Raw genomic sequence first — 72,089 nt, forward strand, 5'->3', positions numbered from 1 at the left:
CCGAATCAAGGTAAGACTATTAATGGCAAGCAAACTGGACAAATCATCGCCCACAACTACTTTGTGTTCTACTCGTGCATAGAATCTACGCATCGACCTAGCTCATGATGCCACTGTTGGGGAACGTAGCAATAATTCAAAATTTTCCTACGTTTCACCAAGATCAATCTAGGAGATGCTAGCAACGAGAGAGCGGGAGTGCATCTTCATACCCATGAAGATCGCTAAGCGGAAGCGTTACAAGAACGCGGTTTATGGAGTCGTACTCGCAGCGATTCAAATCACGGAAGTTCCGATCTAGCGCCGAATGGACGGCGCCTCAGCGTTCAACACACGTACAGTCCGGGGACGTCTCCTCCTTCTTGATCCAGCAAGGGGAGAGGAGAATTTGAGGGAGAACTCCAGCAGCACGACGGCGTGGTGGCAATGGAGCTCGTGGTTCTCTGGCAGAGCTTCGCTAAGCACTACGGAGGAGGAGGAGGAGGTGTATGAGGAGGGAGGGCTGCGCCAGGGAAGAGGTGCAGCTGCCCTCCCACCCCTCCACTATATATAGGGGCAAGGGGAGAGGGGGAGGCGCCCTAGGGTTTCCCCTAGGGGGCGGCGGCCAAGCAGATTGGATCTCCCTAGGGAAAATCCTAGGGAGACTTGCCCCCCAAGCCAAGCAGGTGGAGGCTTGCCTCCCAAGCCAGGTGGAGGCGCCCCACCTCCCCAAGTAAGGTGGGAAAGGGTGTGGGGGGCGCACCACCCCTTAGTGGGCTGGTTTGCCCCTTCCCCTTTGGCCCATGAGGCCCTCCAACACTTGTCGGGGCTCCCGAAACACCTTTCGGTCATGCTGGCCATAGCCTGGTACCCCCGGAACACTTCCGGACTCCAATACCCTTCGTCCAATATATCGATATTCACCGCCGGACCATTCCGGAACTCCTTGTGATGTCCGGGATCTCATCCGGGACTCCGAACAACCTTCGGTAACCACATACTATTTCCCATAACAACTCTAGCGTCACCGAACCTTAAGTGTGTAGACCCTACGGGTTCGGGAACCATGCAGACATGACCGAGACACCTCTCCGGCCAATAACCAATAGCGGGATCTGGATACCCATATTGGCTCCCACATGTTCCACGATGATCTCATCGGATGAACCACGATGTCGGGGATTCAATCAATCCCGTATACAATTCCCTTTGTCTATCGGTATGTTACTTGCCCGAGATTCGATCGTCGGTATCCCAATACCTCGTTCAATCTTGTTACCGGCAAGTCTCTTTACTCGTTCCGTAACGCATGATCCCGTGGCTAACTCCTTAGTCACATTGAGCTCATTATGATGATGCATTACCGAGTGGGCCCAGAGATACCTCTCCGTCATACGGAGTGACAAATCCCAGTCTCGATTCGTGCCAACCCAACAGACACTTTCGGAGATACCTGTAGTCCACCTTTATAGTCACCCAGTTACGTTGTGACGTTTGGTACACCCAAAGCATTCCTACGGTATCCGGGAGTTGCACAATCTCATGGTCTAAGGAAACGATACTTGACATTAGAAAAGCTCTTAGCAAACGAACTACACGATCTTGTGCTATGCTTAGGATTGGGTCTTGTCCATCACATCATTCTCCTAATGATGTGATCCCGTTATCAATGACATCCAATGTCCATGGTCAGGAAACCATAACCATCTATTGATCAACGAGCTAGTCAACTAGAGGCTTACTAGGGACATGTTGTGATCTATGTATTCACACATGTATTATGGTTTCCAGTTAATACAATTATAGCATGAACAATAGACAATTATCATGAACAAGTAAATACAATAATAACCATTTTATTATTGCCTCTAGGGCATATTTCCAACAAGGGAAACTCTATGGGCTCAGTGACTGGCGTGAATGTCCTTCCTGGAACTTGAACTCGAATCATCCATCGCTCCTCTTCTAGTAAAGTGGCGGTGTAGGTCCCGGTGAAGCTTGGTATTCCGATATTCAGGTACCTAGTGACTTCCTTCAAGTATCGTCCAAAAGGTGTATCTTCGTCCCGTTGTGCAAACTTGTTCCTTGAGTCCACCATCCTAAAGAGGAGAAAAAGGAGAGGAGTCAGAAATGAGTAGAGAAGAGTGACATATGGCTCATCTTAGTGGTCGTGTCCTACATTCAACGTGTGCTCTGATACCATCTTGTAGCGATCCGACCTCAGACGGTCAAATCTCTGTGTTCAGTGTCATCCCTGGATCGGTAATGCTGACACACACAGTAGTTGAAGGATTTATAACAGAGTAGCAATCACACACTTATTACATTGATAGTCTCAAAAGAGAACTTATTACAATAAATATGGCTTAAGGCCATCTAACTAAGATAATAGCGGAAGGCTTGGAAGATAAAGTGAGTCCATCAACTCCAACGGCATAGCTGAGTGCATGACAACGACCTAGCGCACCTTACTCTTCATTTGAAAAGTATGCACCGTGATATGTTGCATCCCGAAAACGGGTCAGCACATGGAATATGCTGGCAATATAACACAATAGAGCAAAGAATAGATAAATGCTATCACTACATGCATGTATGGTTGGTGGAGGCTCTATGGTTATAATGTTTTGCGAAAAGCCAATTTTTCCCTACAACAAAGGAATATATTTTATTTAACTATCATGGTGGTTGAAACATCATTGAGAAGGTTCCTCCAACTCAATCCCAATTAAAGTATTCATTAACATCCCAACAAATTAATTTAGAGTGATGAGATCAAATCAATAATTCAAGTACCAGATACTCAAGATGTCCATAACCGGGGACACGGCAAACCATGATTAGTTTGTACACTCTGCAGAGGTTTGCGCACTTTTCCCCACAAGACTCGATCTCCTCTGTTGGATTTCTCGCACTACATGGTGTTTGAGAAACGGATGACCGAGACATAGTCTTTCAGAAACATTAACTCTTTACTCTGGGTGGACAGTTACACCTACTTTCCCCTACATCTGCTAGCCCACCACTAAAATAGTCATGCAACATACTCAACTATGCTAGAGCCCATAATAGCTTGTGGCTGCACACGGAAGTTTCTAGCATGAATAATCTTATGATCCCTCTGAGACTGGGTGGCGAACCATAGGATGATCACACGGGTACTCCGGGATATCCTAGGACAACACTGGATTCTCCAGGTGCCCAAAACCAACAATCCACCCAGATGTGTATTAAAGTAGCCACCTTAAGTTAACATTTAAATAAACACTCACATATGTCATGGATACACTCAACCAATCCACGTCTACGAGCATAGCATAGCAGTATGAGCATAATGTAGAAGTAACTCCCAGGGTTTGATAATAAACATGGCAATAGGTTCTACCTCATCAACTACTTCCCAATACCCACAAGGTAATCACATCCTAATCATGCAGTGTTTGAGGATTGTAACTAATGCATAAAAACTGAGTATGATGAGAGTATGATCAATGTGTTACTTGCCTTGCCGACGATCCGCAAAACCTAGTGACTCGTAGTAGCATGCTTCGCACTCCAGAAATTCTATCGCAAACAAATAATTGTATACATAAGCACTCAAGCAAAGATGCACGGGTAAAACTCAAATAAGAAGATCAAATCTGAAAACGCAACTGAAGAGATTCAATCTCCAAAAAGAATCAATCGAATCGGAGCTATGGAACTGAACCTACGGTCAAAAGAACTTCGAATTCAAATCTTCTTGAAACCAAAATTTTAAATTGTCAAAACCTTGTTCAAGTTGATTAAACAGAAAGAGGGGTTCGAGACGAAGATTTTGGCGTTGGTTTCACTGGATTTGGACAAACGGTTAAGAAACGGCGAGCGTTTGAAGATTAGGGGCTAATCTGCGATAAAAGTAATTGTGGATAGGTCCCTAGACGAAAATAAAATAAAAAGAAAGGACTAAGAACGAACGTTCGCTGTGTGAACCAAACCGGCGAATGGCATTCGTAAAAACGAACGAATGGACGAACGTCCGCTAAATAAATAAACCTTCGAAAACCGAACCGATAAAATAAAAAAACGCATCTAGGGTTTTCTAAAAAACCGATCGATTTTTACCTAAACCGAACAAAAAAACCAATGGCGGGTCCGGCGAACGGCGGCGCTCGTGGCGAGCGGGTGGCGGGCGGGCGGCGGCGGCGCTAGGGTTAGGGTTTGTGGGGCGGGGCGGCTTGGTGGGCTGGGGCGGCCTCGGGCGGCGGCTTATAAAGCATGCCCAGCAGGAGACCGGGTCGGTCACGGCCCGTTTAGGTCGGTTGACTTTTTTTAAAACAGATTCTGCCGAAAAAATCATAAAAAATAAAATAAAAATCTAAAAATGCCAAAACAAATTTTCACCGTCTAAATAGAATATTTAGAACAAAGTGAACATTTTCTTGGCCTAAAAATGCAATTTTACAAAATGCATATTTTTCTAATTCAAAATAAAATAGCAATAAAATCCGAATAAAATTATTTATTTGATTTTAATATTTTTCCTCCAATATTTCATTTATTTTGGAGAAGTCATATTATCTCCTCTCATATATTTTTAATATGAAATATTTTCGGAGGGAAGAATAATTGAAACCAAAATGATCCTTGTTTCGATATTTGAGAAAATTCAAATATAAAAACGATGAAATCCCTAACTCTCTCCGTGGGTCCTTGAGTTGCTTAGAATTTCGAGGGTCGCAAAACAAAATGCAATAAAATATGATATGCATGGATGACCTATGTATAACATTCCAAATTGAAAATTTGGGATGTTACAGAAGAATTGTTTCTCTGGTACTAGAAGTGTACGGCCACACTGTGGATGCTTGCATATGGCACGACTGCTGATTCGTGGGACGAGTACCTAGGGATGTTCGAGAGCACATGCGGAGATGCCATGATCAGGTTTGCAACTGTCGTGGTCGAGGTGTTTGGACCTCGGTAAATGAGAGAACCAACTATGGTAGACACCGAGAGGCTCTTGGCAATCTCGAAAGCTAGAGGGTGGCCAAATTTGCTTGGATCTCTTGAGTTCATGCATTGGAAATGGAAGAACTGCCCGAAGGCTTTACAAGGGCAATATCAGGGTCATGTTAAGAAACCCACCATCATTCTTAAAGACGTTGCATCACATGATCTTTGGATTTGGCACGATTTCTTTGGCATGCCCAGGTCTCACAATGACATCAATGTGCTGCAGCGATCATCATTGTTTGCGAGGTTGACTGAAGGAAAATCTCCTCCTTGACACTATATTGTCACGACCGGATTTTCGGGACATTAATTTCCCAGAAAACGGCCTTTGTGCTCACCAGCCCCAGGATTACTGTTAGCTGATGAGGCACCAACTTGATACAACAATTCCAAGCAAGTACAAAATATGTAGTACAAGACCATTGTGGCCTATGAGTACAACACTTGGTTTCTAGTGGTTGATGGCGGAAGCGGTTTGTGGTACATCTGCGTCTATGGGACTCCATTTCCCACAAGAACAGCTGACCAGGATAACTCCTATCTTCGCGAGGCTGCTATCACCTTTACAAGGGTTCCGGGGCTGACGTCGTAACGCTCTGTCCATGCAAGAAATCTGGCCAAGACAATAGCCAGGGACAAGCCAGTGAGTACGTTTGAAAGTACTCGCAAACATTTAGAACACGGGTATAATATAATAAGAGGCAATCATGCTCTGAAATATTTATGATCATAACGTCTGTCACGAATTAATCGAAACTCTGTGATGCACGCATGCAGGAAAATATGAACATGCAATATGGGAGTAGAAATAGAATGTGTTGGTCGAGTGTCTGAAATGACTCCTCGAAAGGTTGCAAATACATTAACAATGTCGCAGTCGGGCGTCTGAGCGACACCACATAAAGGGCTTATAAAGGCTAAATAAATAAATAACAAACAATGCCGCAGTCGGGCGTCTAAGCGACACCACATAAAGGGCTTATATAAGAATAATCACAGTGAATATCCAGGAGGTAGAACCATCCCAGGGATACTCAATAAATTCAAATAATGCAAATGGTTAGTCCATAATAATAAAAAACATAATCCTCATATGTCACAGGTCATAAACAATATCTAGTCTAGCCGTTTCTCCATCCGAAGACCGTCACTAGATTCTAGTTCAGCCGTGTCTCCATCCGAATACCGTTACTATGATCCAGTTAGCCGTGTCTCCATCCGAATACCGTCACTAGACCCATCTCAGACTGAAGTCCTTACCCATGAACAAGGCTATCCAAAAACATATGTCCTCTGCAGAGGGTGTACTTTCTACCCACGAGTAATGGATTTATTTAGTCCATCGGGACTAATTCCGCCTACGGCCTTTTAATTGAAAACACGCCTGACCTGCACACACCAGCTTAACTTACCGGTGTCTGGAATCACCCACAACACCTGTCAAGCCAAACTCTAAGTGGGGAGGCTACAACCTCGACGTAGCATGGGATCAAATTTATATACGCGCGCTCTAAGGGGTGCCCCCCTCTCGGTCCCAACCGGAAACACCCATGCCCCCGGACCAGGTGGCATGCCTACCGGAGGCCTCCGGTATCTTCCACCATGGCCTCTCTGTACGGTGTGTTCTTTGGTAAGGGGTTGACAACTTACTGAACCGTACCCTACCTGCGGCAGGGACAAGTGGTAGTACAAAAACAAGAAGTGGAAGTTACTAAACAAGACTCGACCCACGACCGACTCAGGGGTCCAAGTATACTCCGAAAGATTAGCATAACCAATATATTTCCCTGACAGACAGAATCACCGCTCATCAAAACTCATCATGCCATACCGGACACACTCGTCCCGACGAGGAACTAGGGACAAGCTCGTGTCTACCCAAGACCACGACTCTCCCGGCTTCCTTCCGGTATGCATGAGAAGCTCACGAGTATGATCACTAACACCAGCATATCCATTACTAACAACAAAACATCTCCAATATGCACTCACGCGCGTGACTGACCGATACATAGAAATAGCGCATGCTCCAAGTCAAAGTGGTGTTGCAACCGTATCAAAACACCACACAAAAATATTATGCCAGAGTTCAGAGTGCTTGCCTTCAAGAGTATGCAAAGGGTGCACTTTTTGAAAGCTTTCTTCCTTCTCCATTTCCTATTTTTGAAAAATATTCAAATAACAAATATTTCAAATACAGTACAAAAAGTTGTCTCAAATATTTTTGAAATAAATCTTAAAATAAACTAGATAAAATTTGAGAGTGGTAGGAAAAAGAATCAACTCATTTGGAGTTTTATTTTAAAAGATATAGCCAGTCAAAGTTTGGTCAAATCTCTGTTTTTAATAAAACCAGAAAAAGGAAAACGCTTCGAGGGAAAATACGCTTTCGAAGCAGGGGACACGTACTCGGGATTTTGCGCTATCACTTAACCAGAGAGGGCGGGCGCGCGGGTCACTGACAGTGGGTCCAAGGGGCCCACTCGTCAGGTTTGACGGGTTCCTCTCCCTCCTCTCTCTCTGCCCGAACGGTGGCGGGTTTCCGGCGATCGCCGGCGCCGAACGGCAGCTCCCCACTGGGCCCCAAGGGCAGGGATGGATCCGCCAGACCGGGGCGGTCCTCCCGGTGGGCGCTAGGCAGGTGGGGGACGGAGAAAGTCACCGGCGGCGAGCTCCGCGGCGGACGGCGGTTCGGGAGCAAAGTGAGCTTCGGGCTATGGTGGTCCTAGGTCGAGGCTGAGGCGCTAGGCAGCTCCGCAAGGTTATGGGAGACTCTTGGTGGCGTTGGATGGGCGGGGAAGGGTCTGGCTGCGGCGTATTGCACTGGAGCTTGGCGGCGGCCGAACTGGCCGGAGGCGAGCAAGAAAGCTCTTCCCCGTCGATTGCTGGCTGCGGGAGTACTATGGAGGTGGCCTGGGGTTGCCTGAGTGCTCGGAGGGGCTCGGGGCCTCCTTTTATAGGCGCTCTAGGTCGATCCCGCAGCGGCCGAGGATAAGAACGCCGGCGACCGCGGTGCTGTAGCTGCAGGGCGACGTGGCGGCGACGAGCGCGTGCCGACGGGCTTCGGGATAAGCTCGAGCTGTTCACAGGGGCAGCTGGCGCGCTGGGGTTGTTTGGGCGGCGCCGTCCACGGCAGAGCCCGCTGCCGACGCCGGCGTGCCGCCAAGGGAGCCCTGACGGCGGCGCTATAGGGCGCCAGCGCGGCTTGGAGGTTTTCGCTGAGTAGGCGAGTGCATGGCGTGGCTCTGCAGGCGAGCTGGGGCCAGGGACGGGACGCGTCGAGGGCGGCAGTGCGGTGCGGCGGCTCGGTGCGCGCGTGCAAAACGTGCGCTCTGGACGCGCCCAGAGCACGCACGGGCCGTGTTCGACGAAATGTCGGGACGGCCTAGAGTGCGAGGGTGAGGCTGGCAATTAACAGGACTAGGATAGAGATAGCTAGGAGTTTAGTGGACAAGGTTGCTGGGTCAGTGGAACAAGATCATAGTGCAACTAGGAAACATGCCCAAAACTGACTGTGCACACCAAGTGTTCGACAGAATGCCAAGTGCACTTAAGCAACTCTTGGAGTGGCCAAAATCTCCAGATCAGGGTCTCTCTAATTGTAGGTGATGATGGCAAGATCATTTGGGCAAGACCAGAAACTTGCCAGTGCATGTTTTGCAAAACTTCAGTTTTGGACAGAAAGAAAAAGGTTTCATTGCATGCACTTAAAATCCTCCAATGGGTCCAATCTCCTGGACTTAAGGGTTTTGTAGGGAGGGCTACAAGCAGGAAAAAGCTCAATGGCTCTAGAGTAAAATAAAATAGAGTTGCAGTACAAATCACCAAACTGGACCAGAATGAAAAAGAGGTTGATTCACTCAAACTTTTCAAAGAACAACACTGGGTTTTGGTATAAAGTTGAATTATATGCATCTACTGACATCTCCAAACACTTGGAAGAATTTTTAAAGAAATATTTAAATAGGTTGTAGTGCAAAAATGCCTACTGGACCAGATTTGAAAAGTTGCTGAAGAGCTCAAAATCTCCAATAACCAAAAGATATCTTTGCATAAAAGTGATGTGGAAACATCACATAACATCCCCAAATTTTGGTGGAAATTTTCAAAGCATTTGTCAAGTGGTTGCAGTGCAAAACAGGCTTCAAATTTATTAAAAATCATTTTAAAGGAATAAAGCTTAGAGAAAAGCAAGTCTTGCAATTAAATCCACTGATAAAGAATTGTTTTATAGAGAGAGTATTCAAGTCCAATAATCCTTTTGGAAAGTTTTTCACTTGAGGTAAAAACCCATAATATGAAAGGGGTAAATCTAGCGAGATGGAAAAGTTTTATTTTCTGCCAAAATTTTAATTAACAAAACAAGGTCAAAATTTTGGGGTGTCACAACACTACCCCCCTTAAGAAAAATCTCGTCCTCGAGATTTGTTAAAAGCTATTTTGAACAAACATTGCTCTTATCAAAAGAAAACATTTTACTGTGCATTAAATTTGTGGTTACAGTGAGAGGGCAATAAGTGGTGTAAAACCGCAGTGTGGTACACTGGTGTAGCGTGGAAAAATCCAAGGTCGGGGGGAAACGAGATATTTCTACGAGGTTACAGTAATTCAGAATAAATTCTAAATTACTGAAATACGCTGGTCGCACCCGAGAGCACCGTGCTCTCTCTGGCTGACAGGTGGACCCAGGGCCCACTGTCGGCCTCTTCTTCCACCTCTGGCTCTCTCTTCTCTCTCGCGTGCTCTCCCGCGCTTCCTCCACCGGCGACGCCTAGCGCGTAGGGCATCTAGGCCGTACCGCGGTAGTGCGCGGCGTGCTAGCTGCCGGTGCAGCGTGCACTCACCTCGCGGGCCAGTGCACTGTCGGCACTGCTCGCGGACTCGGCTCCGAACACCGGCGATCGAGCGACGAGTGGCGCTGGTGGACCTCGCCCACCGTACACCGATCTCGAGCTATAAAATGATCGCGGTGCTCCTCTCTTCTTCCTCACACCTGGCCTCGCTTCTACTTCTCCTTCCTTCTCCTCCATTGCTGTTAGCAGGAGCTCGAGACGAGGCTCTAATGGCGGAGGCGATGCCAGACTGGTACGTGGTCCTGGTGTGTGGAGGTTTGGTGGTGCTGCTAGGGTTATCCGTGCTCTTGTGCGCGATGATCCTGGATGATCGTCGTGATGCTGCCGCTCGAGTGTTAGCTCCTTGCGGTGGCGACGATCACGAGGATTAGGTGCGGCGTCGAGTGCTAACTGCTGTCGGTGTGCTGGGGCAACTCGTGCCCGAACGATTACTCACAAATCTCTCTTACTGAGACTGTGGTGTCCTCGGGTGTGGTCAGCTAGGCGCAAAATGCGTACGAGGATTTGTAATTGGCGCACGAGGTCGAGTGGTTGTAGTTGCGAGACTGCTGTTACGGTGCTGCGCGAATAAAAAAAATCTATGCCGTGAAGATATATACGCTGCAGCAACTCGGGGAAAGAAATCTCATTACCAAATTTATGGCGAGCGAAAATTAGTTAAAACAAAATCAACAGCTGTAAACCGCTCACATAATTGAAACCAAAAATAGGATCCATCGCACAAATTTTTGGATACCACGCGCAAGTTACAACACATAAATAAATACTGGAATAATAAATACAGCGGTGACGTTTACAAAGAAAACGGCAAAAAGACAGGGTCCTGAGAAAACGCCTCTGGTACTGGGGCACACTCCTCTTCTATCGGGGGAAGCGGGCTGACCAGTCGATGAATGTGCCTCTCCTGGTCAGGCCTTAGTGGTCTGCCAATAGCGATCCGAGGATTTAAATCAGCGAGGCTCTGGAGATAACGCATTACCCGCTGAGTCAAACGCTCCTGAGCGATGACGTACTGGGCAAGGTTAGCCAGTACTGGATCTCTCTCAATTCGTCCACCGGGAAAAGATGCAACTTCTCCGGGTGCTGCACGACTCGGAAAATAATAATATCCTCGTTCGCTGGCATAGGGTACCGCGAATCGAAGACGAGCGAGCGCCTCGTACGCAGCAGCTTCTATGGCCATATGCGGAGTCGGCATGGATTTCCCCACGAAGGAGACTTCCGTTGGGTCTTGGTTTGGCTATGCGGGAGGGATGTGCACCACTGCCCAATATTTCGAGGTGGATGGGGTGATCCTCGATTTGAGCAACTCGTACTGGGGTGGATGGGTGGCACTCATGGTACTGCAGGTAAAGTCCCACAATAATTTAACAAAACTACCCGGGGTTGCGTCTGGGGTCCTCAGATAAATACTGGGGGTCGGCATGGCAAAGAAATGGCTGTAAGTGCTGCGCACAAGGTGAGGGGTACTCGGCAAGGTCACGAGGTGGCCTTTATATAGGATTGGGGCTGGGTTATCTACCGGGGTGAAGGGTAACTGGTTGTCGATCCTGTTCTTGGGTCAAAGCCACAGATATACACATCACATAAATGTGACGCATTACTGTGGGTGCCGTCGGGGTTGGTCTTGGTAGCTGCGCCTGAAATTTTTTTTTAAAATGCAACTGTACGCCAACGTACATATGCCTAGCTACTACTCCAAAAATAGGGACGCACAAGCAGACAGCACTAAAGGCGATACAAGGTCACACCATTACAAAGCGTAGGAAACTAAGGCTCGATACAACTCGAGCGACTTAGTCTACTTCGTTAATGTCTAAGTGGGCGGGCCTTGTGGACGCCGAGGTTTCTCCACGGTTTTCACCGTCAGGATTTGCTGGTCGAGGTTGAGGGGCTGCAGGGTCGGGGAAGTGGTGATGACCATCGCGGGGGTTGCTGGCCACAATCCCGTTGGAACGGGTTCCCAAAAGGCGACGAAGCGCTTCTGGGGACACCAAAGCACTCTGGTTGATGGCTGGGGCAGACCTCAAGGGATCGATCGGGTGTCCGAACAGCACGACTGGGTTGTCGGCGTCGGGCTCCACTTCTCCTCGCGCCGGGGCTCGGCGAACCAGTTCTCCACGAGCTGCGATCAGATCAAGGGTGACCTGATCGAACAGTTGCTCTAGTGCGCTTACATAGCGCACCAGATGCAATAGTGCAGGATCTGTCTCGTGATCTCCGTTGGCAACCTGGGGCGGCCTACCATACCCATCACGACAGGGGTAGTAGTAGAACGAGCGACAGTTAACTCTGGGCGACAAGTGCCGGAGTTGAACTATAGCTTCTCGGGCTGCCAGTTGGATGGCTTGTGGCTCAAAGGAAGTTGTCCTTCCAGTGAACCTGTAGGGGCGTTCTGGCGACAGACCCCTACCGTAGATGTGCACAGTGGCCCAGTACTGACGGCTCTCACCGTACATAGGTCCTTGGTACACAACGTACTCAGGGGGCTCTTCTAATGCATAGGCACGGCGGGTGAGGTTTGCGAGCACGGTCACAAAACCTCCAAGGTTGGTTGCTGTGGTCTCATTGTGAACAATGGGGCCAGGCATCGTGGCTTGATTTGGTAAAGGGGCTGTGCTGTGTTGGGTTGAGGCTAGCGTGCCCTTTTTATAGGAAAAGGGGACGGAGTCTTCCTTCGCACGCTTGCGAATGAGACGGGTTGGGTGTCGGTCACTGGCGCGTGATCGACGGGCTAGGCTGATAGGTTGGGCACCGTCCGCCGAAAGGCGTCGGGTCACTGTGGGGCTATCTTACGCGAGAAGCTTGGCCTGGATTGGGTTAAGGTCTGGTGGTTTGGTTAACCTAGGTTTATTGACCTGGCTAAGATAGGATTAGCCAATGGTCAGCCTGACTCTGATACCAAGTCTGTCACGACCGGATTTTCGGGACATTAATTTCCCAGAAAACGGCCTTTGTGCTCACCAGCCCCAGGATTACTGTTAGCTGATGAGGCACCAACTTGATACAACAATTCCAAGCAAGTATAAAATATGTAGTACAAGACCATTGTGGCCTATGAGTACAACACTTGGTTTCTAGTGGTTGATGGCGGAAGCGGTTTGTGGTACATCTGCGTCTATGGGACTCCATTTCCCACAAGAACAGCTGGCCAGGATAACTCCTATCTTCGCGAGGCTGCTATCACCTTTACAAGGGTTCCGGGGCTGACGTCGTAACCCTCTGTCCATGCAAGAAATCTGGCCAAGACAATAGCCAGGGACAAGCCAGTGAGTACGTTTGAATGTACTCGCAAACATTTAGAACACGGGTATAATATAATAAGAGGCAATCATGCTCTGAAATATTTATGATCATAACGTCTGTCACGAATTAAACGAAACTTTGTGATGCACGCATGCAGGAAAATATGAACATGCAATACGGGAGTAGAAATAGAATGTGCTGGTTGAGTGTCTGAAATGACTCCTCGAAAGGTTGCAAATACATTAACAATGCCGCAGTCGGGCGTCTGAGCGACACCACATAAAGGGCTTATAAAGGATAAATAAATAAATAACAAACAATGCCGCAGTCGGGCGTCTGAGCGACACCACATAAAGGGCTTATAAAGGATAAATAAATAACAAACATGCCGCAGTCGGGCGTCTGAGCGACACCACATAAAGGGCTTATAAAGGCAAGTAAATAACAAACAATGCCGCAGTCGGGCGTCTGAGCGACACCACATAAAGGGCTTATATAAGAATAATCACAGTGAATATCCAGGAGGTAGAACCGTCCCAGGGATACTCAATAAATTCAAATAATGCAAATGGTTAGTCCATAATAATAAAAAACATAATCCTCATATGTCACAGGTCATAAACAATATCTAGTCTAGCCGTTTCTCCATCCGAAGACCGTCACTAGATTCTAGTTCAGCCGTATCTCCATCCGAATACCGTTAATATGATCCAGTTAGCCGTATCTCCATCCGAATACCGTCACTAGACCCAGCTCAGACTGAAGTCCTTACCCATGAACAAGGCTATCCAAAAACATATGTCCTCTGTAGAGGGTGTACTTTCTACCCACGAGTAACGGATTTATTTAGTCCATCGGGACTAATTCCGCCTACGGACTTTTAATTGAAAACACGCCTGACCTGCACACACCAGCTTAACTTACCAGTGTCTGGAATCATCCACAACACCTGTCAAGCCAAACTCTAAGTGGGGAGGCTACAACCTCGACGTAGCATGGGATCAAATTTATATACGCGCGCTCTAAGGGGTGCCCCCCTCTCGGTCCCAACCGGAAACACCCATGCCCCCGGACCAGGTGGCATGCCTACCGGAGGCCTCCGGTATCTTCCACCATGGCCTCTCTGTACGGTGTGTGCTTTGGTAAGGGGTTGACAACTTACTGAACCGTACCCTACCTGTGGCAAGGACAAGTGGTAGTACAAAAACAAGAAGTGGAAGTTACTAAACAAGACTCGACCCACGACCGACTCAGGGGTCCAAGTATACTCCGAAAGATTAGCATAACCAATATATTTCCATGACAGACAGAATCACCGCTCATCAAAACTCATCATGCCATACCGGACACACTCGTCCCGACGAGGAACTAGGGACAAGTTCGTGTCTACCCAAGACCACGACTCTCCCGACTTCCTTCCGGTATGCATGAGAAGCTCACGAATATGATCACTAACACCAGCATATCCATTACTAACAACAAAACATCTCCAATATGCACTCACGCGCGTGACTGACCGATACATAGAAATAGCGCATGCTCCAAGTCAAAGTGGTGTTGCAACCGTATCATAACACCACACAAAAATATTATGCCAGAGTTCAGAATGCTTGCCTTCAAGAGTATGCAAAGGGTGCACTTTTTGAAAGCATTCTTCCTTCTCCATTTCCTATTTTTGAAAAATATTCAAATAACAAATATTTCAAATACAGTACAAAAAGTTGTCTCAAATATTTTTGAAATAAATCTTAAAATAAACTAGATAAAATTTGAGAGTGGTAGGAAAAAGAATCAACTCATTTGGAGTTTTATTTTAAAAGATATAGCCAGTCAAAGTTTGGTCAAATCTCTGTTTTTAATAAAACCAGAAAAAGGAAAACGCTTCGAGGGAAAATACGCTTTCGAAGCAGGGGACACGTACTCGGGATTTTGCGCTATCACTTAACCAGAGAGGGCGGGCGCGCGGGTCACTGACAGTGGGTCCAAGGGGCCCACTGGTCAGGTTTGACTGGTCTTCCTCTCCCTCCTCTCTCTCTGCCCGAACGGTGGCGGGTTTCCGGCGATCGCCGGCGCCGAACGGCAGCTCCCCACGGGGCCCCGAGGGCAGGGATGGATCCGCCAGACCGGGGCGGTCCTCCCGGTGGGCGCTAGGCAGGTGGGGGACGGAGAAAGTCACCGGCGGCGAGCTCCGCGGCGGACGGCGGTTCGGGAGCAAAGTGAGCTTCGGGCTATGGTGGTCCTAGGTCGAGGCTGAGGCGCTAGGCAGCTCCGCAAGGTTAAGGGGAGACTCTTGGTGGCGTTGGATGGGCGGGGAAGGGTCTGGCTGCGGCGTATTGCACCGGAGCTTGGCGGCGGCCGAACTGGCCGGAGGCGAGCAAGAAAGCTCTTCCCCGTCGATTGCTGGCTGCGGGAGTACTATGGAGGTGGCCTGGGGTTGCCTGAGTGCTCGGAGGGGCTCGGGGCCTCCTTTTATAGGTGCTCTAGGTCGATCCCGTGGCGGCCGAGGATAAGAACGCCGGCGACCGCGGTGCTGTAGCTGCAGGGCGACGTGGCGGCGACGAGCGCGTGCCGACGGGCTTCGGGATAAGCTCGAGCTGTTCACAGGGGCAGCTGGCGCGCTGGGGTGGTTTGGGCGGCGCCGTCCACGGCAGAGCCCGCTGCCGACGCCGGCGTGCCGCCAAGGGAGCCCTGACGGCGGCGCTGTAGGGCGCCAGCGCGGCTTGGAGGTTTTCGGTGAGTGGGCGAGTGCATGGCGTGGCTCTGCAGACGAGCTGGGGCCAGGGACGGGACGCGTCGAGGGCGGCAGTGCGGCGCGGCGGCTCGGTGCGCGCGCGTGCAAAACGAGCGCTCTGGGCGCGCCCAGAGCACGCACGGGCCGTGTTCGACGAAATGTCGGGGCGGCCTAGAGTGCGAGGGTGAGGCTGGCAATTAACAGGACTAGGATAGAGATAGCTAGGAGTTTAGTGGACAAGGTTGCTGGGTCAGTGGAACAAGATCATAGTGCAACTAGGAAACATGCCCAAAACTGACTGTGCACACCAAGTGTTCGACAGAATGCCAAGTGCACTTAGGCAACTCTTGGAGTGGCCAAAATCTCCAGATCAGGGTCTCTCTAGTTGTAGGTGATGATGGCAAGATCATTTGGGCAAAACCAGAAACTTGCCAGTGCAAGTTTTGCAAAACTTCAGTTTTGGACAGAAAGAAAAAGGTTTCATTGCATGCACTTAAAATCCTCCAATGGGTCCAATCTCCTGGACTTAAGGGTTTTGTAGGGAGGGCTACAAGCTGGAAAAAGCTCAAGGGCTCTAGAGTAAAATAAAATAGAGTTGCAGTGCAAATCACCAAACTGGACCAGAATGAAAAAGAGGTTGATTCACTCAAACTTTTCAAAGAACAACACTGGGTTTTGGTATAAAGTTGAATTATATGCATCTACTGACATCTCCAAACACTTGGAAGATTTTTTAAAGAAATATTTAAATAGGTTGTAGTGCAAAAATGCCTACTGGACCAGATTTGAAAAGTTGCTGAAGAGCTCAAAATCTCCAATAACCAAAAGATATCTTTGCATAAAAGTGATGTGGAAACATCACATAACATCCCCAAATTTTGGTGGAAATTTTAAAAGCATTTGTCAAGTGGTTGCAGTGCAAAACAGGCTTCAAATTTATTAAAAATCATTTTAAAGGAATAAAGCTTAGAGAAAAGCAAGTTTTGCAATTAAATCCACTGATAAAGAATTGTTTTATAGAGAGAGTATTCAAGTCCAATAATCCTTTTGGAAAGTTTTTCACTTGAGGTAAAAACCCATAATATCAAAAGGGTAAATCTAGCCAGATGGAAAAGTTTTATTTTCTGGCAAAATTTTAATTAACAAAACAAGGTCAAAATTTTGGGGTGTCACATATATTGTCAATGACATGAGTACAACATGGACTACTATCTAGTTGACGGTATCTATCCTCCGTGGGCTACCTTTGTCAACACCATCTCTATCCTTCGTGGGCTACTATCTAGTTGACGCTGGCTCCTCCTTCACGTGCGCCGGCGACAGTGGTGCTGGACCCATCTGACGGAGCGAGCGCTCCATCATGATCTCCATCTGACGGACGAATTCTCCGTCCGTTAGAGCCACCTCCGAGAGTAGACATGGCCACTGCTGTGATTGGTCCTCCTCGTCGCTGGATGTGGATGGCCCAGGTGAGCGAGGGCGGCGACGCCACGATCCGCCTAACGACAAACTTCCACCAGTGCCGCCTGTCGACGCGGAGAACCAGGACTTCGGCATCGCCACTGGGCTCGGACAGTGGAAGGGCTCGACGAGGGAGAGGAGGACGGCGCAGTGCTCAGGAGGACGTTGTGTATGCTAACCTGTGTTTGAGTTGTTTTTTTTTCTTTCTTTTTTTGAGAATCATAACCTGAGTTTGAGTTGATAACTTGATATAATGTACCACGTGTTCCTGTCCGTGTAAGACTTTGCCTTACCAATAGATTTTGATGACACTTCCCTGAAAAAAAAGGTATTTGATGACACGTCAAGTTCGAGTCGGTTCTCTGGTCATTGGATTTGTGCTATATATATACACCCATATAGACGTGATACGGTAAGACCCGGAGAATCAAGCTCATCAGAAAAACAAAGAGGGAAAAAAAAGGCACGATACGAAGTCTCCTCGATGGATCGATCCGATGAGATCATGTCGATGTCGGCGCTCGTGTCATCCCTCCGCGCTGCCGGCCGACACCACCTCTCCGCCGGCACCTTCGTCGTGAGGCCGGTGACGGGCTTCTACCTGTATAGGATCGAGCAGTTCAAGCAAATCCAGAAGATGCTTGGAAACGGCGCCAAGATCGAATCAGAAACGTTTCGAGTTGGTGGCCACGACTGGCGTGTCAGGTGCTACCCGAACGGCGAAGAGGGATACGAGGGCTTCATCGGCCTATACCTCGAGCACGCCAGCCTTGAGCGCACCGGTGACGCCACAGCGGATTTCCGCATGAGCATCCTTGACCACACTGGGAAGCCATCGTGGACCGAGGGTAATGCCCAATTGTTGGAAGAAATCGATGATGAGAGCGAAGGTGATGCTCAAACCTTCTCGATCGGCAAACGTACCAGGTGGGGCTGGAGTGATTTCATGAAAGTTGAAGACCTGGACGACAAGGAGCACCTCAAGGACGGATGTCTGATAATCGTCTGTGACGTCACCGTCCTTGACATGCACACCATCAAGTACCGTGACGGGATGGCATCTACGACTACAATGGTGCCACCATCCAAGCTGCACCGAGAACCCACGGAGGTCCCCTCAGAGTCCAAAGAGGGGTCTGACCCTTACATGGAGATAGAGGTTGGCAGGGGGACCATCCCGGCGAACAGGTCGATGCTCGCTGCCCGGTCTCCTGTCTTCAAGGAGGAATTGATGCCAACAAAGATACACGTCGAGGGAATTGATGCCGACGTGTTCAAGGCCCTGCTCCACTTCATCTACACGAACACGCTGCCGCAAGAGATGGAGCAGCAAGAGACGTTGGCCAAGATGGCGAAGCCGCTGCTCGTGGCGGCGGACAGGTACAAGCTGGAGAAGATGAAGCTGGTCTGTGAGGAGGTGTTGTGCGGGCAAATTAGTATGGAATCCGTGACCGCCACACTGGCGTTCGCGGAGCAGCATTGTTGCAGCGTGTTGAAGGAGGCTTGTGTTGAAAATATGAGCAATTTACCAAATGATTTTATTAACAGAAATATTAGATAAAGCATGACTAATATAACAATGATAAAACTAGTCATGCGATCAAATAATATCTGCATATATGAACTGTAGCCAAGTTTATCTAGAGTAGACAGTAGGACAAGTTTCATATATGTAGCAGAACCTAACATATGTAGAGCAAACAACAGAACAAGGAACTGTGGCAGAACCTCGAACAGAAAGGACAAGGACACATATGGGACAGCAGCAGCAGTTGCACTGGACTTGGGGTCGATGTCCTCGTCGGCCATGTCGTCAAGGAGGTTGTCGACGTCGGGGAAGAAATCGTCGTCGGGAAACTAGTCGTCGGAGTCCGTGATGAAGAAGTCAGTAGTCGCGCGGAGCGCTTCCCAAAAACCTTATCACCCTTCTCCCGTACAGGACTCAAAGAGGTGCGGTTTCGGAGGCCTACGGTGCACGCCGCAAGCCGGGATGGGGAAGATCGTAGCAGCAGCGCAGAGCTCAGGAACTTGTGGCGAGAAGAGGAAGAGGTTCTGGTGCACCTCACTGAGAGGAGCGACCTCCCTTTTATAGGCGCAAGAGAAGGAGGCGAGAGGGCAGCGACGATAGGCGAAATGAAGAGACAGCAGCCGAAAGGCTGCACCGTTCGCATTCGAACTCCACTTTCGCAAAAATCTTTTCAGCTTCCGTGTGACCTTTCGTATACCCGTAGTGCGTGGCAAAAATTTAGACATCGGCTCGGCTCATTCCCGCGGCGCGGCGCGTCACGTTGTGTTGCGGCGGGCGGCGGAGGAGGAGCGCGCGTGGATGTCCCTCTTGTTCTCATGCTCATACAAGTGGGGAAAGAACCTTCCTTATAAAGAGGTCCAACTCCCTCTAAACTAGCAATGTGGGACTAAACTTTAGTTCCACCTCTTGCCTTGCACGAATGGGCTGCGTGGGCCTTTAGGATTTATTAGGAATTTCTGAAACTGCTTATTGGGCTAGGCCCAAAATAGATAAAACTCCAGCAATCCCCCACCAGATCCCAGAGGCACGCAAAATTTGCCTTTGGTTCCAAAACACTGTTTTATATACCGGTACTGAAGTGGAGACTGTTAAGTTGAACTTCCACCTAGAACTCTATGCTACACTAGTAAGCAACTTGAACAGTGGACTGGGCCTTGAAATGCAAGTTTTCTGCGAATCTAGCTTTACATAAAGCCTTGACCGATACGTGGCTACCGTGGGTCTTCCCCGCGGGTGGAGCTTATGTGTCATACTCCGAGACCTTTCATGAGTTTATTAGAGAGAACCCTACTCTCATAGATTGCGACGTTTAACAATCAGACTCATATAGGTGCGTTCTTCAAAAGATGTTCTGCAGGACGACATCTTTGCTTCAATGAGCCACTTAGAACACATTAAGATATACATCAACTTGCCATGCAGATTAGGAGAGTATTGCATCTTCATGGAGTGGTATTGTTAATAGTAAGGATACTCTCCTCTCAGTTGATCAACAGCTTGTCTTCCACATATAATTCACGGGATCTCCGATCACAAAGAATAGGTTACCACTGTGAACAACTCATATTGTGGGTCTCATACCCATCTCCCTCGATGCATTATCTATCACATTGCATGATAGATCCTTTGTAAAAGGATCTGCCAGATTTTTAGACGTTTGGATATAATCCAATGCAATAACTCCGGGGTTTCTCATTTTCCTGACAGACTTTAACCTTCTCTGAACGTGTCTTGATGACTTCATGTTATCCTTTGAGCTGCTCACTTTCGTGATCACAGTTTGATTGTCGCAGCTCATAAGGATACCCGGTACAGGTTTCTCAACAACCGGCAAGTCATTCAAGAGTCGGCAAAGCCAGTCTGCTTCGACCATAGCTGTATCTAGTGCTGTGAGTTCTGCTTTCATTGTTGACCTCGTTAAGATGGTCTGCTTGCAATACTTCCAAGAAACAGCGCCACCTCCATGAGTGAATACATAACCGCTCGTGGCCTTTATCTCATCAGTATCTGAGATCCAGTTTGAGTCACTATACCCTTCAAGCACCTTTGGGTGCCCGGTGTATTGAATTCCATAATTCGCAGTGCCTTTCAAATAACGCAAAACTCTCTTTAGAGCTTTCCAATGCACATCTCCTGGTTTTGAGACAAACCGACTCAGTTTGCTAACAGCAAAAGAGATGTCAGGTCTTGTAGCACTGGCTAAGTACATAAGCGAGCCAATAATCTGAGAATACTTCAATTGGTCTCTAGCAATTCTTCGATTCTTTCGAAGCAACACACTAGCATCATATGGTGTTGGAGAGGGCTTGCAGTCACTGTAGCCAAAGCGACTCAAATCTTTTCCACATAGTGAGATTGAAGCAATGTGATCCCACCATCATCGTCTCTCAACAACTTGATGTTCAGAATGACATCAGCCACTCCTAAATCTTTCATCTCAAAATAGTGAGATAGAAAATCCTTGACCTCCTTAATAACATTCAGATTTGTTTCGAAAATCAGTATGTCGTCAACATACAAGCGAAGGATAACTCCCTCGCCCCCACCATGGCAATAGTACACACATTTGTCAGCTTCGTTTACAACAAAGCTTGCAGCTGTTAAAGTTCTTTCAAACTTCTCATGCCACTGTTTGGGTGCTTGCTTGAGTCCATACAAAGACTTCAGCAACTTGCACACTTTTCTTTCCTGACCATCTAGTACAAACCCATCTGGTTGTTCCATATAAATTTCCTCGTCCAACTCTCCATTTAGGAAAACAGTCTTAACATCTATTTGATGAACGAGAAGACCATGCGAGGCAGCTAGTGAAAGTAGAACTCGAATAGTGGTCAGTCGAGCCACAGGTGAGTAAGTATCAAAGAAGTCTTCACCTTTCTTTTGGGTATAACCCTTAGCCATGAGCCGAGCCTTGTACTTTTCAATAGTACCATCAGGCCTAAGCTTCTTCTTGAATACCCATTTGCATCCTATAGGTTTGTACCCATAAGGACGATCAGTTATCTCCCAAGTTTCATTCGCCAAGATGGAATCCATCTCGCTACGAACCGCTTCCTTCCAGTAGTCAGCATCTTCATATGCATAGGCATCTGAAATAGAACTGGGAGTATCATCTATGAGATACACAAGAAAATCATCACCAAAGGACTTTGCAGTCCTCTTGTCTCTTGCTCCTAATAGGAACTTCATTGTTCTCCTCCACAGGACTTTCAAAGTGTTCCATCGAAATGGTAGGTTCGGTAATTGTAACTGGTTCCTGATTCGATGAGCTAGGCATCTCCTGATTAGATGAGGTAGCCATATCCTTCATGGGAAAGATATCTTCAAAGAAAGTCGCATCATTCGACTCCATGATCGTACCGACATGCATGTTAGGTACCTCAGATTTAACAACCAAGAATCTATAGCCAATGCTATGAAAAGCATATCCCAGGAAAACACAATCCACAGTCTTTGGTCCAAGCTTTCGCTTCTTTGGAATTGGAACATTGACTTTCGCCAAACAACCCCATGTTCGTAGATAAGAGAGTTTTAACCTTTTCTTCTCCCATTCCTCGAATGGAGTTATCTCTTTGTTTTTTGTGGGAACTCGGTTTAGGACATGACATGCCGTCAATATCGCCTCCCCCCACCATGTCTTGGAGAGACCCGATGTGTCTAACATGGCGTTAACCAAATCACTTAGAGTACGGTTCTTTCTTTCGGCCACCCCATTTGACTGAGGTGAATAGGGAGGCGTCCTCTCATGGATTATACCATGTTCCGCACAAAAAGCATCAAATTCATTGGAAAAACACTCTCCACCACGGTCGGACCTAAGCCTCTTGATTTTTCGATCAAGTTGGTTTTCCACTTCAACTTTATAGATCTTGAAAAAGTTCAAAGCCTCATCCTTAGATTTCAGAAGATACACACGGCAGTATCTAGTGGAGTCATCAATTAACGTCATGAAATATTTCTTTCCACCTTTTGTCAAAACACCATTCATTTCACATAGATCTGAATGTATGAGCTCTAGTGGTGCAAGATTTCTCGTTTCCGCAGTCGTGTGAGACTTACGAGGTTGCTTAGCTTGCACACACACTTGACACTTAGATCCCTTGACAGTGGTGAAACTAGGGATTAAGTTCAACTTCGTTAGTCGCGACATGCAACCAAAGTTAACATGACAAAGACGTGAATGCCACACATTTGATTCACTATTGTTGCAAATATGATTAACAACTTTATTGCAAACGTCTGATAAGGATAAACGAAACAGGCCTCCTGACTCATAACCTTTACCAACAAAGGTTCCATACTTGGATATTACAAATTTATTCGACTCAAAGACAAGCTTGTAGCCATCTCTACACAGAAGAGATCCGCTAACAAGATTTTTATTGACGGAGGGGACATAATGCACGCTCTTCAGCCGCACGATCTTCCCCGAAGTAAACTTCAGATCGACCGTGCCAACACCACGAACAGAAGCACTTGAACCGTTGCCCATCAGCACGGTTCAAGTCCCTACGGTCTGATAAGACGAAAATATGGAAATATCACCGCATACATGCACATTAGCACCCGTGTCAATCAACCAATCAGGAGAATGACATACTGAAAGAATAGTGGGAAATATACCATACCCAGCATCCTTCATGTCAGTGTCTCCAATGACAACATTAGCGGTCTTGCCGCCTTTCCCAGGATGACGCTTGTCATAGCGATTAGGGCAACTAGGAGCCCAATGATCAGGATCTCCACACACATGACAAGCACCTTTCTTCTAGTCATTCTTCTTCTTGAAGTTCATGTGTTGCACAACCTTATTCTTCCCATCAAACTTTGCTTTACCATCAAACTTGCCCTTGTTCTTGAACTTGTGGGGCTGAAAGTTCTTCTTCTGTACCAGATTGGCACTAGATCCTCCCTCAATACCTCGAGCACGTGTGTCCTTTGCTCTCGCCTTTTCTTCCACATCAAAAGTACCAATGAGATCCGGGACGGAAAACTCCTGTCTCTTATGCTTCAGTAAGGTAGAAAAGTTCCTCCATGAAGGAGGAAGCTTAGTGATAATACCTCCGGCAACAAACTTGTCTGGAAGCATACAATTGAAGTTCTCAAGTTCTCTAGCAAATGACTGTATCTCATGAGCTTGCTCAACCACGGAGCGCTCTTCAGTCATCCTGTAATCATAGAATTGCTCCATGATGTACAGCTCAGTGCCAGCATCCGAGACCCCAAACTTGGCCTCGAGTGCGTCCCACATATCTTTTCCATTATCAATTGACGCATAAGCATCAACTATGTTCTCACCAAGAACACTCAAGAGAGCAGCCTTAAACAGAGTATCCATTTTCTGAAAAGCTTGTGCCTGTTGAGCATCAAGCTCTCCTTTAGGTTTGCCAAGAGTGGCGTGATAGCAACTCATGGTTTGAAACCATAAGACTGCTCTCACGCGCCACCTTTTATAGTGGATACCCTCAAATATAGGAGGTTTCATGGAAGCAGCAAAACCACTCGGGGTAAATTGCCTATAATAAGGTTTTTGGATTGTTGGAAATATGAGCAATTTACCAAATGATTTTATTAACAGAAATATTAGATAAAGCATGACTAATATAACAGTGATAAAACTAGTCATGCGATCTGACAGAGAGAAGGTAAATAACATCTGCATATATGAACTGTAGCCAAGTTTATCTAGAGTAGACAGTAGGACAAGTTTCATATATGTAGCAGAACCTAACATATGTAGAGCAAACAACAGAACAAGGAACTGTGGCAGAACCTCGAACAGAAAGGAGAAGGACACATACGGGACAGCAGCAGCAGTTGCACTGGACTTGGGGTCGATGTCCTCGTCGGCCATGTCGTCGAGGAGGTTGTCGACGTCGGGGAAGAAGTCATCGGAGTCCGTGATGAAGAAGTCAGTAGTCGCGCGGAGCGCTCCCCAAAAACCTTATCACCCTTCTCCCGTACAGGACTCAAATCCCGACCTACCTGCGGTGCACGCCGCAAGCCGGGATGGGGAAGATCGTAGCAGCAGCGCAGAGCTCAGGAACTTGTGGCGAGAGGAGGAAGAGGTTCTGGTGCACCTCACGAAACGAAGAGACGGAGATGAAGCGAACAGCCAGAAGCCGAAAGGCTGCAGCTTCCGTGTGACCTTTCGTATACCCGTAGTGCGTGGCTTGGCTCGGCTCATTCCCACAACCCCGCGCCGGGCGGCGGAGGAGGAGCGCGCGTGGATGTCCCTCTTGTTCTCATGCTCATACAAGTGGGGAAAGAACCTCCCTTATAAAGAGGTCCAACTCCCTCTAAACTAGCAATGTGGGACTAAACTTTAGTTCCACCTCTTGCGTTGCACGAATGGGCTGCGTGGCCTCTAGGATTTATTAGGAATTTCTGAAACTGCTTATTGGGCTAGGCCCAAAATAGATAAAACTCCAGCAGCTTGCACACAGTTCCTCGCTGACTTCTCATTCTAATCCAACCTAGGAGCGAGCAACATGTTTGATAGTGCAACTTGTCATGAAGCAGTAGATCTCCTTCCCTTACTCTTATATATAGTCTTAGTTTAAGTCGCAATGTGTGAAAACATATGTTTTACGTGAACCTGGTTTGCTTGTTTGCTCGTGTGGTTGTTCCACCATTGCCTTTCACTACTGTTGACAATTGCCGCTTAAAAAACATGTTTATCCGGTGCCATTGTTGATATTGCATGTTTGGAGGTGGTAGCTGCTCTAGCTGATGATCTTCTGATTAGGCATGTTCTTGTTTCGTCTGACAGTTTGACCGTGCTCGAAGAAGAGATTTTGAAGCCTGCCAGTTCATTACATTTGAATTTTGATAGACATGTGTGGTTAGTCGTACGATGCAACTCTGTGACAATTAATTTAAACCTCCTATAGTTGAATAAAGTGTGACGATGTTTCCTAGAAAAACCTGCTTTGTTATCCCCCTTAACAAGAACCAATAAACTACTACTATTTAATTCATGATTTTGCTATATCACGGGCGGCGCCTGGATATTTTTCAGTTCAGTCACACCTTTTTTTTCCCATTATTTTATGCGTGTTTGTTTTCTATGCACGTGCGCATGTCAAAGGAATTGTCCTTTGTGCGTGTACTCGGGCTTGTACTCGCATGTTGCTTGTCCATGTGCGTCGAGTTTGTTTATGTATGTGTGCGTTATGCGCGCATTATTAATATGAGATGCAATTCATTTTTGACGTGTTTGTGTGCGTTCGTTCCTTCGAGGCATGCAAATTATACCAGGGCATAGAGATTGCAGTATTATATGACTATTCTTGTACATTGAGAAAAGTGCAATTTTCATGCAAATTGTATGCAGGTTTATATCATTTATTTAAAGTTTTGGTTTATCTTCTTCCTTCTTTATGGGTAATACACTGTCAGTAATTCATTCTTCTGCAGAAAACTTTATTTTTTAGTTTTTTAGTTTTTCAGTCGCCTATTCAAGGAAGGTGACGGCCCTATGAAGAAACAAATAAAAATATCGAGTGTACCCCTTCATAGCTCCTCTCGCGACTCCCAGACAACTAGGGTTTCTTCCCTTCTTGTCGGCGCCATCGCCGATCCGCCTCGTTTCTGGTGGTCTTAGGGTTGTGAAAGCGCGATGGACCTTGGCCCTTGCCGACGGGAGGGTTCCTACTCTGTTTTTAGGTGCTTTTAGGTTGATTATGATTTGTGTCATGCTCGGAAAGGCGAGGTGGTTGTGACTCCCTGAAAATGAAATAAGGTCCTTCCTCGTTGAGCCTTCGTCCTCGAGGTGTGTCTATCGTCGCCGGAGGGTGTGTGGTGGTGTGCCTCCGGTGGATATCGTGAGATTCGATCTGTGTTGGTCTTTGGTGGATCTTTGTGGATCCAATCTTCGTTCGCGTCTCTACAGGTTGGATCCTTTCGATCTCTACGTCTATTCATCGGAAGAGGTTGTGTTTCTGGTGCATTGGTCCTATGTAGCCTTAGCACGATGACTTCTTGTCCGTCTACTACAACAAGTTTCGGCTGGCTCTAGGGCAGTGCGATGATGGCGGCGCGCCTTTGGTTCGCTTCAGTACTTGTAGTTGCCCTTGGATACTCTACGGACTCTGATGTGCAATCGTGATTATTTCTATTGTTTCTTGTACTACCATGGCAGATGATGAATAGATCGAAATTTTTCTCGCAAAAATAGAAGAAACGTATAAAATTTCAGGCGCATGGGATATAGTCACCCCCTTTGATCAGAAACCTGAACAAATTAATATTATGTTGGATAATCTCTCGAACCGAACAAATTGTTTGGTTGCAAGATTACATCTGATCTGATTATTTTCCTTGTTGGACATACTCCATCCATTCTATAATGTAGTGCGCACTCGCTTTTTGAGATTTGAGTTTGAGCATTAACTAGACCAATAGTACATAAATCAAGTTACTAATAAATTATATCATTGAAAACTTTTTTCGAATACGAATGCAATGGTATCATTTTTATGACACATAACTCGCATTTTATTGGTTAAATTTATGGTTAAAGTTAAATTTTGAAAAGCGTGTGCACACGGGAAGAGAGAGTGCCTTAGTTTTGTCAAAATAAAAAGGAAATCTTGCCTTAGTCTAATGCGAGTACTTTGTGGGAAGCCTAATGCGAGTTGCTAGTCTAGCGATGGGAATATCGTGCAATCCAGCCGTACGTGAGCGAAATCCAATGGCTGACAAGCTCAAAACGATGTGGAAGGCCGTAAGTGGCTGAGTAATGTTGTAATTTGTGTCGCACGTCAAGTTCTGAGTCAGTTCTCTAATCATTGGATCTGTGCTATATATACACACACACCCATATCGACGTGATATTGTAAGTTCATCAGAGAAACAAAGAGGGGAAAAAAGGGACGATACAAATCTTCACCACGATGGATCGATCCGATGAGATAATGTCAATGTCAGCGCTCGTGTCATCCCTCCGCGCTGCCGGCCGACACCATCTCTCCGCCGGCACCTTCGTGGTGACACCGGTGACGGGCTCCTACCTGTTCAGGATCGAGCAGTTCAAGCGAATTCAGAAGATGCTCGGCAACGGCACCATGATCGAGTCAGGCACGTTCCGAGTCGGTGGCCATGACTGGCGTATCAGGTGCTATCCGAACGGCGAGAAGGGACATGAGGGCTTCATCGCCCTTTACCTCGTGCACGCCAGCCATGACCGCACCGGCGACGCTACGGCGGATTTCTTCATGAGCATCCTTGACCGCATCGGGAAACCATCGTGGAGCGACGGTGAGGCCCAAATACCGGAAGAAATCGATGATGAGACCGAAGGCGATGCTCAGAACTTCTCGATACGCGGCGACAGGTGGGGCTGGAGAGAATTCATGAAGGTTGAAGACCTGGACGATGAGGAGCACCTCAAGGACGGATGTCTAACCATCGTCTGAGACGTCACCGTCCTTGACATGCGCACCACTGAGTACCGTGACGGGATGGCATCCACGAGTACCGCGGTGCCGCCGTCCGAGCTGCACCGAGAACCCACGGAGGTCTTCTCGAAGTCAAAAGAGACGGCTAACCTGGAGATAGAGGTCGGCGGGGTGTCCTTCCTGGCGAATAGGTCGGTGCTTGCCCTTGCTGCCCGGTCTCCAGTCTTAGGAGGAATTGATGCCAGGGCCGGGGGCAGGGGGGGCGACCGCCCCGGGCCCCCAAATCTAGGGGGCCCTCCCAGGGGTGATGTACATATAAAGGTTACGTAGCCCATAGGTCATATATTCACGTATAGAGAAAAAAAAAAGTAGCCAAAGTCCAGGAAGGAAGGAACGGCAGGTTACAACATATGCACGTAAATCATGTGAATCAGTTTACGATCGGGAGGGAAAAAATCATCTTACGCACGTAAATCACGTCACCCCGTTCTCTTTATATTCCTTATTATTACTATTACCATGAGACATTCACGCAAAACAAGGATCGTGGGCCGTGAGTTCATCCCTACTTTCCTGTTCCCACGTTCCAAACTCCAGATCCCAAATCACAGAGGGCTGGCCGGTCTAAGGCGCTGTAGATAGCGACGATGCAACACGAACATGGCCTAGCCCCTAAAAATTGACGCTGCTGAGTGTGAGCAGACTACGTCGCCTCGAGCGCCTGCGAGGGTCCAGTGGCTGCTGATGATCTAATCAATATGAGGTATATCATATTACTATGCCCTACAATTTCAAGTAAAAATTCGTGCTATGAGGAAGAAATAGTTTGATAAAAGTAGTTGCCCAAGAAGAAATTATAGAAGCCGAGAAGGACTTTCATATTAAATATTTGTTTCGTTTGGTTCATATGAATCACTTCTTGAAGAAAGGATTTATAAAACTCACGGTGTTTAAAGATTTATTCTGTTTCCTGTGCATGTGATTTTTTTTTTTTTTGAGACGGATGTGCCTATGATTGTTGCATTAGCTAAAATAAGCTTTTCAATGTTGAAATTATTGTAGAACCATTTGGCATAAACAATGACCCAATAAAGCTTAAATGGTTAGGCAACATTATGCATGGAGAAGAAGGATGAGATTGACATCGACACAATCATAATTGACTTTGCATGAAAGAATGTTAAAAGAAATTTAAAGATAATATGTGTAAGTTATTATATGAATATAGATTTTGGATGTAGTTAAGTATTTATTGGTAACAATTTCTATACACTTAAATTAATTATTATTATTATGATGATGTTTATCTTAAGGGGCCCCGAATGTTGCTTGCGCCCCGGGCCCCCAAAATCTCAGGACCGGCGCTGATTGATGCCAACAAAGATACGGGTCGAGGGAATTGACGCCGACGTGTTCAGGGCCCTGCTCCACTTCATCCACACCGACACGCTGCCGCAAGAGACGCTGGCGACGATGGCCAAACCGCTGCTCGTGGCGGCAGATAGGTACAAGCTGGAGAAGATGAAGCAGGTCTGCGAGGAGGCGTTGTGCGGGCAAATTAGTATGGAATCCGTGACCGCCACACTGGCGTTTGCGGAGCAGCATTGTTGCAGCATGCTGAAGGAGGCTTGCACGCAGTTTCTCGCTGATTTCTCGTTCTAATCCAATCTAGGAGCGACCAGCCTGTTTGATGGTGCAACTTGTCATGAAGCACTACATCTCCTTCCCTTACTCTTATATAGTCTCAGTTTAAGTCGCAATGTTTGAGAACATATGTTCTGCGTGAACCTGGTTTGCTTAGTTGCTCGTCTGCTTGTTCCACCAATGCCTTTTACTACTGTGACAATTGCCGCTTAAAAAATATATTTATCTGGTGTTAATTTGCATGTTGAGATACAAAAAATAAAACAATAATTCTGTGATAATTACCCTTCGGAAATATTTATTATCTAGTAAGTAGAAGCACGCTGCCACATGTTCTCGTGGTGGCCAGAGGCAGAAAGCAGGTCGTCCATGGCAACGACTAGACGAGCTCATCAATGGCAAGCACTAGAAGTGCCGCTGCCGTATAGCTTGGGTAGATCTCCAAGTGAGGTTTTGTGGGTTAAATTTGGTATGAGCACCATCTTCATATATTTTTTTGAAAACTTTCGGTCTATTCATCACCTGTCACGACAATATAAAAAAAGATCTGTCTAGGACACATCTAGATGTGACATAAACTATGTCACATCTAACACTAGTAGAAAACAGGGCATAGGTCACAGGGCAGTTTTCACATTAGCCCCGGTTCAGTCACGAACCGGGACCCATGGGGGCATTCATCCCGGTTCGTGAACCCAGGGGGCCGGCCGGGGCCTCGTGGGCATTGGTCCCGGTTCGTATGGAACCATTTGTCCCGGTTCGAGCCACGAACCGGGACTAATGGTCCTCGCTCCTGGCCCACAACCATTTGTCCCGGTTCTTGGCATGAACCGGGACAGAAGGCCCGGATTTAGTACCGGTTCATACTACGAACCGGGACCAATGAGGTGCCTATATATACCCCTCGCCCGCGAGCAGAGCACTCCAGTGCTCTGTTTTTTCTCTGGCCGGCGAGGGGAGGGCTTTGTGGTGCTCTAGCTCACCTCCTATGCACATGACGTGTTCGATGAAATGCCCGAGCCACACTAGTTAAGCTTTGTCCTCTCGAAGATCGACCTCAAAGCTCCATTTTCCTCGAGATTTGTCTAGATTTAGCGGCACGTCACGTCCCATTCCCGTCTTCACCGCCGTCGACCGCCCGCGCCGATCTCGTCGCCGGCAACACCGTGGTGAGCCTCTTGTTCTTATCTTCTTTTTGAAAGAAAAAATTCTTACTTTAGATAGATACTTGTCTAATTTTCTTACTATTTTATTCCTTCTTATTACATAGTGCGATGGTTTTGGTATCCGCCCCCGTCGGCCCTCGTCCTGTCTATGATTCGGATGTGGTATATATTATTTTTTTATAACTATTTGATTCATTTATTGTTTATGACAAATATACCGACCAGCGTGACATAGATTTTATTTATCTAGGAGGTGGTTGAACCGGAAATTCTAACCGACCCTATTGTCGAGAGGTTAAATTTAGTTGAAAAACAAAACAATTACTTGAAGGAAAAAATAAAAAAATTGAGGAGGAGAAGATGATATTGGAGTTGCATGTTGCGGATGTCGTCGATGATCACAAGATCAAGATGGATGCAATGCGCTTGAAGATTAGAAAGATTAGAAAATATGCCATTCATACCGAGGCTTGGTATCATTATGCCGTTGGATCAATTGTTACCTTGGTTGCGATTATGATCGCATTTGTTTTCGCATTGAAATGTTTTACATAGTTTCAATGTATGGTTTAATTAATTAGATGCTATGGAGAGCTATATATATGTTGTTAGATGAGAACTATGTATGTACTTTGGTTCTAATGTGATGATGAACTTCTATTAATTTGGTCACTTAATTATCTATTCATGATGTTCTGTAATGGTTTTTGACACACTTAATTATATATAATGCACGCAGATGAACCGGCAATGGATGTACGGTGACAGACACACCTCCGAGTACATTAAGGGCGTGCATGATTTTCTCGAAGTGGCTGAGGCAAACAAGCAGAATGGTTTTATGTGTTGTCCATGCCCTACATGTGAGAATACGAAATCTTACTCTGACCGGAAAATCCTTCATGCCCACCTGCTTTACAAGGGTTTCATGCCACACTATAATGTTTGGACGAGGCATGGAGAAATGGGGGTTATGATGGAAGACGGCGAAGAAGAAGAGGACGATGACAACTATGTGCCCCCTGAATACGGTGATGCTGCAACGGGGGAAGCTGCTGAAGATCAAGAGGAACCAGACGATGTGCCCAATGATGCTGCAAGGGGGGAAGCTGCTGAAGATGAAGAGGAACCAGTGCCCGATGATGATGATCTCCGCCAGGGTCATTGTCGATGCAAGGACGCAATGCGAAAGTCAAAAGGAGAAGTTGAAGTTCGATCGCATGTTAGAGGATCACAAAAAAGGGTTGTACCCCAATTGCGAAGATGGCAACACAAAGCTCGGTACCGTACTGGAATTGCTGCAGTGGAAGGCAGAGAATGCTGTGCCTGACAAAGGATTTGAGAAGCTATTGAAAATATTGAAGAAGAAGCTTCCAAAGGATAACGAATTGCCCGACAGTACATACGCAGCAAAGAAGGTCGTATGCCCTCTAGGATTGGAGGTGCAGAAGATACATGCATGCCCTAATGACTGCATCCTCTACCGCGGTGCGTACAAGGATCTGAACGCATGCCCGGTATGCGGTGCATTGCGGTATAAGATCAGACGAGATGACCCTGGTGATGTTGACGGCGAGCCCCCCAGGAAGAGGGTTCCTGCGAAGGTGATGTGGTATGCTCCTATAATACCACGGTTGAAACGTCTGTTCAGAAACGAAGAGCATGCCAAGTTGATGCGATGGCACAGTAAGGACCGTAAGAAAGACGGGAAGTTGAGAGCACCCGCTGACGGGTCGCAGTGGAGAAAAATCGAGAGAAAGTACTGGGCTGAGTTTGCAGCTGACCCAAGGAACGTATGGTTTGGTTTAAGCGCGGATGGCATTAATCCTTTCGGGGAGCAGAGCAGCAATCACAGCACCTGGCCCGTGACTCTATGTATGTATAACCTTCCTCCTTGGATGTGCATGAAGCGGAAGTTCATTATGATGCCAGTTCTCATCCAAGGCCCTAAGCAACCCGGCAACGACATTGATGTGTAACTAAGGCCATTAGTTGAAGAACTTTTACAGCTGTGGACTGGAAACGGTGTACGTACGTGGGATGAGCACAAACAGGAGGAATAACCTGCACGCGTTGCTGTTTGTAACCATCAACAATTGGCCCGCTCTCAGTAACCTTTCAGGACAGACAAACAAGGGATACCACGCATGCACGCACTGTTTAGATGACACTGAAAGTATATACCTGGACAAAAGCAGGAAGAATGTGTACCTGGGCCATCGTCGATTTCTTCCGACCAACCATCAATGTCGAAAGAAAGGCAAGCATTTCAAAGGCGAGGCAGATCACCGGAAGAAGCCCGCCATGCGTACCGGTGATCACGTACTTGCTATGGTCAATGATTTACACGTAATCTTTGAAAAGGGTCCCGACGGACTAGCTGTTCCGAATGACGTTGAGGGACACGCACCCATGTGGAAGAAGAAATCTATATTTTGGGACCTACCCTACTGGAAAGAGCTAGAGGTCCGCTCTTCAATCGACGTGATGCACGTGACGAAGAACCTTTGCGTGAACCTGCTAGGCTTCTTGGGCGTGTATGGGAAGACAAAAGATACACCTGAGGCACGGGAGGACCTGCAACGTTTGCACGAAAAAGACGGCATGCCTCCGAAGCAGTATGAAGGTCCTGCCAGCTACGCTCTTACGAAAGAAGAGAAAGAAATCTTCTTTGAATGCCTGCTCAGTATGAAGGTCCCGACTGGCTTCTCGTCGAATATAAAGGGAATAATAAATATGCCAGAGAAAAAGTTCCAGAACCTAAAGTCTCATGACTGCCACGTGATTATGACGCAACTGCTTCCGGTTGCATTGAGGGGGCTTCTACCGGAAAACGTCCGATTAGCCATTGTGAAGCTATGTGCATTCCTCAATGCAATCTCTCAGAAGGTGATCGATCCAGAAATCATACCAAGGCTAAGGAGTGATGTGGCGCAATGTATTGTCAGTTTCGAGCTGGTGTTCCCACCATCCTTCTTCAATATCATGACGCACGTCCTAGTTCATCTAGTCGACGAGATTGTCATTCTGGGGCCCGTATTTCTACACAATATGTTCCCCTTTGAGAGGTTCATGGGAGTCCTAAAGAAATATGTCCGTAACAGCGCTAGGCCAGAAGGAAGCATCTCCATGGGCCATCAAACAGAGGATGTCATTGGGTTTTCTGTTGACTTCATTCCTGGCCTTGAGAAGATAGGTCTCCCTAAATCGCGGTATGAGGGGAGACTGACTGGAAAAGGCACGCTTGGAGGGGGAACTCAATAATATGCAGGGACGGATATTCTTGGTCTGAAGCACACTACACAGAGTTACAGAACTCTACCTTGGTGACCCCGTATGTCGATGAACACAAGAACAGTCTGCGCTCCAAACACCCGGAGCAGTGTGACGACTGGATTACATGTGAGACTTACGAGGTTGCTTAGCTTGCACACACACTTGACACTTAGATCCCTTGACAGTGGTGAAACTAGGGATTAAGTTCAACTTCGTTAGTCGCGACATGCAACCAAAGTTAACATGACAAAGACGTGAATGCCACACATTTGATTCACTATTGTTGCAAATATGATTAACAACTTTATTGCAAACGTCTGATAAGGATAAACGAAACAGGCCTCCTGACTCATAACCTTTACCAACAAAGGTTCCATACTTGGATATTACAAATTTATTCGACTCAAAGACAAGCTTGTAGCCATCTCTACACAGAAGAGATCCGCTAACAAGATTTTTATTGACGGAGGGGACATAATGCACGCTCTTCAGCCGCACGATCTTCCCCGAAGTAAACTTCAGATCGACCGTGCCAACACCACGAACAGAAGCACTTGAACCGTTGCCCATCAGCACGGTTCAAGTCCCTACGGTCTGATAAGACGAAAATATGGAAATATCACCGCATACATGCACATTAGCACCCGTGTCAATCAACCAATCAGGAGAATGACATACTGAAAGAATAGTGGGAAATATACCATACCCAGCATCCTTCATGTCAGTGTCTCCAATGACAACATTAGCGGTCTTGCCGCCTTTCCCAGGATGACGCTTGTCATAGCGATTAGGGCAACTAGGAGCCCAATGATCAGGATCTCCACACACATGACAAGCACCTTTCTTCTAGTCATTCTTCTTCTTGAAGTTCATGTGTTGCACAACCTTATTCTTCCCATCAAACTTTGCTTTACCATCAAACTTGCCCTTGTTCTTGAACTTGTGGGGCTGAAAGTTCTTCTTCTGTACCAGATTGGCACTAGATCCTCCCTCAATACCTCGAGCACGTGTGTCCTTTGCTCTCGCCTTTTCTTCCACATCAAAAGTACCAATGAGATCCGGGACGGAAAACTCCTGTCTCTTATGCTTCAGTAAGGTAGAAAAGTTCCTCCATGAAGGAGGAAGCTTAGTGATAATACCTCCGGCAACAAACTTGTCTGGAAGCATACAATTGAAGTTCTCAAGTTCTCTAGCAAATGACTGTATCTCATGAGCTTGCTCAACCACGGAGCGCTCTTCAGTCATCCTGTAATCATAGAATTGCTCCATGATGTACAGCTCAGTGCCAGCATCCGAGACCCCAAACTTGGCCTCGAGTGCGTCCCACATATCTTTTCCATTATCAATTGACGCATAAGCATCAACTATGTTCTCACCAAGAACACTCAAGAGAGCAGCCTTAAACAGAGTATCCATTTTCTGAAAAGCTTGTGCCTGTTGAGCATCAAGCTCTCCTTTAGGTTTGCCAAGAGTGGCGTGATAGCAACTCATGGTTTGAAACCATAAGACTGCTCTCACGCGCCACCTTTTATAGTGGATACCCTCAAATATAGGAGGTTTCATGGAAGCAGCAAAACCACTCGGGGTAAATTGCCTATAATAAGGTTTTTGGATTGTTGGAAATATGAGCAATTTACCAAATGATTTTATTAACAGAAATATTAGATAAAGCATGACTAATATAACAGTGATAAAACTAGTCATGCGATCTGACAGAGAGAAGGTAAATAACATCTGCATATATGAACTGTAGCCAAGTTTATCTAGAGTAGACAGTAGGACAAGTTTCATATATGTAGCAGAACCTAACATATGTAGAGCAAACAACAGAACAAGGAACTGTGGCAGAACCTCGAACAGAAAGGAGAAGGACACATACGGGACAGCAGCAGCAGTTGCACTGGACTTGGGGTCGATGTCCTCGTCGGCCATGTCGTCGAGGAGGTTGTCGACGTCGGGGAAGAAGTCATCGGAGTCCGTGATGAAGAAGTCAGTAGTCGCGCGGAGCGCTCCCCAAAAACCTTATCACCCTTCTCCCGTACAGGACTCAAATCCCGACCTACCTGCGGTGCACGCCGCAAGCCGGGATGGGGAAGATCGTAGCAGCAGCGCAGAGCTCAGGAACTTGTGGCGAGAGGAGGAAGAGGTTCTGGTGCACCTCACGAAACGAAGAGACGGAGATGAAGCGAACAGCCAGAAGCCGAAAGGCTGCAGCTTCCGTGTGACCTTTCGTATACCCGTAGTGCGTGGCTTGGCTCGGCTCATTCCCACAACCCCGCGCCGGGCGGCGGAGGAGGAGCGCGCGTGGATGTCCCTCTTGTTCTCATGCTCATACAAGTGGGGAAAGAACCTCCCTTATAAAGAGGTCCAACTCCCTCTAAACTAGCAATGTGGGACTAAACTTTAGTTCCACCTCTTGCGTTGCACGAATGGGCTGCGTGGCCTCTAGGATTTATTAGGAATTTCTGAAACTGCTTATTGGGCTAGGCCCAAAATAGATAAAACTCCAGCAGCTTGCACACAGTTCCTCGCTGACTTCTCATTCTAATCCAACCTAGGAGCGAGCAACATGTTTGATAGTGCAACTTGTCATGAAGCAGTAGATCTCCTTCCCTTACTCTTATATATAGTCTTAGTTTAAGTCGCAATGTGTGAAAACATATGTTTTACGTGAACCTGGTTTGCTTGTTTGCTCGTGTGGTTGTTCCACCATTGCCTTTCACTACTGTTGACAATTGCCGCTTAAAAAACATGTTTATCCGGTGCCATTGTTGATATTGCATGTTTGGAGGTGGTAGCTGCTCTAGCTGATGATCTTCTGATTAGGCATGTTCTTGTTTCGTCTGACAGTTTGACCGTGCTCGAAGAAGAGATTTTGAAGCCTGCCAGTTCATTACATTTGAATTTTGATAGACATGTGTGGTTAGTCGTACGATGCAACTCTGTGACAATTAATTTAAACCTCCTATAGTTGAATAAAGTGTGACGATGTTTCCTAGAAAAACCTGCTTTGTTATCCCCCTTAACAAGAACCAATAAACTACTACTATTTAATTCATGATTTTGCTATATCACGGGCGGCGCCTGGATATTTTTCAGTTCAGTCACACCTTTTTTTTCCCATTATTTTATGCGTGTTTGTTTTCTATGCACGTGCGCATGTCAAAGGAATTGTCCTTTGTGCGTGTACTCGGGCTTGTACTCGCATGTTGCTTGTCCATGTGCGTCGAGTTTGTTTATGTATGTGTGCGTTATGCGCGCATTATTAATATGAGATGCAATTCATTTTTGACGTGTTTGTGTGCGTTCGTTCCTTCGAGGCATGCAAATTATACCAGGGCATAGAGATTGCAGTATTATATGACTATTCTTGTACATTGAGAAAAGTGCAATTTTCATGCAAATTGTATGCAGGTTTATATCATTTATTTAAAGTTTTGGTTTATCTTCTTCCTTCTTTATGGGTAATACACTGTCAGTAATTCATTCTTCTGCAGAAAACTTTATTTTTTAGTTTTTTAGTTTTTCAGTCGCCTATTCAAGGAAGGTGACGGCCCTATGAAGAAACAAATAAAAATATCGAGTGTACCCCTTCATAGCTCCTCTCGCGACTCCCAGACAACTAGGGTTTCTTCCCTTCTTGTCGGCGCCATCGCCGATCCGCCTCGTTTCTGGTGGTCTTAGGGTTGTGAAAGCGCGATGGACCTTGGCCCTTGCCGACGGGAGGGTTCCTACTCTGTTTTTAGGTGCTTTTAGGTTGATTATGATTTGTGTCATGCTCGGAAAGGCGAGGTGGTTGTGACTCCCTGAAAATGAAATAAGGTCCTTCCTCGTTGAGCCTTCGTCCTCGAGGTGTGTCTATCGTCGCCGGAGGGTGTGTGGTGGTGTGCCTCCGGTGGATATCGTGAGATTCGATCTGTGTTGGTCTTTGGTGGATCTTTGTGGATCCAATCTTCGTTCGCGTCTCTACAGGTTGGATCCTTTCGATCTCTACGTCTATTCATCGGAAGAGGTTGTGTTTCTGGTGCATTGGTCCTATGTAGCCTTAGCACGATGACTTCTTGTCCGTCTACTACAACAAGTTTCGGCTGGCTCTAGGGCAGTGCGATGATGGCGGCGCGCCTTTGGTTCGCTTCAGTACTTGTAGTTGCCCTTGGATACTCTACGGACTCTGATGTGCAATCGTGATTATTTCTATTGTTTCTTGTACTACCATGGCAGATGATGAATAGATCGAAATTTTTCTCGCAAAAATAGAAGAAACGTATAAAATTTCAGGCGCATGGGATATAGTCACCCCCTTTGATCAGAAACCTGAACAAATTAATATTATGTTGGATAATCTCTCGAACCGAACAAATTGTTTGGTTGCAAGATTACATCTGATCTGATTATTTTCCTTGTTGGACATACTCCATCCATTCTATAATGTAGTGCGCACTCGCTTTTTGAGATTTGAGTTTGAGCATTAACTAGACCAATAGTACATAAATCAAGTTACTAATAAATTATATCATTGAAAACTTTTTTCGAATACGAATGCAATGGTATCATTTTTATGACACATAACTCGCATTTTATTGGTTAAATTTATGGTTAAAGTTAAATTTTGAAAAGCGTGTGCACACGGGAAGAGAGAGTGCCTTAGTTTTGTCAAAATAAAAAGGAAATCTTGCCTTAGTCTAATGCGAGTACTTTGTGGGAAGCCTAATGCGAGTTGCTAGTCTAGCGATGGGAATATCGTGCAATCCAGCCGTACGTGAGCGAAATCCAATGGCTGACAAGCTCAAAACGATGTGGAAGGCCGTAAGTGGCTGAGTAATGTTGTAATTTGTGTCGCACGTCAAGTTCTGAGTCAGTTCTCTAATCATTGGATCTGTGCTATATATACACACACACCCATATCGACGTGATATTGTAAGTTCATCAGAGAAACAAAGAGGGGAAAAAAGGGACGATACAAATCTTCACCACGATGGATCGATCCGATGAGATAATGTCAATGTCAGCGCTCGTGTCATCCCTCCGCGCTGCCGGCCGACACCATCTCTCCGCCGGCACCTTCGTGGTGACACCGGTGACGGGCTCCTACCTGTTCAGGATCGAGCAGTTCAAGCGAATTCAGAAGATGCTCGGCAACGGCACCATGATCGAGTCAGGCACGTTCCGAGTCGGTGGCCATGACTGGCGTATCAGGTGCTATCCGAACGGCGAGAAGGGACATGAGGGCTTCATCGCCCTTTACCTCGTGCACGCCAGCCATGACCGCACCGGCGACGCTACGGCGGATTTCTTCATGAGCATCCTTGACCGCATCGGGAAACCATCGTGGAGCGACGGTGAGGCCCAAATACCGGAAGAAATCGATGATGAGACCGAAGGCGATGCTCAGAACTTCTCGATACGCGGCGACAGGTGGGGCTGGAGAGAATTCATGAAGGTTGAAGACCTGGACGATGAGGAGCACCTCAAGGACGGATGTCTAACCATCGTCTGAGACGTCACCGTCCTTGACATGCGCACCACTGAGTACCGTGACGGGATGGCATCCACGAGTACCGCGGTGCCGCCGTCCGAGCTGCACCGAGAACCCACGGAGGTCTTCTCGAAGTCAAAAGAGACGGCTAACCTGGAGATAGAGGTCGGCGGGGTGTCCTTCCTGGCGAATAGGTCGGTGCTTGCCCTTGCTGCCCGGTCTCCAGTCTTAGGAGGAATTGATGCCAGGGCCGGGGGCAGGGGGGGCGACCGCCCCGGGCCCCCAAATCTAGGGGGCCCTCCCAGGGGTGATGTACATATAAAGGTTACGTAGCCCATAGGTCATATATTCACGTATAGAGAAAAAAAAAAGTAGCCAAAGTCCAGGAAGGAAGGAACGGCAGGTTACAACATATGCACGTAAATCATGTGAATCAGTTTACGATCGGGAGGGAAAAAATCATCTTACGCACGTAAATCACGTCACCCCGTTCTCTTTATATTCCTTATTATTACTATTACCATGAGACATTCACGCAAAACAAGGATCGTGGGCCGTGAGTTCATCCCTACTTTCCTGTTCCCACGTTCCAAACTCCAGATCCCAAATCACAGAGGGCTGGCCGGTCTAAGGCGCTGTAGATAGCGACGATGCAACACGAACATGGCCTAGCCCCTAAAAATTGACGCTGCTGAGTGTGAGCAGACTACGTCGCCTCGAGCGCCTGCGAGGGTCCAGTGGCTGCTGATGATCTAATCAATATGAGGTATATCATATTACTATGCCCTACAATTTCAAGTAAAAATTCGTGCTATGAGGAAGAAATAGTTTGATAAAAGTAGTTGCCCAAGAAGAAATTATAGAAGCCGAGAAGGACTTTCATATTAAATATTTGTTTCGTTTGGTTCATATGAATCACTTCTTGAAGAAAGGATTTATAAAACTCACGGTGTTTAAAGATTTATTCTGTTTCCTGTGCATGTGATTTTTTTTTTTTTTGAGACGGATGTGCCTATGATTGTTGCATTAGCTAAAATAAGCTTTTCAATGTTGAAATTATTGTAGAACCATTTGGCATAAACAATGACCCAATAAAGCTTAAATGGTTAGGCAACATTATGCATGGAGAAGAAGGATGAGATTGACATCGACACAATCATAATTGACTTTGCATGAAAGAATGTTAAAAGAAATTTAAAGATAATATGTGTAAGTTATTATATGAATATAGATTTTGGATGTAGTTAAGTATTTATTGGTAACAATTTCTATACACTTAAATTAATTATTATTATTATGATGATGTTTATCTTAAGGGGCCCCGAATGTTGCTTGCGCCCCGGGCCCCCAAAATCTCAGGACCGGCGCTGATTGATGCCAACAAAGATACGGGTCGAGGGAATTGACGCCGACGTGTTCAGGGCCCTGCTCCACTTCATCCACACCGACACGCTGCCGCAAGAGACGCTGGCGACGATGGCCAAACCGCTGCTCGTGGCGGCAGATAGGTACAAGCTGGAGAAGATGAAGCAGGTCTGCGAGGAGGCGTTGTGCGGGCAAATTAGTATGGAATCCGTGACCGCCACACTGGCGTTTGCGGAGCAGCATTGTTGCAGCATGCTGAAGGAGGCTTGCACGCAGTTTCTCGCTGATTTCTCGTTCTAATCCAATCTAGGAGCGACCAGCCTGTTTGATGGTGCAACTTGTCATGAAGCACTACATCTCCTTCCCTTACTCTTATATAGTCTCAGTTTAAGTCGCAATGTTTGAGAACATATGTTCTGCGTGAACCTGGTTTGCTTAGTTGCTCGTCTGCTTGTTCCACCAATGCCTTTTACTACTGTGACAATTGCCGCTTAAAAAATATATTTATCTGGTGTTAATTTGCATGTTGAGATACAAAAAATAAAACAATAATTCTGTGATAATTACCCTTCGGAAATATTTATTATCTAGTAAGTAGAAGCACGCTGCCACATGTTCTCGTGGTGGCCAGAGGCAGAAAGCAGGTCGTCCATGGCAACGACTAGACGAGCTCATCAATGGCAAGCACTAGAAGTGCCGCTGCCGTATAGCTTGGGTAGATCTCCAAGTGAGGTTTTGTGGGTTAAATTTGGTATGAGCACCATCTTCATATATTTTTTTGAAAACTTTCGGTCTATTCATCACCTGTCACGACAATATAAAAAAAGATCTGTCTAGGACACATCTAGATGTGACATAAACTATGTCACATCTAACACTAGTAGAAAACAGGGCATAGGTCACAGGGCAGTTTTCACATTAGCCCCGGTTCAGTCACGAACCGGGACCCATGGGGGCATTCATCCCGGTTCGTGAACCCAGGGGGCCGGCCGGGGCCTCGTGGGCATTGGTCCCGGTTCGTATGGAACCATTTGTCCCGGTTCGAGCCACGAACCGGGACTAATGGTCCTCGCTCCTGGCCCACAACCATTTGTCCCGGTTCTTGGCATGAACCGGGACAGAAGGCCCGGATTTAGTACCGGTTCATACTACGAACCGGGACCAATGAGGTGCCTATATATACCCCTCGCCCGCGAGCAGAGCACTCCAGTGCTCTGTTTTTTCTCTGGCCGGCGAGGGGAGGGCTTTGTGGTGCTCTAGCTCACCTCCTATGCACATGACGTGTTCGATGAAATGCCCGAGCCACACTAGTTAAGCTTTGTCCTCTCGAAGATCGACCTCAAAGCTCCATTTTCCTCGAGATTTGTCTAGATTTAGCGGCACGTCACGTCCCATTCCCGTCTTCACCGCCGTCGACCGCCCGCGCCGATCTCGTCGCCGGCAACACCGTGGTGAGCCTCTTGTTCTTATCTTCTTTTTGAAAGAAAAAATTCTTACTTTAGATAGATACTTGTCTAATTTTCTTACTATTTTATTCCTTCTTATTACATAGTGCGATGGTTTTGGTATCCGCCCCCGTCGGCCCTCGTCCTGTCTATGATTCGGATGTGGTATATATTATTTTTTTATAACTATTTGATTCATTTATTGTTTATGACAAATATACCGACCAGCGTGACATAGATTTTATTTATCTAGGAGGTGGTTGAACCGGAAATTCTAACCGACCCTATTGTCGAGAGGTTAAATTTAGTTGAAAAACAAAACAATTACTTGAAGGAAAAAATAAAAAAATTGAGGAGGAGAAGATGATATTGGAGTTGCATGTTGCGGATGTCGTCGATGATCACAAGATCAAGATGGATGCAATGCGCTTGAAGATTAGAAAGATTAGAAAATATGCCATTCATACCGAGGCTTGGTATCATTATGCCGTTGGATCAATTGTTACCTTGGTTGCGATTATGATCGCATTTGTTTTCGCATTGAAATGTTTTACATAGTTTCAATGTATGGTTTAATTAATTAGATGCTATGGAGAGCTATATATATGTTGTTAGATGAGAACTATGTATGTACTTTGGTTCTAATGTGATGATGAACTTCTATTAATTTGGTCACTTAATTATCTATTCATGATGTTCTGTAATGGTTTTTGACACACTTAATTATATATAATGCACGCAGATGAACCGGCAATGGATGTACGGTGACAGACACACCTCCGAGTACATTAAGGGCGTGCATGATTTTCTCGAAGTGGCTGAGGCAAACAAGCAGAATGGTTTTATGTGTTGTCCATGCCCTACATGTGAGAATACGAAATCTTACTCTGACCGGAAAATCCTTCATGCCCACCTGCTTTACAAGGGTTTCATGCCACACTATAATGTTTGGACGAGGCATGGAGAAATGGGGGTTATGATGGAAGACGGCGAAGAAGAAGAGGACGATGACAACTATGTGCCCCCTGAATACGGTGATGCTGCAACGGGGGAAGCTGCTGAAGATCAAGAGGAACCAGACGATGTGCCCAATGATGCTGCAAGGGGGGAAGCTGCTGAAGATGAAGAGGAACCAGTGCCCGATGATGATGATCTCCGCCAGGGTCATTGTCGATGCAAGGACGCAATGCGAAAGTCAAAAGGAGAAGTTGAAGTTCGATCGCATGTTAGAGGATCACAAAAAAGGGTTGTACCCCAATTGCGAAGATGGCAACACAAAGCTCGGTACCGTACTGGAATTGCTGCAGTGGAAGGCAGAGAATGCTGTGCCTGACAAAGGATTTGAGAAGCTATTGAAAATATTGAAGAAGAAGCTTCCAAAGGATAACGAATTGCCCGACAGTACATACGCAGCAAAGAAGGTCGTATGCCCTCTAGGATTGGAGGTGCAGAAGATACATGCATGCCCTAATGACTGCATCCTCTACCGCGGTGCGTACAAGGATCTGAACGCATGCCCGGTATGCGGTGCATTGCGGTATAAGATCAGACGAGATGACCCTGGTGATGTTGACGGCGAGCCCCCCAGGAAGAGGGTTCCTGCGAAGGTGATGTGGTATGCTCCTATAATACCACGGTTGAAACGTCTGTTCAGAAACGAAGAGCATGCCAAGTTGATGCGATGGCACAGTAAGGACCGTAAGAAAGACGGGAAGTTGAGAGCACCCGCTGACGGGTCGCAGTGGAGAAAAATCGAGAGAAAGTACTGGGCTGAGTTTGCAGCTGACCCAAGGAACGTATGGTTTGGTTTAAGCGCGGATGGCATTAATCCTTTCGGGGAGCAGAGCAGCAATCACAGCACCTGGCCCGTGACTCTATGTATGTATAACCTTCCTCCTTGGATGTGCATGAAGCGGAAGTTCATTATGATGCCAGTTCTCATCCAAGGCCCTAAGCAACCCGGCAACGACATTGATGTGTAACTAAGGCCATTAGTTGAAGAACTTTTACAGCTGTGGACTGGAAACGGTGTACGTACGTGGGATGAGCACAAACAGGAGGAATAACCTGCACGCGTTGCTGTTTGTAACCATCAACAATTGGCCCGCTCTCAGTAACCTTTCAGGACAGACAAACAAGGGATACCACGCATGCACGCACTGTTTAGATGACACTGAAAGTATATACCTGGACAAAAGCAGGAAGAATGTGTACCTGGGCCATCGTCGATTTCTTCCGACCAACCATCAATGTCGAAAGAAAGGCAAGCATTTCAAAGGCGAGGCAGATCACCGGAAGAAGCCCGCCATGCGTACCGGTGATCACGTACTTGCTATGGTCAATGATTTACACGTAATCTTTGAAAAGGGTCCCGACGGACTAGCTGTTCCGAATGACGTTGAGGGACACGCACCCATGTGGAAGAAGAAATCTATATTTTGGGACCTACCCTACTGGAAAGAGCTAGAGGTCCGCTCTTCAATCGACGTGATGCACGTGACGAAGAACCTTTGCGTGAACCTGCTAGGCTTCTTGGGCGTGTATGGGAAGACAAAAGATACACCTGAGGCACGGGAGGACCTGCAACGTTTGCACGAAAAAGACGGCATGCCTCCGAAGCAGTATGAAGGTCCTGCCAGCTACGCTCTTACGAAAGAAGAGAAAGAAATCTTCTTTGAATGCCTGCTCAGTATGAAGGTCCCGACTGGCTTCTCGTCGAATATAAAGGGAATAATAAATATGCCAGAGAAAAAGTTCCAGAACCTAAAGTCTCATGACTGCCACGTGATTATGACGCAACTGCTTCCGGTTGCATTGAGGGGGCTTCTACCGGAAAACGTCCGATTAGCCATTGTGAAGCTATGTGCATTCCTCAATGCAATCTCTCAGAAGGTGATCGATCCAGAAATCATACCAAGGCTAAGGAGTGATGTGGCGCAATGTATTGTCAGTTTCGAGCTGGTGTTCCCACCATCCTTCTTCAATATCATGACGCACGTCCTAGTTCATCTAGTCGACGAGATTGTCATTCTGGGGCCCGTATTTCTACACAATATGTTCCCCTTTGAGAGGTTCATGGGAGTCCTAAAGAAATATGTCCGTAACAGCGCTAGGCCAGAAGGAAGCATCTCCATGGGCCATCAAACAGAGGATGTCATTGGGTTTTCTGTTGACTTCATTCCTGGCCTTGAGAAGATAGGTCTCCCTAAATCGCGGTATGAGGGGAGACTGACTGGAAAAGGCACGCTTGGAGGGGGAACTCAATAATATGCAGGGACGGATATTCTTGGTCTGAAGCACACTACACAGAGTTACAGAACTCTACCTTGGTGACCCCGTATGTCGATGAACACAAGAACAGTCTGCGCTCCAAACACCCGGAGCAGTGTGACGACTGGATTACATGTGAACACATCAGGACTTTCAGCAGTTGGTTGGAAACACGTCTCAGAGGTGACACCACTGTTTGTGATGAGTTGTACTCGTTGTCCAGGGGACCATCTTCGACTGTATTGACTTACAAAGGATACAAGATAAATGGGAATACATTTTACACGATCGCCCAAGATCAAAAGAGCACCAACCAAAACAGCGGTGTCCGCTTTGATACAGCAACCGAGAGGGGAAAGGACACATATTATGGTTACATAATGGACATATGGGAACTGGACTACGGACATGATTTTAAGGTCCCTTTGTTTAAGTGCAAATGGGTCAATCTGTCAGGATGCGGGGTACAGGTAGACCCACAGTACGGAATGACAACAGTGGATCTGAACAATCTTGGGTACACTGACGAACCGTTCGTCCTAGCCAATGATGTGGCACAGGTTATCTATGTGAAGGACATGTCTACCAGACCGAGGAAAAGAAAATATAAGGAAGCGAATACATCATACGATGAGCCAAAGCGGCACATAGTTCTTTCAGGAAAAAGGGACATTGTGGGAGTGGAGGGCAAGACAGACATGTCTGAAGATTATGAAAAGTTTCATGAACTTCCTCCCTTCAAAGTCAAGGCTGACCCAAGCATCCTGATAAACGATGAAGATTATCCATGGTTACGGCGCAATAAGCAAATGACACAAGCGAAGAAAAAGTGAAGACTTTCTCCCGCAACTATTATGATGATAGCATGCCAACTTTTTAATAGACGAGTATGATACCATTGTCCGTTTTGTACAAGAAGTGCATCTAGTTTTTGCCGTAACCCTCTCAACTTTCTTGCACATGCTATGTGGATGAAATGATGATACCATGCCAACTTTCAACCTTTTCAGAGTTCATTTGAAATGCTTTATAAGCCCTGAGTGCCCAGAGGTTAGGCCCGTAAGCCTGCTTTAGAGAGGAGCTCGACAGCTCAGGCGCACCGCACCTTATAAACAGGTGCGGCTCTCTCTTAGCTAGCGAGGTGGGACTAAACTCACCACCACGCCGCTGTGCAAGGCCATTGGTCCCGGTTGGTGGCACAAACCGGGACCAATTCCACCCTTTGGTCCCTGTTGGTGCCACGAACCGGTACTAATGAGGCTGTGGCCCCACGAGCACCTTTAGTACCTGTTCGTGGCACGAACCGGTACTAGAGTTTCTTACTAGCTAAGCAGTTTTTTAGTCCCACCTCGCTAGCTGAGAGGCACTAGGAGCGGTTTATAAGCCCTGAGTGCAGAGACGATGATGAAGAGGTGCAATGCTCACGTTGCTTAGCTTCAAGCCTTGAGGAATAAGGTAGACTGCATCGAGCTATGTGCAGTGCAGTCTACACTATTCCGAAAGGCTTGAAGCAAATCAACGCGCATTGCGCCTCTTTTTTATTTTTAATCATTGAAAGCAAAAAGAATTTTCATAAAGAACTTTTTTTGATAGTTAATAGCAGAAAGAATTATCATAAAGTAAAATAAATAAGTAATTAGAAACAAAATAAAATAAAATAAATAAGTTTTTTGTTGTAAGTAGAAATAAAACAAAATAAATATAGTAAAAAAGAAAATAAAAAAACTAAATACAGCAAAAAGAATTTTCATAAAGAACTAGTGGCACTAATATAAAGTTTATATGTTTTCTAAAACTAATGGCACTAACAGACAGTTTATAATTTTGCTGACCTAAAAGCAAAAAGAATTAAAAAATAAAACAAAAAAACAAAAGAAAATAAATAATGCAAAAAAATTTAAAAAACTGCCACCTATTAGGCCACCACGGCCTGAATACGACTAGAAACCCAACCTGGGCCAGGATTCAGGCCCGCAGAAGGCCCAATAGGCCCAGAGACAGCACAGTGTGACATTAGGCCCGTAAGCCTGCATTTGAGAGGAGCTCGAGAGGGCAGCCGCAGTGGGGCTTATAAACCACTCCGAGCCCCTCTCAACTAGCGAGGTGGGACTAAACTTTTGGCCGCGGGCAGCACAAGGCCTTTGGTCCCGGTTGGTGGCACCAACCGGGACCAATGCCCCCCTTTAGTCCCGGTTGGTGCCACCAACCGGGACCAAAGGCCGCCGCTTCCCGCCCTTTGGGCTGCTGAAAAGAGGCCTTTGGTCCCGGTTGGTGGCACCAACCGGGACTAATGCCCACCTTTAGTCCCGGTTGGTGCCACGAACCGGGACTAAAGGTTTTGCTATATAAGTCCACACTTAGGAAATTTTCGACATACCTCGCAAGTTGCCCCCGACGCCGCCAGGCTGCCCGTGCTCGCCGTCGCCGCCCGCTCCTCATCGCCGTCGCCCCACGCCCTTGCCTCGACGGGTCGCCGCCCGGTGCTCGTCGCCGTCGCCTTGCCCCCACGCGCCGCCCCGCCTCGTGCTCCCCTGCTCGCGCGCGCCGCCTCGGCGCCCCGAGCCCCCCTGCCCGGCCCGCGCGTGCTCGCCGGCGCCGTCGCCACCCCCGCCCCGTCCCGGCCCCATGCGCCGGCGCCCTCGCCGCCCCCGCCCCCGCCGTCGCCATCGTCCTAGCCGCCCCCGCCGCGAGAGCCGCCGCCCCGGCTCTGTTTTTTTATTTTTATTAGTTTAATTTTTTTGTTCATATGTGATGTATATGTGTATGTGGCTATAATGTATATGTGAACAAAAAAAATTGTATGTATGTAGATGTTCAAAATGTATGAATATATATGTCAAAAATGTTTTTTTGTTCATAGAAATTTTTTTGTTCATATATAGAAAGTTTTTATATATGACAATGGATATATATTCGATATATATGAGAAATGATGATCCACATGGAAAAGTTTTATATATGCAAAAGTTACAATTTTAGAAAAGTTTTATATATCTAGCTAGGAAGGGAAGAAGAAGAAGAAAAAGAAGGATAGGAAAGAAGAAAATAAGAAGAGGAAAGAAAGAAGAAGAGGAGAGGAAGAAGAGGAGATATAAATAAGAAGAGGAAAAAAGAAGAAAAAGAAGAGGAGAAGAAGAAAGGAATAGAGGAGAAGAAGAAAAAATAGAAAATATTCATTCTATTTTTTCTTCTTCTCCTCTTTTTTCTTCTTCTTTTTTTTCTTTTTTTTTCTTCAATCCTCTCCTCTATTCCTTTCTTCTTCTCTCCTCTTTTTATTTCTTCTTCGTTTTCTTATGTTTTATCGGGTCTGTCGTTGTCGATATATACCCCTCCCGATAACTTCAACACGAGGGGGGGTCGATATACCCCCTCCCCGATAACATTATTTTCCCGTGTATATATGTCGTCGTTGTCGATATAACCCCCTCCTGATAACTTCAACACGTGGGGGGGGGTCGATATACCCCCTCCACGATAACATTATTTTCCCGTGTATGTATGTTGTCGTTGTCGATATTACCCCTCCCGATAACTTCAACACGAGGGGGGATAACTTCAACACGAGGGGGGGTCGATATACCCCCTCCTCGATAACATTATTTTCCCGTGTATGTATGTCGTCGTTGTCGATATAAAACCCCCTCCCGATAACTTCAACACGTGGGGGGGGGGTCGATATATACCCCCTCCCCGATAACATTATTTTCCCGTGTATGTATGTCATCGTTGTCGATATATAACTCCCTCCCAGATAACTTCGACATGATGGACGGTCGATATGTATACCCCCTCTCGACCGTGATAACTTATACCACGGGAGCACCCCCCGGCCCTCTCGCTCGACCAAAACTCTCGAGGACACCCAAACCCTAGAAAAAACGATGTCGGTCTCCTACCCCCTCCCGCCGCGCCCCTACCCTTGAAGCGTTGCCTAGGCCACCCCAAACCCGGAATAAGCTAGGTCTACGTTTGCACTAATATATCCACCTGCTGTCATGTTTGTGTAATAATTGCCATGTTGTAATATTTGCAGAAACAATGGAGCACGGACGAGATGAGCAAGCAGAAGATGTGTTGGGGGACATAATCTTAGCCGGAGGTGATATCTTGTCGTATCTTAACGACAATGATGGTCTGGAAGAACAGGGTGAAGAAGCAGGCTGCGGTGATCGAAGAGTGGAGGAGGAAAGACATGATTATGATGGCTCCGGTGACCCAATGCTGGTGCAAGAAGGAGCCCGTGGTGACGGCTCCGGTGACCGAACAGAGTCTGGCCAGGTAAATATATTAGTTAAGCCTGTGCTGACTAGCTAATTGATGCATTCATTGTTTTGGTATGTACACATATTAATTAACACTCGTCTTTCTTCTTTTTTCTAGCCCTCCGGATCGAGCACAACTGCGGTAAAGAGACGAGGCCCGAAGGGAAAGTTGCGCTCGGATGAAAGGTTTGAGATCACAGCAATCGCGCGCGACGGCCAACCGATTGAACCCCTCCGGATAAAGGATGCTTTTGCTGCTCAATGCGGGGTTCTAGTTAGGGACAAGATCCCGATCAGCATCCACCAATGGTATAAGCCTAAGAAGGAAGACCCTGAGGTGTCTTATGTCAATGATATGCAGAAAGATGATCTTTGGACTGAGCTGAAGGCAAATTTCACCCTACCGCCAGAGGAGGATCCGGAGAAGCCAGTTAAAGAGCAATTAATCAAGTCTCATGCTCTTAAGAAGATGGCAGACCTATTCAGGAGGTGGAAGAATGAGCTGAAAACGTTTGTCGACAAAGAAGAGACACCTGAATTCATCGGCCGCTATGAGAAGATCAGAGATCACTGGCCCGCATTTGTGGCCCACAAGACATCGGAAAAGAGTAAGAAGATGTCAGCGACAAACAAGATGAATGCTGCGAAGAAGAAGCTTCACCATCGCACGGGGTCAGGTGGCTACCTCAAAGCCCGGCCTAAGTGGGCCAAGTCTGAGAGGGATCTGCTTGATAAAGGGATCGAACCACAGACAATGAACTGGCCAGACCGTTGCCGGACTTGGTTCTTCGGGGCTGGCGGAACCTTGGACCCTGTATCAGGGAGGTGTCGTTGGACGGACGAGCAACTTGCAATACCCGTCAAGAAGATTCAACACTATATCGATGCAGCGCAGCAAGGGACATTCGTTCCAAACAGAGAGAACGACGAGCTCACAATGGCCCTCGGGAATCCTGAGCACCCTGGACGGACACGAGGCACGCCAGGCTCCGTTCCGTGGAAGGCTGGTTTTCCGGACGCGGGCGGTTACAAAACCCAGGAGAGGAGGAAAAAAGTGGAGCAGATCCAAATTCAGCGTCTGCACGAAAGGGTTCAAGTGCTAGAGGAACGAGACAGCAATAGAGATGCCGAAACTGCCCCCGAAGCTACACCGCCCTCTTAGCGTAGAAGCAGCGTGGCTTCCACTGAGCTGCCTCAGCTGGAGCATGCGGCTACTCCTAGCTACCCCGTGGATGCTATCACGGAGTCTCAACATTGCCACCTTATGGCGGAATGGCAGAACTTGAAAGTCAAGGCGGCTGTTGGCTCTGTTTTACCTACTGAACCCGGCGCAACCTACCACTGCCGGCCGATTCCTGAAGGATATGCTAGGGTGATGGTGGATGAAATAACGGAGGGATTTGAGGACCTCCAGCTTGACCACCCTACCGGTGAAGGGGAGACTCGGCTGGGTTTAGCTCTGAAGACTCCATGCCTATGGCGGAAGGAGCTCATCAAGCTTCCGAACTGGACGGCTCCGGCGAGTAAGGGCACTCCGCCTCCTCCTCCGGCGAGTGATCAGGGCACTCAGCCTCCTTCTCCGCCTCGTCAGCAAGGGCGGAAGAGACCCGCCGCCGCTGCGGCTGCTCCGGCGCGTCGTAGTCCTTCTCCTCCGCCTCGTAAGCAAGGAAAGAAGACAGCCGCAGCCACTCCGTCTGCTCTGCCGGCGTCTAGCAGTACAGCTGCCAGAGGCGGGAGGCAATACAGATTCGGTCCTTCTCTGAAGGCTCCAGAGAAGTTACCATATGAGAGGACCGAGGAGGAGAACGCGAAGATCGTGCGAGCCGAAGTGAAGAACTTCTTTGAAGGGGACAAAGCAAAGAAACATCCACCTCCGGAGGAGAAGGTAGATCCGGTGAAAGCAAAGCGCACTCTGGCTGCCCTGACAAAACCACCAAAGTCTCCGCCAAAAGGCAACTATGAGCGCGTTCTTGCAAAGGCATATGCCGAAGTGGAGCGGTCGGGAAGTACTGTCAGTGATAAAAGGATGAAAGAACGACGAGCTGGGAAAAAAATTGCCCAGCTCGGCGAACAAGAGAACCAATCGTGCCCCCCGCTCAAGGTGTCAAAAGACATCGTCGCTAATGATCCGGGTATGGTGCCCGGTTATACCGATCTTGGAGATTACCTGCCCGACGATGTACATTATGAAATCATGGAGGTGGACGAACACAAATACCATTACGGGAAGCCTCTCGTCAAAGATGTCAAATCTCTAAGCACGATGATGCGAAGACTACATGATTGGTACATGAAAACCTGCAGAGAGTCTGATGGGATGAGTACTTTAACGCTGAGAGTTAAACCGGAGCATGACCTCGTTGGAATTGAACTGCTGAATGTTCCATTTGAGGATTTCTTCCCGTTTTACAATCTAATGTCCCTCGATAAAACAACGATCACTTGCTACTGTCTATAAGTAGTACTACTTCTGTCATTAAGTCTCTCTATATAGGTCAGCTCTTTCATTGCATGTATTTATACTTATATATCCTCACTATATTATGCAGATTGAAGATCGCCAAATTGAAGAAAAGACAAATCGGTGATATTGGGTTCATTAACACAAATCTCATAGATGCAACTCAGGTTAAATTTCATGCCAAAGAAGCCGAGGCCAACTTGCTACAATCGTTGGTAATAAATCAAAACAAAGATATAATACTCTTTCCTTACAACTTCAAGTGAGTGTTACTGTCTTCTGCATATTCGGTTTCCCTTTATTAGTCCAGGTTATGGTAATGTAATTGATGACTTATGCATGCATGCGCAGCTTCCACTATATTCTCCTAGAGATTAAGCTTGAGCCGGGAGTAGTAACCATCTTAGACTCGAGACGAAAAGATCCCCAGGACTATGCGAACATGACTCAAATGCTCCAGAAGTAAGTTAAATCGATCATTATCCACCATATCAGCAACTTTGTTCATTTCCTGATATCAGGTAATTGTATTCTTTGTCTGGCAGGGTTTGGAGAAAATTCACCTCAAAAGCCCCGGGACTGCCGAACCAACTGCAATTTAGACACCCGAAAGTAAGTATTATAGTAGCATGTTCCGCGCATCTCCTAGTGATTCAAGCGCTAGTTTGATCAATACCATTTAGCATGCTTGCTTATCAGTTTGATTGACCTCTATTTCTTGTAAAGTGGTTGTGGCAGCAACCCGAGAATAATTACTGTGGATACTACATTTGCGAGTCCATCCGCTACCATACCTGTGAGCGGGGCTACACTGAAGAACAATACGAAGTGCGTAAGCAATAATATTCACAATTTTATTTTATTACCATCATTTGTGTTGAATTTCATTTATTCATATATATATGTATTGACCCCCTTCTTCAAATTAGATTTTTCAGAAGCGGGATCAACTCCTAGCAAAAGATCGTATGCTAGGAATTCAAGAGGAATTGGCGGCATTCTTCCTTGACCACGTGATCGCTGAAAACGGAGAATACTATGTGGACCCTGTGTTCCTACAATATAATTAGGAGATTGTATTGTAAGAGATAATTATTGTATATATGTAGCCGGTAGTGTCGGATAGATATACGAGAACTTGTTGTTCGACCAATATCTCGGAGAAGGAGAGGTGGTCGATATCACTTCTCTCTGTATGCATATATATATGTTCATGACGATCTTCTGTTTCCTTCATTTGATTACTAGCTAGCGTGTCTACTCCTCTCCATACGTATATAGTACGTAGCGTCGACAAAGCACGGAGATAAGAGATGACACTTCTCTCTATTAATTAGCTAGCTAACACAATATATGAAACACCTAAATTAACACCCCAAAACCCCTAAACCACCCCCTTTCAAAAAAAACAAAAACCTCAGCTCCTGCCAGGTGCTGACGCGTGGATGCCTATTGGTCCCGGTTGGTGGCACCAACCGGGACCAAAGGCCCTCCTGCCTGGGCTCCCCGCACCGTCCACGTGGACGGCCTTTAGTCCCGGTTCGTGTAAGAACCGGGACTAAAGGGCTAGGGCATTAGTAACGACCCTTTAGTCCCGGTTCCAGAACCGGGACTAAAGGCCCTTATGAACCGGGGTAAAAGCCCCTTTTCCTACTAGTGTAAGCTGATGTCCACTCTTTTGTGGTCTATTTTTTTTGTCTTGATTTTTTTGTTTCTTGTTTGCTACATTATATATCTATGAAGCTTAGATGTGACATCCTTAAAAAACATCTAGATGTGAATTAGACAAACTGTATAAAAAAACGTAAAAAAAGATGTCAATATAAAAAACACCGTAAGTAACAAAAATTACATCTAGATCCGTAGATCACCTAGCGACGATTACAAGTACTGAAGTGAGCCGAAGGCATACCGCCATCATCGTCCCTCCTTCATTGAAACCGGGCAAAACTTATTGTAGTAGACAGAACCAATGCAGCAGAACAACAACCGTGTCGATGAAGAGAAGTGTAATCGAAAGGATCCAACCAGTTGATGCCACGTCCGAACCAGGCTAGGCGAGGAGAAACTAATTCCATCTTCAGGGAGCCGTCGTCGCCTCGCCTTCTTGAACAGGACACAAACCCTAAACGAACCCGAAAAATAATTGAAAATGAAGCAGGATCCTTCCCGCCCGTGAGGCTCGGGTCCACCGCGCCTCCATGACCCTAGGGCCACTGGAGACAAGGTGGACCGATGGTGGCACCGTCGGGAGGCAAATGGTCTCTCTTTTTTAGAGGAGTCGGTGGTTGCGTCCAATAGATCTCATAGCATAAACCTATGGTTTGAGCACCATCTAACCTAAGAAATTGGCTAGATGGAGAAAACATGACCAAAATATTGACTAGTCTTAATTGCTTGCTTTGTAGCCATAATATGTTTAGTAAAAATAATTGGCACAACCATGGGCTTCCATTTGATTCCAACATTTGGCAACAAAATAAGGAACTGGCCGAATTTGCCATGCTTACTAAAAAAAACACCATGCGCGGACAACACAAATTCTCACAAACATTCACTGGTTATGAAATCCATATTATAAAGCATTGTCGAAATTTTATTTTCTTCCATGGAATCATAGAAGACAAGGCCCAACGCTCTAGAGTTTGAACTGTTCTCTCTCATTTTTACTGGGCAATCGGGTTCTTTTTTTTTAGAAAAGGAGGATGATCCCCGGCCTCTGCATCTGGGCGATGCATACGGCCACTTTATTAATTTTTCTCACAAGACCTTACAAAGTAATACAACAGTAAGATTAAAGCCGCCGTCTAAGCAACAGACTGTCGCTACACCTATCCAGTTGATGAAGGGGCGCAGATAGCCTGGGCCTAATACGGGCAATCGGGTTCTTGGCATGGAAAAAGATGCTTATGAAACTATGGACGATAGAGTGGGAGTTCAAGTAAAAGGCCAAATGACAGAATCATGTGAGAAAAAAACTCTATCCAATGGTTGATGTTGTTCGGATTTCATCTCTCAATCATTGGATAGAGCATACCAAAGGCCGGTATTTAAAATTATTGTGACACAATAAGTTGTGTTTGCGTATGTATGTATTCCTCATCAAGGGTTACAGATAGAGTACAATTCTGATCGTGGCACGATGAGGTCGAGTAGGTGTCATATCTGTTCACAGATGCAATCGTGGCAACTATATTTCGTCCACCATCGGCCATGGCTCGGCGGAAATCACCGCAACAATCTATAACTTGATGATGAGATCGAGGAGGCGCCAATTTTGGCCGCCAGGGAGAGCATCGACGTCGGGACAAGGTGGTCGAAGAGGACGAACTTTGCAATCAGCAGCTCGACGTCGTCACACAGATGTAGTAGCACCAGCACTTTATATACCATGAATTAACTCCCACTAGCTCCCTCATAGAATGCCAGTAAGCACGTCCCAAAACTAATCTCTCCATGATCCACACAATTGACGCGGCACTAAACCTCCTAATATCTGACGACTAAAAATTCATGTACGTATACTTCTCGGTCATTCATGTATACACACATTATTCATTGATCACCTAATTAAGTCAGTGATGCATGCCGAACGCCTGCAGCCACCCAAACAATGTGCTATAACTACTCTACGCATCGCCTGTGATGCACCCTAAACTTATAACCCTTAAACATCACAAGCTTGAGTATCGATCGCTCAATCCACTCTGGAATCGACCATGTCAATGTCGGCGCTTATCTCTGCTCTCCGCGGCGCCGGCCGTCAGCAGCTCGCCGCCGGCACCACTGTCACCACCACGCAGGTTACCGGTTCCTACTTGCTCAGGATCGACGGGTGCACACTGAAGACGGCCATCAATGACACGCTGGTCAAGTCAGGTACCTTCGGCGTCGGCGGCCATGACTGGCGCATCCTGTGCTACCCGAACGGTGCGTGGTTGTACCGCGGCTGGCTCTCCCTCTACCTCGAGCGCGCCAACCATAGCAAGACCGGCGACGCCATGGCGGATGTCCGCATGAGCATACTCGACCACGACGGCAAGACAATTACAACCAAAAGTGGCGGCCGGAAATTCTCGGGCCCCGATGATAGATGCGGCTGGGACGAATTCGTGGAGACCGAAGCCCTGGACAAGGAGAAGCGCCTCAAGGATGATGACAACTTGTCCATCCTATGCGACGTCATCGTCTACGACACGCGCGCCGCCGACTACCGCGCCGGGCTCACGCCCACGGGTACCGTGGTGCCTCTGAGCGAGCTGCACCAGCAGCTCGCGGTGGTCCTGTGGGAGTCCAAGGAGGGGGTGGACGTGGAGATCGAGGTCGGCGGGGAGACCTTCGCGGCGCACAGGTGGATGCTCGCCGCCCGGTCGCCCGCCTTCAAGGCGGAGCTCGCGCTGACCACAGCAACGAACAGGCTACACATCGACGACATGGATGCTGCAGTGTTCAAGGCCATGCTTCTCTTCATCTACACGGACGCGCTGCCCAAGGAGTTGGAGCTGGCAACCATGGCGAAGCCGCTGCTCGTGGCGGCGGACAGGTACAAGCTCGAGAGGCTGAAGCTGATCTGCGAGGAGGAGCTGTGCGGGCACATCGGCGTGCAATCGGTGGCCGCCATGCTGGCGCTGGCGGAGCAGAATTCTTGCCGCGTGCTCAAGGAGGCTTGCACGGGGTTCCTCTCCGAGCCCGGTAATCTCAAAGCAGCCATGGCGACCGGTGATTTTGAGCAGCTGAAGACGGGTTGCCACCCTGCTCTTATGGAGCTCCTCATGAAGCAGTATATTGCCGCGATAGAAGCTTAGGGCCCTGCAGTAGCCTGCAGGATTAGTGCGTTAACTGGGTTTAATCCTCCTATTCTGAAAGATCTTTTTTCTTTTTGCGATTACTAAATGACCATTACTTAGACAAGCTTTATCTTGGGTTTTAATGTGAGCGAGTGTGCACGCTGCACGGTGATGTCCGTGTCTCTGTGTTTCCATAGAAGATTAGCGTTTGCCAAATAATGTTCAGTTTTGCTATTTCTAAGGAACTGGATTTTCTTTTCACTTTTTCGCATTTAAGTTGATTTCAATGGGGAAGAAACGAAGCAGAGGCGGGGCGACACGGGCCGGCCATGGCGTCACCAGCGAAAGATCGGCCCCGGGTTGCCTAGTTTGGGTCGTCGGCGACAGATTTGGCGTGGGAAGGTTTAAAGGGATGGCCAGAATTGTTAACAGCACGGCGGACGCAAAGGTCGGGGCGGCGAGCTGTGCACGGTAGTATCTTCTTGGGCTTCCGTTAGATATATAGGTAAATTAGGTTTTAGTCCCTTATAGCATGAATTGGGAGAGGTCATATTCCTCGACCTACACGCCAACGAAATGTGTACCACTTGTCCCTCCCGTGCACGATTCAGGCGGGCCAGAGCGCATGGAGGGGCACCCCTATTTTTTCCATTTATTTTTGTCTGTGATATAAAAATAGTTCTCAGAAAACAAAAATGTTGGTATTTAAAAAATTCTAAAATTCAAAAAAGTCCAAGCATTAGAAAAAATGTTCAAAATTCCGAAAAGAGTTCGCTGTTTCAAAAAAAAATCATGATTTAAAAAAAACATGTCCAAGAAATAAAAAAAAGTTCATGGATTCAAAGAGATTTCGAAGAATGTTCGTGTATTCAAAAAATGTTCGTGAATTACAAATGTTCACGAATTAGAAAAATGGTCAGTATTTTGAAAACAATGTATGTAGATTCTAAAAATGTTCGCATATTAAGAAAATGGTTGTGATTTAAAAAAGCATGAATTCCAGAAATGTTCACAATTTAAATTGTTATTTGAGAAATCATAAATTGTTTGTGTATTTTGTTCATGATTTTGAAAAATAAATTGCATATTCAAAATATATTCGCGAGTTTGTAAAACTGTTCAGAAATTCATAAAATGTTGGTGATTCGGAAAAAGTGTGATTTCTTTAAAATGACCCTGTATTCAAAAAATGTTTTCAAATTCAAAACATGTTGAAGAGTTCAAAAATGTTCATGATTTCAAATAATATTTACAAATTTGAAAAATGTTCACAAAATGAAATTTAAAAATATAGAAAATATTAAAGGAAATATAAAAAGCATAATGAAAATAAAATGAAAGCCGGAAGAAAATTAAGAAAAATAAATAATGGTTCAGGTATTTAGAACCTTCCCGAAACTGATGGAAAAGACCCCTTAATGGGCCGGACCATACAACATCGGTAGCAACCCGGGGTACGTGTTTGATCGCTATCCCCGTGGTATTGTGGATCTGCCATGAACTGGGTCGAAGCTCCTATAAGATGTACCCCAAATTATTAAGAAATGTTCATGTTTTCAAATATTGTTCGTACTTTACATAAAAATGTTATCAAAAGGTTTAAAAATGTTCAATTTTAAGAAAAGAATATTCACATAGGTTTAAAGAATGTTCGAGCAATTCAAAAGAAATGTTTGTGTTATCCAAAAAAATTGACAATGTTTTAAAATTGTTTTCGAAATTTTGAAAAATATTTTAATTTTATAAAATGAGTACAAAAATCACCTGACAACACAAAACAGTTACCCCTAAAAAAACGAGTTGAAAACTGAAAGGAAAAAAATCCGACGCTCAGTAGCTCGACTGAGTCGCTAAGTGTTGCGAGCGGTTAATGGTCGAGCACTCGAGCCAACTCTGGTAGGTCGCTCTCGCCCAAAAGCAATCAGTGATTCAATGCGTTGCTCGGGGCATGATCGAAACAACGAGATCATTTTGATGGCAAGGATAAGTGGACAATGGAGGACAGCGGAAGCTGCTCGTCCCTAAAGACCGTGGCACTCTTAATGTTCTAGATGATCTAAAGATTATGCGGTGATGACGAAGCCTCAGGCGCACTTCAAGCCAAGAGCCAAAAGGTAGGTTAGGGGGACCGGCGCAACCCATGCACATACTAATATTTCTCTTGTTGCAGGTTACTCGTCTTTCATCCATTCTTTTTAGAGGGTACTGCCAAAAGAATTGGGCCTAGCTTGTATTCTTCTGTGCTTTGTGTATTTTGATACGCGCAAGCCGGGTGTGAATTTTTGCTGATTTTGTATTGCCTAGATACGACTTAATCAATCAATATAACTCCATTTTAATATATAACCAAAAGAGCTTTTCTCGTGAAGGAGGCATTAGCAAACCCGGGGATGTAACCTTACAAAAATAAATAAAAAGGAAATCGAATACGAACCAGCAGAAGTTAGGCCAGCCAAAGGTTGACAATGACTAGCTAGAGCCAATAGCGCACCGCTAAGCGCTAATGGCCATTGCAGCAATCAAAAGAGCCAACCATGAGAAAGTTCACGCACGATTAATAAGTAAAACTAATGGCCGTTCGTGTCCTTTAAAGCATAGACAAAGGTACGTCGTCGTCGAGCATGGCACGGTCCGGGTGATGTTTGCATCAGCCATGATGTAATTAACCCTAATTATTGCCTTAATCTAAGCATAAATTTCCATCCCGTATCGTGACCTTTCAACTAATGATGCTCGAGTTAGGTTAGTGGGACGCAGGACACCATGAAAATGAAAAGGCACCCGTCAGTGATTGTGATTTTTTTTATCATCGATGACGAAAGACGTAGCCAAGCGCGCAATCCCATGGGGGTACTACTAAGTAACCAGGGTGTATATGATGTAAAAAAGAAGTAGCCAGGGTGTATCCATCAAGAATTAGTATGTGGGTAACTTGGACATTAAGGAATCTGCCATCATCTTTAATGATATTCTTTTAGTTTGATTTGTCTGTCAACCTACAGTTCTGTAATATAAATGTTCCTAAAAATATGGCATCCCGAAAGTGTGTCTAGTACGAGTGCAGACTTTGGGTGACCGAGCTTCAGTGAGCTTGATATTTACAAAAAATCAGAAAGCATATCTAAAAGTTTAAAAATATTAGAAAAAATCTATTGAAACTTATATGTGTTCAGCACGGACATGTGAAAATTTGTTTGAAAATATTGTGATTTGCAGGTTGTACAGAAAAACAAAAATTCAGCCGTACAAAAAAAATCAGCCCATTTTGGAAATATGTATTTGCCGTTTTTGTGTACGCCACATGTAAAGGTATATTGTTATGAAATTTTGCACATAAATACTATACATGCGTACGAGTGTTCACAAAAAAAATTCAAAATTTCCACGCTATAGAAAAATTATTATTATTTGGAAACGGGCACCATGCCCGTGCACCAATTGCAATTTCCAGTCTAGTACGGAGTGGCTAGAGCAAACTAGCATGCATGTTGAATTAAGTGTAATTTGTGTGTGCTCTTCAATCGTATTTAGCTCAAACTTAAGCTAAACACCAAGGAGTACATAAAAAAATATGTCCAATCTAATCAAGTACGGAAGTTTCTCAAATTCTAGGGAACATGCTCCGCTTGCGGGCGGGGACAATGTTAGGCCATCTAACAATGTTGAGTTGATGCGAAACAAAACACACAAAATTAAGAATTTGTACCGATTTTGCTTCAGCACACCCCCCCATCTCTCCCATCCGGCAGTTCATTGGTGGTCAGTGGCAGGAACCAAGTCTAGTAAGACGGCGATGGTGCATTGGAATAAAATCTCTTCGTCCTCTTCCAACCTTGAAGACGTCTGATTTTGGCTCTGGTGAATGGCCTATGATTGGGTGTGTGTGTGGGGGGTGGGTGGGGGGAGGGGGGGGGTTGCCAAATTTATATGGCCTGTCAACCAAGGAAATCAGTTGGTTGGATTTTGGTTTGGCAACTTCAACCTCTTCTTTTGAGTTGTTATGTGGCATGGCTTTTCAATCATCTGGACTGATGGTGAAGGATTGCAAGTCAGCATTGCGCGGAGTGATGCCCCAACCGACATTCTGTCAACTGTTATTACATCTCACTTCTACTGATGAGTTGGTGGATATCTCCGGGCGAAAGCCTCGATTCGGTGTTGGATCGGCACGATGGCGGCGTCCTCGACGCCGCTCCTCTGTTTGGAGCGTTGTGTTTGGAGACATGGCTGGCTCCTCGTTGCTCTCCTCCGGTGTTCGTCGTTGTCCTTTTTTGATCCTCCATGGCGGTATGTACGACTGTTGCTGGTGTGTCCAAGACGGTGTCTTCCCGGATCGGATCGAGTCCTGCCATTCACCTGCCACACCTTCTCTAAGGCGCTAAGGGTGGATGGTACGTTGACGAGTGAAGTTCTGCGACAGTTGGTGGTCTTCGGAGATGGCCGGTGTCGGTCGAGACGTGGTGTGGTGTATCTTCTTAGGATAGGCTCTTTTGCGTTGTAACTTGCTTTGCAGTGGTGTTTCTCTTTATCCTGTTGGGTGTGGTGTTCGTGCTACGCTCGTTGTTCGCGACGAGTGGTAGTTTTCTTGTAACTTGCATTCTCTCTTCTATAAAGCTATGGTACGCCTTTAGCGTACTCTCGAAAGCTTTGTACGGCAAGAGTGATTGCAGGCGGCATACAGTCGAAGAAAAAAGATGGCTAATTTCATGTAATTTTATTTTTTAATTGGTCATTTTGTGTCTTGATTTTTTTATAATTTTCAGTTCTAAGATGTTCTTTAGGTGTCCTTTCTTACAAAAACGAAAATTCATCAACTAAGCATGGGACTTACCTTAAATAAAACAATATAGAAATATCTTCCTCTCTAATCTGCATCCCTTCGCGTGGATGAAATAGAGGGCATTTTCAGTCAAAGTCATTCTACATGCAACGTTGGATAACGAACCGCATAGAAGCATGGCCAGAATTTTGCAAATTTTAGCAGGTCGTTCCGATTGATACCAAACAATATATGCATGTAATTTGTTTTATTTTGCGGTATATTAGAATTCAATTGTCAAGATGGGGTTAACTCCATGATTTCGATTGTTTCGGCACTCTTGCGTGCGTACACCATCGCCATAGATGAAGAGCATAATTGGTTTGATGCCAACAATTGACATTGCCAATATTTGGCAAGCCAATATTTGGCAAAATCAAAATTTGCCAAATGTTGGCAACTTTTTGTGAGGTTGAGAAAGCCATGAAACTTTTCGCATCAAACCAAGCTCGAAGAAACCGTGTGAGATTTGGAAAGGCAAAAAGGTGCAAATCTGCGAAAGCCATGAAAAGTGAGCAACAAACAGCCATGAAGTGGAAAGTAAAAAACCGGAAATGACGACAGGTCAATAGGGTCGTAGAGGGAAGATATGATAAGATACGGCGGTACAGCTTCGCATGTGGGTTTCGGTGCTGTGAGCTGTTTCTGTTGGCACCGAGCAGCAGCCTGTCGTCCAATAGTACATGCAGCCCAGTCATCTGTCGGTGGACGCGGCACCAACTTGTACGCACCGTCATCTGTCGGTCTACTTTCCCTCGGGCCCGTACTGTTCAAGCATGCTTTTTCTTTTTCTTAGTACAATATAATTGATACTCCTTCTCCAGTTTAAAAAAGATGATGTTTAGATACGTTCCCTACAAAAATGATGTTTAATGATTATTTTGAGGGGGCTGATGTTTAGATATTGGTACGGTCTTTGAAATGTACCTTTGGTCACTCGTTCATACTCCGAAGTCCGAAGACAAAATTATATGTATCATGCTTACTACTCCCTCCGTTCTAAAATAGATGACCCAACTTTATACTAATTTTAGTAAAAAGTTAGTAAAAAATTGGGTCATCTATTTTAAAACGAAGGGAGTATTGTGTTAATCACTCTGTTCATAAATACAAGACGTTAGAGAGACTTGACACAATGTATGTACCGACAGATAAATTATAGTATCGTAGAAATACTTTTTAGACAAAGTTATGAATATGATTTTCATGCTACCAGTACGGATATTTAAGGCAACATCAGTAGTCAAAGTTTAACATAAGGCATAAGAAATGTAATTTTTGTATGAACTGAAGGGTTGTTGATGCTTACTAGTATAAACATAAATCTAGAAAAAAGTCAAGTACGGAGTATCAAATCGTGAGATTTTACCGGAACAACGGCAAGCAATTACTATTACTCTCTTCATTTCAAGTAAATATTTTTAAGTTTGAGCACAAGAGTAAAATATATGTTTTGCTAAATAAACAAAGTAATGAACCGAGCACACTGAGACAGTTAGGTTCCGTGTGGTTGACTCAGTACATCCGAAAATATGTGATGTACGTTCAAGGGAAGACGTTGTTTCCGTTAGCTTCGAAACATATATGGTGGCTTCATCGATCCTAAGATTTGACGGCTCGATCTGTCATAAGTGCTCGTATCGGTAAGGTGTGCATGTGTACATTCATATAGGTGGAGGCAGTGGCGAATCTAGAAAGAAAATTGAGGGTGAGCTCAAAGTTTACGCTGAGAAAATTAAATGCTCTTGTGAAGAAATAATCCTTTTGCGCAAATATACTGAAATTTTCATAAATTTCTACTAGAAACATGTAGTATTTAGTAGAATTTGTTGGAAAATATCAAAGTTTGAACAAAAATTCGAATATGTTCACTAAAATAGTCATTATCTCCCAACTAGAACTAAACTAGCTACTGGCTTAAGGGAAACAACCACTGACTAGAACTAAACTAGAAAGCAATTAGTTCCAGATGATTGACATTTCTACTGATTAGAACTAAACTAACTAAACTACATATGCAGAGAAAAAACTAAACTACAACAACAATCGTCCAAGCACAACACTAAACTTGCTACTGACTAGAAGTCTAGAACTAAACTACCTAAGTGGAGAGAAGAAATTGGACACATGAGGAGATATCCACCGGCGAGCTGCCGCACAAGGGAGCCTCGAACACAGGTCCTCCCTGGAATTTGGATCCCTAGCTACCACAGATTGTCAGCGATGGGGTGCGGTCGTGCACGTGCGGGCTGCCTCGCTACAGCTTGTGCGTGGTGCGCCTGCTATCTGTTCCTGGCCTCGTGATGGGCTGGTGGCTTAGATGTGCCTGTCGGCCTACTATTCCTGGGTTGGGCCTGCCGATGCTTAGTAGTAAAAAACAAATTCATGATTTTTGAGGGTAGGCTCGAGCCTATCGAAGCCTCACCGGTAGATTCGCCCGTGGGTGAAGGTGAGTGTACATGCATGTATGTAAGAATGTGCGTCTGTACAACATTTCTCGACAACAGTAAAATAGAGTAAAATTTATGTGTGAGGTGCCATATTGCTCCTCATTTATTTTCTTGTCTGACTCATCGACCCAAAAAATAAATATTTGGTTTAGCTCTCCAAAGGAATGCATGCAAGCCAAATATAGGTCAATTAGTTCCTTTTTAAGAAATGTGAGTTTTTGCTCTCAGGCTCCATCGAGCCCAAATTTTTTAATAAGTTAAAAAACAACTTTTTTAAGTTCAGAAAATCTGAAAATAAATACACGGGTATTTATAGATGTACACAAGATGAGTATAAATTTTCATCAGGTGATACGCTTTGGATTGCACTCTACAAAAAAGTAAAATCATATACTTTTATAGTGAATAGTATGTGGGAAATATGTGGTTTTTTTGTATAGATCGTATATAAATGTATTTCTCCATGGAAATTTGCAGACAAGACAAATACACCCATGTCTATGTGAAGGAAATATGCCCTAGAAGCAATAATAAAGTTGTTATTTATATCATGATAAATGTTTATTATTCATGCTAGAATTATATGAACCGAAAACTTAGTACATGTGTGAATACATAGACAAACAGAATGTCCCTAGTATGCCTCTACTTGACTAGCTCGTTAATCAAATATGGTTAAGTTTCTTAGCCATAGACATGTGTTGTCATTTGACGAACGGGATCACATCATTAGAGAATGATGTGATGGACAAGACCCATCCGTTAGCTTAGCACTATGATCGTTTAGTTTATTGCTATTGCTTTCTTCATGACTTACATGTTCCTATGACTATGAGATTATGCAACTCCCGAATACCGGAGGAACACTTAGTGTGCTATCAAACGTCACAACGTAACTGGGTGATTATAAAGATGCTCTACAGGTGTTTCCGATGGTGTTTGTTGAGTTGGCATAGATCGAGATTAGGATTTGTCATTGTCGAAGAGGTATCTCTGGGCCCTCTAGGTAATGTTCATCACTATAAGCCTTGCAACCAATGTAACTAATGAGTTAGTTACGGGATGATGCATTACGGAACGAGTAAAGAGACTTGCCGGTAACGAGATTGAACTAGGTATGATGATACCCACGATCGAATCTCGGGCAAGTAACATACCGATGACAAAGGGAACAACGTATGTTGTTATGCGGTTTGACCGATAAAGACCTTCGTAGAATATGTAGGAGCCAATATGAGCATCCAGGTTCCGCTATTGGTTATTCACCGGAGAGGTGTCTCGGTCATGTCTACATAGTTCTCGAACCCGTAGGGTCCGCACGCTTAATATTCGATGACGATTTGTATTATGAGTTATGTGTTTTGATGACCGAAGATTGTTCGGAGTCCCGGATGAGATCACGGACATGACGAGGAGTCTCGAAATGGTCGAGACATAAAGATTGATATATTGGAAGGTTATATTCGGACACCGGAATGCTTCCGAAGTGTTTCGGGTATTTTTCGGAGTACCAGGAGGTTACCGGAACCCTCCGGGGGGTTAATGGGCCTTCATGGGCCCTATTGGAAGAGAGGAGGCAGCAGCCAAGTGGAGGTGCGCGCCCCCTGAGGGAGTCCTGGACTAAGGGGTCCTCGGGCGTCCGGCCTGTTAACCATGGGCCGGACTGATGGGCTGTGAAGATACGAAGACCGAAGACTGCACCCGTGTCCGGATGGGACTCTCCTTGGCGTGGAAGGCAAGCTTGGCGATCGGATATGTAGATTCCTTTCTTTGTAACCGACCTTATGTAACCCTAGATCCTCCCGGTGTCTATATAAACTGGAGGACTTAGTCCGGAAAGGCAGATACTCATTACCATAGTCATACAGGCTAGACTTCTAGGGTTTAGCCATTACGATCTCGTGGTAGATCAACTCTTGTAATACTCATATCCATCAAGATCAATCAAGCAGGAAGTAGGGTATTACCTCCATAGAGAGGGTCCGAACCTGGGTAAACATCGTGTCCCCCGTCTCCTGTTACCATCGACCTTAGACGCACAGTTCGGGACCCCCTACCCGAGATCCGCCGCTTTTGACACCGACATTGGTGCTTTCATTGAGAGTTCCACTGTGCCGTCGACAACAGGATCGATGACTCGCCTCGTCATTAAAGACAATATCACTACCGGAGGAGAACTAGATCCAGGCCAAACCCTCCGGTTGGGCAGCTTTACCATGACCGCCCGTTCGGCCGTTAAGCAGACGATGACCTCTCGGGCCATCGAAAATCCTCTTCGCATCGACCCCAAACACTCCAAGCAGATGGATCCGGTGGATTTTTCATCTTTAAACGAGCTCCTTGATCGTATCGCTGCCCTGGGAATCGCCACAGATTACGATCGGATCGGGCTCAAACCCGACCAAAGAGAAATCAAATCTCCATCGATCACCCACCGGATAGCGGTAGTCGAGAAGCAAGACGGCGACTCTTCCCCTATACCGAAGACGGACTACGTCCGGATCGCCGACCCTACAAAGTCGGATACCCACCCGCAAAAGGAGGTGACCGGCCTTCCGAACATAGAATCGGATGGCGGGCAAAGGCAACCAGAAGATACTCCGGAGCCCGGACTGTTAAGTCCGAAAAAACTTCAGACTCCGGATCATCGATCGGGTCAGGGTCCAGAAGCAATTCCACCCACCCACCCAGACATAAGCACTCTCACGAGCATACAACAGCAGTCTCAGGAAATGGTCCACCACTTCTGGGCCAGATTCCTCCTTGTCAAGGACAAGCTTGAAGATTGCCGCGACGAGGACGCGATATCAGCGTTCCGCAACAATTGCACGAACGAAGGAATCCTCAACGCCATCAATCGCCGCCGCATACTGCACTTTGCTGACTTGGCAACTATCGTACAGAAGTACAGCGCAATGGAAAGCGTCTGGAGGGATCAGGCAGCTTGTTGGGAGCCATCGGTCCCAACTCAACCACTCGTCCAGGCGAAAAGGGCGCATCCCCGGGACGCGCCCAGTCCAATAGCCAAGAAATACAAACCCATTACGCGGCGCGGAACCGTTCTGGAGGGATGGCTCGATGGCCCATGCAAAGTACACACAACACCGGATACCGTACCAACCCACAGCCTTAGAGCATGTTGGATACTCCGGCAGGTAGCCAAAAGCGGCGAGGACATCCTTACCAAAAACACCCCAGAGCAACACCCTCCAGAAGACGACGACCCCAGAGTACTGACGGCCTTTGAGACATTCGCTTCAAACAATAAGCGCAAAAGGGCACTTCGTGACCTCGCCGAAGTCTGTCAAATCACCACAGTAAACCCTTGGAACGACACGGCTATAACCTTTAATGCCTGCGACGAACCAAAATACAGGACAGTCCGAGCACCAGCCGCTTTAGTCCTCAGTCCCATCGTGGACGGCTTTCGACTCACCAAGGTCCTCATGGACGGTGGCAGCGGACTAAACCTCATCTATGAGGATACACTCCACAAAATGGAAATAGACAAGAGCCGCATCAAGCAAAGTAGCACGACCTTCCGAGGAATCATTCCCAGTCGGGAGGCGCGGTGTGCGGGAAAAATCACACTTGACGTGGTATTCGGCACGCCGGAGAATTATCGGCTGAAGAAATCACCTTCCAAGTGGCTCCTGTCAGCAGCGGATGCCACGCCCTGTTGGGGCGGGATGCTTTTACACGCTTCCAAGCTATACCTCATTACAGGTATATGAAGCTCAAAATGCCCGGACCAAACGACATAATCACTCTTGTCAGTGATCCGGACATAGCACTCCGCGCCGAAAACAAAACTGCATCCCTGGCCCTTGAGGCATTATCTGAAGCCCTCGCGGCCGAAGAATTAACCGCACTGCGCTCCACGGTGGATAGGGACGATGTGATTTTAGACAAACGACCCAAATCCACCTCCTTCAAACCGGCAGAAGAAATAGTCAAATTCCAGGTCCACCCAACGGACCCCAAGAAGACAACATCTATTGGAGCACAACTAGACCCAACGGTCGACGCCGCACTAAGGGATTTCCTTCATGAAAACTGGGATATATTCGCCTGGCACACTTCTGACATGCCTGGAATCCCACGTGAGCTGGCCGAACATAGCCTTAATATCTTAAAGGGATACAACCCAATCAAACAAGCACTGCGGCGCTTTTCCGAGCCCAAACGCCAAGCTATGGGGGAGGAGCTGGCCAAGCTAATTGAGGCCGGATTCATGAGAGAAATAAAACATCCGGGCTGGCTGGCAAACCTGGTGATGGTACCAAAGAAGGACAAATCCTGGCGGTTTTGCGTCGATTTTAAAGACCTCAATAAAGCTTGCCCTAAGGATCCCTTCCCCTCCCCCGCATTGATCAAATCATTGATGCTACCGCAGGACACGACTCACTGTGTTTCCTTGATGCATATTCCGGATATCATCAAATCAAAATGAAGGAGTCCGATCAAGCTGCAACAGCATTCATTACACCATATGGGCCATTCTGCTTCAACACCATGCCCTTCGGGCTCAAGAACGCCGGCGCCACATACCAATGCATGATGCAAACATGCCTTGAGAAACAGATCGGCAAGACAGTTGAAGCTTATGTGGACGACGTCGTCATCAAAACTAGGCACGTCGAAACACTAATAGACGATTTACGTCTCACATTTGATAACCTCCGCACGTATGACATTAAGCTCAATACGGAAAAGTGCGTTTTCGGCGTCCCCGCCGGAAAACTGCTGGGCTTCATCGTTTCCAACAGAGGAACCGAAGCAAATCCAGCCAAAATCCGAGCTCTGTCACAATTGGCTACACCAACAGACCTTAAACAAGTCCAAAAGCTCGCGGGTTGCATGGCATCTCTAAGCCGCTTTATCTCCAGATTGGGAGAAAAGGCACTGCCACTCTATCGCCTTTTATGGTGAACCGATCACTTCGAGTGGACGGACGCGCCAACAGCCGGACTAGAGGAAATAAAAACCCTTCTTGCGAGCAACCCAATCCTGGCCGCGCCAAACGTCGGTGAACCGCTGTTATTATACATATGGCAACACATCAGGTGGTGAGCGCCATGCTCGTCGTTGAATGAGAACAGGACGGACACAAATTCCCGCTTCAGAAGCCAGTATACTATGTATCCACTGTCCTCACACCAAGCAAATCCAGGTACCCCCATTATCAAAAGATAGCATACGCAGTCTTAATGGCATCCCGAAAGCTCCGTCACTACTTCCAGGAGTGTTCGATCACGGTGGCTTCCGAAGTACCACTCAATGACATTATAAACAACCACGATGCCATGGGCCGGATTGCCAAATGGGCCATTGAGCTCCTTCCATTTTATATTACATACAAACCATGTTGAGCTATTAAGTCCCAAGTACTGGCTGACTTCGTCGCCGAATGGACAGAGGCCGAACTCCCTAAAGAGTACGACACATATTCCAATTGGGTTATGTACTTCGATGGCTCCAAAATACTGGCAGGGCTAGGGGCGGGCATTGTTTTAACGTCACCTACTAGAGACGTCGTTCAGTACATACTGTTGGAAATATGCCCTAGAGGCAATAATAAATTGGTTATTATTATTATATTTCCTTGTTCATGATAATCGTTTATTATCCATGCTAGAATTGTATTGATAGGAAACTCAGATACATGTGTGACATAGACAACACCATGTCCCTAGTAAGCCTCTAGTTGACTAGCTCGTTGATCAATAGATGGTTACGGTTTCATGACCATGGACATTGGATGTCGTTGATAACGGGATCAGATCATTAGGAGAATGATGTGATGGACAAGACCCAATCCTAAGCCTAGCACAAGATCGTGTAGTTTGTCTGCTAAAGCTTTTCTAATGTCAAGTATCATTTCCTTAGACCATGAGATTGTGCAACTCCCGGATACCGTAGGAATGCTTTGGGTGTACCAAATGTCACAACGTAACTGGGTGGCTATAAAGGTGCACTACAGGTATCTCCGAAAGTGTTTGTTGGGTTGACACGAATCGAGACTGGGATTTGTCACTCCGTGTAAACGGAGAGGTATCTCTGGGCCCACTCGGTAGGACATCATCATAATGTGCACAATGTGACCAAGGAGTTGATCACGGGATGATGTGTTACGGAACGAGTAAAGAGACTTACCGGTAACGAGATTGAACAAGGTATCGGGATACTGACGATCGAATCTCGGGCAAGTAACATACCGATAGACAAAGGGAATTGTATACGGGATTGATTGAATCCCCGACATCGTGGTTCATCCGATGAGATCATCGTGGAACATGTGAAAGCCAACATGGGTATCCAGATCCCGTTGTTGGTTATTGGCCGAAGAACGTCTCGGTCATGTCTGCATAGTTCCCGAACCCGTAGGGTCTACACACTTAAGGTTCGATGACGCTAGGGTTATAGGGAATAGATATACGTGGTTACCGAATGTTGTTCGGAGTCCCAGATGAGATCCCGGACGTCACGAGGAGTTCCGGAATGGTCCGGAGGTAAAGATTTATATATGGGAAGTCCTGTTTTGGTCACCGAAAAAGTTTCGGGTGCTATCGGTAATGTACCGGGACCACCGGGAGGGTCCCGGGGGTCCACCAGGTGGGGCCACCGGCCCCAGAGGGCTGCGTGGGCCAAGTGTGGGAAGGGACCAGCCCCTAGGTGGGCTGGTGCGCCTCTCACAAGAGGCCCAGGGCGCAAGAAAGGGGGGAAGGGGGAAACTCTAGGCTCAGATGGGCCTAAGGCCCATCTAGTGGGGCGCCCCCCTCTCTCCCCCCCTTTGGCTGCCCCCCCAATCCAATCTAGGGCTGGCCGCACCCCTTGGGGGGGGGGGAACCCTAGATGGGGGCGCAGCCCCTCCCCCTCCCCTATATATATTGGGGGTTTTGGGGCTGCCATACACATGAGAACGTCTCTCTCTCTTGGCGCAGCCCTACCCCTCTTCCTCCGCCTCTCCCACGGTGCTTGGCGAAGCCCTGCGGGATTGCCACACTCCTCCATCACCACCACGCCGTCGTGCTGCTGCTGGACGAAGACTTCCCCAACCTCTCCCTCTCTCCTTGCTGGATCAAGGCGTGGGAGACGTCACCGGGCTGCACGTGTGTTGAACGCGGAGGCGCCGTGGTTCGGCGCTTAGATCGGAATCAACCGCGATCTGAATCGCTACGAGTACGACTCCTTCATCTGCGTTCTTGCAACGCTTCCGCATCGCGATCTACAATGGTATGTAGATGCACTCCCCTTCCCCTCGTTGCTAGATTACTCCATAGATTGATCTTGGTGATGCGTAGAAAATTTTGAATTTCTGCTACGTTCCCCAGCAGTGGCATCATGAGCTAGGTCTATGCGTAGTTTCTATGCACGAGTAGAACACAAAGTAGTTGTGGGCATCGATTTTGTCAATTTACTTGCCGTTACCAGTCTTATCTTGATTCGGCGGCATCGTGGGATGAAGCGGCCC

General features: G+C 46.4%; 2 protein-coding genes and 2 pseudogenes across 2 annotated transcripts; all 4 read left to right on the plus strand.

The window, feature by feature from the left end:
• The first annotated feature begins 17,462 nt into the window (after positions 1-17,462).
• LOC109775664 (BTB/POZ and MATH domain-containing protein 3-like) lies at positions 17,463-19,644 on the plus strand. Its single transcript, XM_073506659.1, has 2 exons — positions 17,463-18,682; positions 18,961-19,644. The coding sequence occupies exons 1-2, from the start codon at positions 17,750-17,752 to the stop codon at positions 19,642-19,644; spliced, it is 1,617 nt and encodes a 538-aa protein (XP_073362760.1). The 5' UTR covers positions 17,463-17,749.
• Positions 19,645-27,717: 8,073 nt separating this feature from the next.
• LOC109775665 (BTB/POZ and MATH domain-containing protein 3-like) lies at positions 27,718-37,190 on the plus strand (annotated as a pseudogene).
• A 2,092-nt stretch (positions 37,191-39,282) lies between these two features.
• Positions 39,283-41,674, plus strand: LOC141039289 (BTB/POZ and MATH domain-containing protein 2-like; annotated as a pseudogene).
• A 13,572-nt stretch (positions 41,675-55,246) lies between these two features.
• Positions 55,247-58,396, plus strand: LOC109775667 (BTB/POZ and MATH domain-containing protein 2-like). Its single transcript, XM_020334381.2, has one exon. It carries the CDS (start codon positions 56,279-56,281, stop codon positions 57,362-57,364), a length of 1,086 nt encoding a protein of 361 aa, XP_020189970.1. The 5' UTR covers positions 55,247-56,278; the 3' UTR covers positions 57,365-58,396.
• Positions 58,397-72,089: the final 13,693 nt, after the last annotated feature.

The sequence above is a fragment of the Aegilops tauschii genome, chromosome 1, assembly GCF_002575655.3.
Source record: "Aegilops tauschii subsp. strangulata cultivar AL8/78 chromosome 1, Aet v6.0, whole genome shotgun sequence".
In the NCBI taxonomy this organism is placed as follows: Eukaryota; Viridiplantae; Streptophyta; class Magnoliopsida; order Poales; family Poaceae; genus Aegilops; species Aegilops tauschii.

Coding starts and splice junctions, on each gene's coding strand:
- LOC109775664 (XM_073506659.1), top strand. CDS start 17,750: ATGGATCGATCCGATGAGATCATGTCGATGTCGGCGCTCGTGTCATCC. Junction 18,683..18,960: donor TGAAGCTGGTCTGTGAGGAG/GTGTTGTGCGGG, acceptor TAACATATGTAG/AGCAAACAACAGAACAAGGA.
- LOC109775667 (XM_020334381.2), top strand. CDS start 56,279: ATGTCAATGTCGGCGCTTATCTCTGCTCTCCGCGGCGCCGGCCGTCAG.